The sequence below is a fragment of the Chlamydotis macqueenii genome, chromosome 26 (genome assembly GCF_036417535.1).
Source record: "Chlamydotis macqueenii isolate bChlMac1 chromosome 26, bChlMac1.mat, whole genome shotgun sequence".
NCBI classification, from domain to species: Eukaryota; Metazoa; Chordata; class Aves; order Otidiformes; family Otididae; genus Chlamydotis; species Chlamydotis macqueenii.
In genome coordinates, this window is record NC_141581.1 from 272,289 (window position 1) to 339,753 (window position 67,465).

The 67,465-nt window shown below is 52.7% G+C and overlaps 2 protein-coding genes across 2 annotated transcripts; one reads left to right on the forward strand and one right to left on the reverse strand.

Moving 5' to 3' along the window:
* Positions 1-32,189: 32,189 nt before the first annotated feature.
* Positions 32,190-37,201, reverse strand: LOC147597471 (uncharacterized). The gene is made up of 6 exons (XM_086767669.1): positions 36,966-37,201; positions 36,380-36,571; positions 36,210-36,260; positions 36,019-36,120; positions 35,012-35,218; positions 32,190-32,402 (listed from the first exon to the last, which is right to left on the reverse strand). Exons 1-4 carry the CDS (start codon positions 37,199-37,201, stop codon positions 36,060-36,062), a joined length of 540 nt encoding a protein of 179 aa, XP_086623795.1. The 3' UTR covers positions 32,190-32,402; positions 35,012-35,218; positions 36,019-36,059.
* Positions 37,202-41,848: 4,647 nt separating this feature from the next.
* Positions 41,849-59,360, forward strand: MBD3 (methyl-CpG binding domain protein 3). The gene is made up of 8 exons (XM_086767463.1): positions 41,849-41,945; positions 46,003-46,059; positions 48,645-48,804; positions 50,785-50,922; positions 53,560-53,650; positions 54,130-54,307; positions 55,583-55,780; positions 57,453-59,360. The coding sequence occupies exons 1-7, from the start codon at positions 41,932-41,934 to the stop codon at positions 55,773-55,775; spliced, it is 831 nt and encodes a 276-aa protein (XP_086623589.1). The 5' UTR covers positions 41,849-41,931; the 3' UTR covers positions 55,776-55,780; positions 57,453-59,360.
* The last annotated feature ends 8,105 nt before the right edge of the window (positions 59,361-67,465 follow it).

Below are 67,465 nucleotides of genomic sequence, written 5' to 3' on the forward strand. Positions count from 1 at the left end.
TAGCCGTAAACCTGGCCCAAAACCCCGGCCCCTAGCCCTAACCCTGGCCCAAAACCCCGGCCCCTAGCCCTAACCCCGGCCCCTAGCCCTTACCCCGGCCCAAAACCGTGGCGCCTAACCCTAACCCCGGCCCAAAACCCCGGCCCCTAGCCCTAACCCTGGCCCAAATTCCCAGCCCCTAGCCCTAACCCCAGTCCCTAGCCCTAACCCTGGCCCAAAACCCTGGCCCCTAGCCCTTACCCCGATCCCTAGCCCTAACCCCGACCCCTAGCCCTATCCCCGGCCCCGCGCCCAAATCGTGGCCCAAAACCCCAGCCCCTAGCCCTAACCCTGGATCAAAACCCCGGCCCCTAGCCCTAAACCTGCCCCAAAACCCCGGATTCTAGCCGTAACCTTGGCCCAAAACCCCGGCCTCTACCCGTAACCCTGGCCAAAAACCCCGGCCCCTACCCGTAACCCTGGCCCAAAACCCCGGCCCGTAGCCCTAACCTCGGCCCCTAGCCCTAACCCCGGCCCAAAGCCCCGGCCCCTAGCCTTAACCCTGGCCAAAAACCCCGGCCCCTAGCCCTAACCCTGGATCAAAACCCCGGCCCCTAGCCCTAAACCTGCCCCAAAACCCCGGATTCTAGCCGTAACCTTGGCCCAAAACCCCGGCCTCTACCCGTAACCCTGGCCAAAAACCCCGGCCCCTACCCGTAACCCTGGCCCAAAACCCCGGCCCGTAGCCCTAACCTCGGCCCCTAGCCCTAACCCCGGCCCAAAGCCCCGGCCCCTAGCCTTAACCCTGGCCAAAAACCCCGGCCCCTAGCCCTAACCCTGGCCCAAAACCCCGGCCCCTAGCACTAACCCCAACCCCTAGCCCTAACCCCGGCCCAAAACCCTGGGCCCTAGCCCTAACCCTGGGCCCTAGCCCTAACCCTGGGCCCTAGCCCTAACCCCGGCCCCTAGCCCTAACCCCGGCCCAAAACCCCAGCCCCTAGCCCTAACCCTGGCCCCTAGCCCTAGCCCCGGCCCCTAGCCCTAACCCTGGCCCAAAACCCCGGCTTCTATCCGTAACCGTGGCCGAAAACCCCCACCCCTAGCCCTAAACCTGGCCCAAAACGCCGGTCCCTAGCCCTAAACCTGGCCCAAAACGCCGGTCCCTAGCCCTAACCCCGGCCCAAAACCCTAGCCCCTAGCCCTAACTCTGGCCCCTAGACCTAACTCTGGCCCCTAGACCTAACACCGGCCCCTAGCCCTAACCCTGGACCAAAACCGCGGTCCCTAGCCCTAAACCCGGCCCAAAAACGCGGCCCCTAGCCCTAACCCCGGCCCAAAACCCCGGCCCCTAGCCCTAAACACGGCCCCTAGCCCTAACCTTGGCCCAAAACCCCGGCTCCTAGCCCTAACCCTGGCCCAAAACCCCGACCCATAGCCCTAACCCAAGCCCAAAACCCCGGCCACTAGCCCTAACCCTGGCCCAAAACCCCAGCCCCTAGCCCTAACCCCGGCCCAAAACCCCCGCCCCAAACCCTGGCCCAAAACCCCCGCCCCTAGCCCTAGCCCTGGCCCAAAACGCCGGTCCCTAGCCCTAACCCTGGACCAAAACCCTGGACCCTAGCCCTAAACCCGGCCCCTACCCCTAACCCTGCCCCAAAACCCCGGCCCCTAGCCCTAACCCCGGCCCCTAGCCCTAACCCCGGCCCAAAACCCCGGCCCCTAGCCCTAACCCTGGCACAAAACCCCGGCCCCTAGCCCTAACCCTGGCCCAAAACCCCGGCCCCTAGCCCTAATCCTGGCCCAAAACCCCGGCCCCTAGCCATAACCCCGGCCCCTAGCCCCAACCCTGGCCCCTAGCCCTAACCCTGGCCTAAAACCCTGGGTCCTGACCCAAACCCTGGCCCCTAGCCCTAACCGTGGACCCTAGCCCTAACCCCGGCCCAAAACCGCAGCCCCTAGCCCTAACCGTGGCCCAAAACCCTGTCCCCTAGCCCTAACGCTGGCCCCTAGTCCTAACCCCGGCCCCTAGCCTTAACACTGGACAAAACCCCGGCCCCTAGCCCTAACCCTGGCCCAAAACCCCGGCCCCTAGCCCTAACCCTGGCCCAAAACCCTAACCCTAGCCCAAAACCCTGGTCCCTAGTCCTAACCCTGATCCCTAGTCCTAACCCCGGACCCTATCCGTAACCCTGGCCCAAAACCCCGGACCCTATCCGTAACCCTGGCCCAAAACCCCGGACCCTATCCATAACCCTGGCCCAAAACCCCGGCCCCTAACCCTAACCCTGGCCCAAAACCCCGGCCCCTAGCCCTAACCTCGGCACCTAGCCCTAACCCTGGCCCAAAACCCTAACCCTAGCCCAAAACCCTGGTCCCTAGTCCTAACCCTGATCCCTAGTCCTAACCCCGGACCCTATCCGTAACCCTGGCCCAAAACCCGGGACCCTATCCATAACCCTGGCCCAAAACCCCGGCCCCTAGCCCTAACCCTGGCCCAAAACCCCGGCCCCTAGCCCTAACCCTGGCCCAAAACCCCGGCCCCTAGCCCTAACCCCGGCCCCTAGCCGTAACCCCGGCCCAAAACCCTGGCGCCTAACCCTAACCCCGGCCCAAAACCCCGGCCCCTAGCCCTAACCCTGGCCCAAATTCCCAGCCCCTAGCCCTAACCCCAGTCCCTAGCCCTAACCCTGGCCCAAAACCCTGGCCCCTAGCCCTTACCCCGATCCATAGCCCTCACCCCGACCCCTAGCCCTATCCCCGGCCCCTCGCCCAAATCGTGGCCCAAAACCCCGGCCCCTAGCCCTAACCCTGTACCAAAACCCCGGCCCCTAGCCCTAAACCTGCCCCAAAACCCCGGCTTCTAGCCGTAACCCTTGCCCAAAAACCCGGCCCCTAGCCGTAAACCTGGGCCAAAACCTGGCCCCTAGCCGTAACCCTGGGCCAAAACCCTGGCCCCTAGCCGTAACCCTGGGCCAAAACCCCGGCCCCTAGCCCTTACCCCGGATCCCTAGCCCTAAACCCGGCCCCTCGCCCTAACCCTGCCCCAAAACCCCGGCTTCTAGCCCTAACCCTTGCCGAAAAACCCGGACCCTAGCCCTAACCCTGGGCCCAAACCCCGGCCGCTAGCCCTAACCCTGGACCCTACCTCTAACCCTGGCCCCTAGCCCTAGCCCTAGCCCTAGCCCTGGCCCAAAACCCCGGCCCCTAGCCCTAACCCCAGCCCCAAGCCCTAACCGTGGCCCAAAACCCTAACCCTGGCCCAAAACCCTGGCCCCTAGCCCTAACCCTGGCCCAAAACCCCGGCCCGTGGCCCTAACCCCGGCCCAAAACCCCGGCCCAAAACCCCGGCCCAAAACCCCGGCCCCTAGCCCTAACCCCGGCCCACTACCCCTAATCCTGGCCCAAAACCCCGACCCCTAGCCCTAACCCTGGACCCTAGCTCTAACCCTGGCCCCTAGCCCTAGCCCTGGCCCAAAACCCCGGCCCCTAGCCCTAACCCTGGCGCGTAGCCCTAGCCCTAGCCCTGTCCCAAAACCCCGGCCCCTAGCCCTAACCCTGGCCCAAAACCCCGGCCACTAGCCCTAACCCTGGCCCAAAACCCCGGTCAGTAGCCCTAACCCTGGCCCAAAACCCCGGCCCCTAGCCCTAACCCAGGCCTAAAACCCTGGCCCCTAGCCCTAACTCTGGCCCAACACCCCGGTCCCTAGCCATAACCCCGGCCCCTAGCCCTAACCCCGGCCCCTAGCCCTAACCCTGCCCCAAAACCCCGGACCCTAGCCCTAAATCTGGCCCAAAACCCTGGCCCCTAGCCCTAACTCTCGCCCAAAACCCTAGCCCCTAGCCCTAACTCTGGCCCAAAACCCTAGCCCCTAGCCCTAACTCTGGCCCAAAACCCTAGCCCCTAGCCCTAACTCTGGCCCAAAACCCTGGCCCCTAAACCTAACCCTGGCCCCTAGCCCTAACCCCGGCCCCTAGCCCTAACCCCGGACCCTAGCCCTAACCCCGGACCCTAGCCCTAACCCCGGCGCAAAACCCCGGCCCTAGCCCTAACCCCAGTCCCTAGCCCTAACCCTGGCCCAAAACCCCGGCACCTAGCCCTTACCCCGCATCCCTAGCCCTAAACCCGGCACCTCGCCCTAACCCTGTCCCAAAACCCCGGCTTCTAGCCCTACCCCTTGCCGAAAAACCCGGACCCTAGCCCTAACCCTGGGCAAAAACCCCGGCCCCTAGCCCTAACCCCGGCCCCTAGCCCTAACCCCGGCCCCTAGCCCTAACCCCGGCCCAAAACCCCGGCCCGTGGCCCTAACCCCGGCCCAAAACCCCGGCCCCTAGCCCTAACCTTGGCCCCTAGCCCTAACCCCGGCCACCTACCCCTAACCCTGGCCCAAAACCCCGGCCCCTAGCCCTAACCCTGGACCCTACCTCTAACCCTGGCCCCTAGCCCCGGCCCAAAACCCCGGCCCCTAGCCCTAACCCCAGCCCCAAGCCCTAACCGTGGCCCAAAACCCTAACCCTGGCCCAAAACCCTGGCCCCTAGCCCTAACCCTGGCCCCTAGCCCTAGCCCTAGCCCTGGCCCAAAACACCGGCCCCTAGCCCTAACACTGGCCCAAAACCCCGGCCCCTAGCCCTAACACTGGCCCAAAACCCCGGCCCCTAGCCCTAACCCTGGCCCAAAACCCCGGTCAGTAGCCCTAACCCTGGCCCAAAACCCCGGCGCCTAGCCCTAACCCAGGCCCAAAACCCCGGCCCCTAGCCCTAACCCCGGCCCCTAGCCCTAACCCGGGCCCAAAACACTGGCCCCTAGCCCAAAACCCTGGTCCCTAGTCCTAACCCTGATCCCTAGTCCTAACCCTGGCCCAAAACCCCGGACCCTATCCGTAACCCTGGCCCAAAACCCCGGACCCTATCCGTAACCCTGGCCCAAAACCCCGGCCCCTAGCCCTAACCCTGGCCCAAAACCCTGGCCCCTAGCCCTAACCCTGGCCCAAAACCCCGGCCCCTAGCCCTAACCCCGGCCCCTAGCCCTAACCCCGGCCCCTAGCCCTAACCCCGGCCCAAAACCCCGGCACCTAGCCCTAACCCTGGCCCAAATTCCCAGCCCCTAGCCCTAACCCCAGTCCCTAGCCCTAACCCTGGCCCAAAACCCTGGCCCCTAGCCCTTACCCCGATCCATAGCCCTAACCCCGACCCCTAGCCCTATCCCCGGCCCCTCGCCCAAATCGTGGCCCAAAACCCCGGCCCCTAGCCATAACCCTGGACCAAAACCCCGGCCCCTAGCCCTAAACCTGCCCCAAAACCCCGGCTTCTAGCCGTAACCCTTGCCCAAAAACCCGGCCCCTAGCCGTAAACCTGGGCCAAAACCCGGCCCCTAGCCGTAACCCTGGGCCAAAACCCTGGCCCCTAGCCGTAACCCTGGCCCCTAGCCGTAACCCTGGCCCCTAGCCGTAACCCTGGCCCCTAGCCGTAACCCTGGGCCAAAACCCCGGCCCCTAGCCCTAACCTTGGACCCTACCTCTAACCCTGGCCCCTAGCCCTAGCCCTGGCCCAAAACCCCGGCCCCTAGCCCTAACCCCAGCCCCAAGCCCTAACCGTGGCCCAAAACCCTAACCCTGGTCCAAAACCCTGGCCCCTAGCCCAAACCCTGGCCCAAAACCCCGGCCCGTGGCCCTAACCCCGGCCCAAAACCCCAGCCCAAAACCCCGGCCCCTAGCCCTAACCCTGGCTCCTAGCCCTAACCCCGGCCCACTACCCCTAACCCTCGCCCAAAACCCCGACCCCTAGCCCTAACCCTGGACCCTAGCTCTAACCCTGGCCCCTAGCCCTAGCCCTAGCCCTGGCCCAAAACCCCGGCCCCTAGCCCTAACCCTGGCGCCTAGCCCTAGACCTAGCCCTGGCCCAAAACCCCGGCCCCTAGCCCTAACCCTGGCCCAAAACCCCGGTCAGTAGCCCTAACCCTGGCCCAAAACCCCGGCCCCTAGCCCTAACCCTGGCCCAAAACCCCGGTCAGTAGCCCTAACCCTGGCCCAAAACCCCGGCCCCTAGCCCTAACCCAGGCCTAAAACCCTGGCCCCTAGCCCTAACTCTGGCCCAACACCCCGGTCCCTAGCCATAACCCCGGCCCCTAGCCCTAACCCCGGCCCCTAGCCCTAACCCTGCCGCAAAACCCCGGACCCTAGCCCTAAATCTGGCCCAAAACCCTGGCCCCTAGCCCTAACTCTCGCCCAAAACCCTAGCCCCTAGCCCTAACTCTGGCCCAAAACCCTAGCCCCTAGCCCTAACTCTGGCCCAAAACCCTAGCCCCTAGCCCTAACTCTGGCCCAAAACCCTGGCCCCTAAACCTAACCCTGGCCCCTAGCCCTAACCCCGGCCCCTAGCCCTAACCCCGGCCCCTAGCCCTAACCCCGGACCCTAGCCCTAACCCCGGACCCTAGCCCTAACCCCGGCGCAAAACCCCGCCCCTAGCCCTAACCCCAGTCCCTAGCCCTAACCCTGGCCCAAAACCCCGGCACCTAGCCCTTACCCCGCATCCCTAGCCCTAAACCCGGCCCCTCGCCCTAACCCTGTCCCAAAACCCCGGCTTCTAGCCCTACCCCTTGCCGAAAAACCCGGACCCTAGCCCTAACCCTGGGCAAAAACCCCGGACCCTAGCCCTAACCCTGGGCAAAAACCCCGGCCCCTAGCCCTAACCCTGGGCAAAAACCCCGGCCCCTAGCCCTAACCCCGGCCCCTAGCCCTAAGCCCGGCCCCTAGCCCTAAGCCCGGCCCAAAACCCCAGCCCGTGGCCCTAACCCCGGCCCAAAACCCCGGCCCCTAGCCCTAACCTTGGCCCCTAGCCCTAACCCCGGCCACCTACCCCTAACCCCGGCCCAAAACCCCGGCCCCTAGCCCTAACCCTGGACCCTACCTCTAACCCTGGCCCCTAGCCCTAGCCCCGGCCCAAAACCCCGGCCCCTAGCCCTAACCCCAGCCCCAAGCCCTAACCGTGGCCCAAAACCCTAACCCTGGCCAAAAACCCTGGCCCCTAGCCCTAACCCTGGCCCCTAGCCCTAGCCCTAGCCCTGGCCCAAAACACCGGCCCCTAGCCCTAACACTGGCCCAAAACCCCGGCCCCTAGCCCTAACCCTGGCCCAAAACCCCGGTCAGTAGCCCTAACCCTGGCCCAAAACCCCGGCGCCTAGCCCTAACCGTGGCCCAAAACCCCGGCCCCTAGCCCTAACCCCGGCCCCTAGCCCTAACCCGGGCCCAAAACACTGGCCCCTAGCCCAAAACCCTGGTCCCTAGTCCTAACCCTGATCCCTAGTCCTAACCCTGGCCCAAAACCCCGGACCCTATCCGTAACCCTGGCCCAAAACCCCGGACCCTATCCGTAACCCTGGCCCAAAACCCCGGCCCCTAGCCCTAACCCTGGCCCAAAACCCTGGCCCCTAGCCCTAACCCTGGCCCAAAACCCCGGCCCCTAGCCCTAACCCCGGCCCCTAGCCCTAACCCCGGCCCCTAGCCCTAACCCCGGCCCAAAACCCCGGCCCCTAGCCCTAACCCTGGCCCAAATTCCCAGCCCCTAGCCCTAACCCCAGTCCCTAGCCCTAACCCTGGCCCAAAACCCTGGCCCCTAGCCCTTCCCCGATCCATAGCCCTAACCCCGACCCCTAGCCCTATCCCCGGCCCCTCGCCCAAATCGTGGCCCAAAACCCCGGCCCCTAGCCCTAACCCTGGACCAAAACCCCGGCCCCTAGCCCTAAACCTGCCCGAAAACCCCGGCTTCTAGCCGTAACCCTTGCCCAAAAACCCGGCCCCTAGCCGTAAACCTGGGCCAAAACCCGGCCCCTAGCCGTAACCCTGGGCCAAAACCCTGGCCCCTAGCCGTAACCCTGGCCCCTAGCCGTAACCCTGGCCCCTAGCCGTAACCCTGGGCCAAAACCCCGGCCCCTAGCCCTAACCTTGGACCCTACCTCTAACCCTGGCCCCTAGCCCTAGCCCTGGCCCAAAACCCCGGCCCCTAGCCCTAACCCCAGCCCCAAGTCCTAACCGTGGCCCAAAACCCTAACCCTGGTCCAAAACCCTGGCCCCTAGCCCTAACCCTGGCCCAAAACCCCGGCCCGTGGCCCTAACCCCGGCCCAAAACCCCGGCCCAAAACCCCGGCCCCTAGCCCTAACCCTGGCTCCTAGCCCTAACCCCGGCCCACTACCCCTAACCCTCGCCCAAAACCCCGACCCCTAGCCCTAACCCTGGACCCTAGCTCTAACCCTGGCCCCTAGCCCTAGCCCTAGCCCTGGCCCAAAACCCCGGCCCCTAGCCCTAACCCTGGCGCCTAGCCCTAGACCTAGCCCTGGCCCAAAACCCCGGCCCCTAGCCCTAACCCTGGCCCAAAACCCCGGTCAGTAGCCCTAACCCTGGCCCAAAACCCCGGCCCCTAGCCCTAACCCAGGCCCAAAACCCCGGCCCCTAGCCCTAACCCGGGCCCAAAACACTGGCCCCTAGCCCTAACCCTGGCCCCTAGCCCTAACCCTGGCCCCTAGCCCTAACCCGGGCCCCTAGCCCTAACCCCGACACCTAGCCCTAACCCTGGTCCCTAACCGTAACCCTGGCCCCTAGCCCTAAACCTGGCCCGAAATCCCGGCCACTAGCCCTAACCTCGGCCCCTAGCCCTAACCCTGGCCCAAAACCATAACCCTAGCCCAAAACCCTGGTCCCTAGTCCTAAACCTGATCCCTAGTCCTAACCCTGGCCCCTAGCCCTAACCCTGGCCCAAAGGCCCGGCCCCTAGCCGTAAACCTGGCCCAAAACCCCGGCCCCTAGCCCTAACCCTGGCCCAAAACCCCGGCCCCTAGCCCTAACCCCGGCCCCTAGCCCTTACCCCGGCCCAAAACCGTGGCGCCTAACCCTAACCCCGGCCCAAAACCCCGGCCCCTAGCCCTAACCCTGGCCCAAATTCCCAGCCCCTAGCCCTAACCCCAGTCCCTAGCCCTAACCCTGGCCCAAAACCCTGGCCCCTAGCCCTTACCCCGATCCCTAGCCCTAACCCCGACCCCTAGCCCTATCCCCGGCCCCGCGCCCAAATCGTGGCCCAAAACCCCAGCCCCTAGCCCTAACCCTGGATCAAAACCCCGGCCCCTAGCCCTAAACCTGCCCCAAAACCCCGGATTCTAGCCGTAACCTTGGCCCAAAACCCCGGCCTCTACCCGTAACCCTGGCCAAAAACCCCGGCCCCTACCCGTAACCCTGGCCCAAAACCCCGGCCCGTAGCCCTAACCTCGGCCCCTAGCCCTAACCCCGGCCCAAAGCCCCGGCCCCTAGCCTTAACCCTGGCCAAAAACCCCGGCCCCTAGCCCTAACCCTGGATCAAAACCCCGGCCCCTAGCCCTAAACCTGCCCCAAAACCCCGGATTCTAGCCGTAACCTTGGCCCAAAACCCCGGCCTCTACCCGTAACCCTGGCCAAAAACCCCGGCCCCTACCCGTAACCCTGGCCCAAAACCCCGGCCCGTAGCCCTAACCTCGGCCCCTAGCCCTAACCCCGGCCCAAAGCCCCGGCCCCTAGCCTTAACCCTGGCCAAAAACCCCGGCCCCTAGCCCTAACCCTGGCCCAAAACCCCGGCCCCTAGCACTAACCCCAACCCCTAGCCCTAACCCCGGCCCAAAACCCTGGGCCCTAGCCCTAACCCTGGGCCCTAGCCCTAACCCTGGGCCCTAGCCCTAACCCTGGGCCCTAGCCCTAACCCCGGCCCCTAGCCCTAACCCCGGCCCAAAACCCCAGCCCCTAGCCCTAACCCTGGCCCCTAGCCCTAGCCCCGGCCCCTAGCCCTAACCCTGGCCCAAAACCCCGGCTTCTATCCGTAACCGTGGCCGAAAACCCCCACCCCTAGCCCTAAACCTGGCCCAAAACGCCGGTCCCTAGCCCTAAACCTGGCCCAAAACGCCGGTCCCTAGCCCTAACCCCGGCCCAAAACCCTAGCCCCTAGCCCTAACTCTGGCCCCTAGACCTAACTCTGGCCCCTAGACCTAACACCGGCCCCTAGCCCTAACCCTGGACCAAAACCGCGGTCCCTAGCCCTAAACCCGGCCCAAAAACGCGGCCCCTAGCCCTAACCCCGGCCCAAAACCCCGGCCCCTAGCCCTAAACACGGCCCCTAGCCCTAACCTTGGCCCAAAACCCCGGCTCCTAGCCCTAACCCTGGCCCAAAACCCCGACCCATAGCCCTAACCCAAGCCCAAAATCCCGGCCACTAGCCCTAACCCTGGCCCAAAACCCCAGCCCCTAGCCCTAACCCCGGCCCAAAACCCCCGCCCCAAACCCTGGCCCAAAACCCCCGCCCCTAGCCCTAGCCCTGGCCCAAAACGCCGGTCCCTAGCCCTAACCCTGGACCAAAACCCTGGACCCTAGCCCTAAACCCGGCCCCTACCCCTAACCCTGCCCCAAAACCCCGGCCCCTAGCCCTAACCCCGGCCCCTAGCCCTAACCCCGGCCCAAAACCCCGGCCCCTAGCCCTAACCCTGGCACAAAACCCCGGCCCCTAGCCCTAACCCTGGCCCAAAACCCCGGCCCCTAGCCCTAATCCTGGCCCAAAACCCCGGCCCCTAGCCATAACCCCGGCCCCTAGCCCCAACCCTGGCCCCTAGCCCTAACCCTGGCCTAAAACCCTGGGTCCTGACCCAAACCCTGGCCCCTAGCCCTAACCGTGGACCCTAGCCCTAACCCCGGCCCAAAACCGCAGCCCCTAGCCCTAACCGTGGCCCAAAACCCTGTCCCCTAGCCCTAACGCTGGCCCCTAGTCCTAACCCCGGCCCCTAGCCTTAACACTGGACAAAACCCCGGCCCCTAGCCCTAACCCTGGCCCAAAACCCCGGCCCCTAGCCCTAACCCTGGCCCAAAACCCCGGCCCCTAGCCCTAACACTGGCCCCTAGTCCTAACCCCGGCCCCTAGCCTTAACACTGGACAAAACCCCGGCCCCTAGCCCTAACCCTGGCCCAAAACCCCGGCCCCTAGCCCTAACCACGGCCCCTAGCCCTAACCCTGGCCCCGAGCCCTACCCAAGGCCCCTAACCCTAACCCCGGCCCCTAACCCCAACCCCGGTCCCTAACCCTAACCCCGGCCCCTAACCCCGGCCCCTAGACCTAACCCCCGCCCAAAACCTTGGCCCCTAGCCCTAGCCCCGGCCCAAAACCCCGGCCCCGAGGCCTAACCCCGGCCCCTACCCCTAACCCTGCCCCAAAACCCCGGCCCCTAGCCCTAACCGTGGCCCAAAACCCTAACCCTGGCCCAAAACCCTGGACCCTAGCCCTAACCCTGGCCGAAAACCCTGGCCCCTAGCCCTAACCCCGGCCCCTAGCCCTAACCCCGGCCCAAAATCCCAGCCCCTAGCCCTAACCCTAGCCCAAAACCCTAGCCCCTAGCCCTTACCCCAACCCCTAGCCATATCCCCGGAACCTCGCCCAAATCGTGGCCAAAAACCCCGGCCCCTAGCCCTAACCCTGGACCAAAACCCCGGCCCCTATTCCTAACCCCAGCCCCAAGCCCTAACCGTGGCCCAAAACCCTAGCCCTGGCCCAAAACCCTGGCCCCTAGCCCTAACCCTGGCCCAAAAACCCAGCCCCTAGCCCTAACCCTGGACCAAAACCCCGGCCCCTAGCCCTAACCCCAGCCCCAAGCCCTAACCGTGGCCCAAAACCCTAGCCGTGGCCCAAAACCCTAGCCCTGGCCCAAAACCCTGGCCCCTAGCCATAACCCCGGCCCCTAGCCATAACCCCGGCCCCCTAGCCCTATACCCTAGCCTAAAGGCCCGGCCCGTAACCCTAACCCTGGAACCTGGCCCTAACCCCGGCCCCGAGCCCTAACCCTGGACCAAAACCCGGGCCCCTAGACGTAACCCTGTCCCAAAACCCCGGCCCCTACCCGTAACCCTGGCCCAAAATCCCGGCCCCTAGCCCTAACCCCAGCCCCTAGCAATAACCGTGGCCCAAAACCTTAACCCTGTCCCAAAACCCTGGCCCCTAGCCCTAACCCTGGCCCAAAACCCTAACCGTGGACCAAAACCCTAACCCTGGCCCAAAACCCTAACCCTGGCCCAAAACCCTGGCCCAAAACCCCGGCCCCTAGCCCTAACCCTGGCCCAAAACCCCGGCCCCTAGCCCTAACCCCGGCCCAAAACCCCGGCCCCTAGCCCTAACCCCGGCCCAAAACCCCGGCCCCTAGCCCTAACCCTAGCCCTAACCCTGTCCCAAAACCCCGGCCCCTGGCCCTAACCCTGGCCCAAAACCCCGGCCCCTGGCCCTAACCCTGGCCCAAAACCCCGGCCCCTAGCCCTAACCCTGGCCCAAAACCCCGGCCCCTGGCCCTAACCCTGGCCCCTAGCCCTAACCCCGGCCCCTAGCCCTAACCCTGGCCCCTAGCCCTAACCCCGGCCCAAAACCCTGGGCCCTAGCCCTAACCCTAGCCCCTAGCCCTAACCCTGGCCCCTAGCCCTAACCCCGGCCCAAAACCCCAGCCCGTAGCCCTAACACTGGCCCCTAGCCCTAGCCCCGGCCCCTAGCCCTAACCCTGGCCCAAAACCCCGGCTTCTATCCGTAACCGTGGCCGAAAACCCCCACCCCTAGCCCTAAACATGGCCCAAAACGCCGGTCCCTAGCCCTAAACCTGGCCCAAAACGCCGGTCCCTAGCCCTAGCCCTGGACCAAAACCCCAGCCCCTAGCCCTAACCCTGGCCCCTAGCCCTAACCCTGCCCCAAAAACCCGGCCCCTAGCCCTAACCCCGGCCCCTAGCCCTAACCCCGGCCCAAAACCCTGGCCCCTAGCCCTAACTCTGGCCCCTAGCCCTAACCCTGGCCCAAAACCGCGGTCCCTAGCCCTAAACCCGGCCCAAAACCGCGGCCCCTAGCCCTAACCCTGGCCCAAAACCCCGGCCCCTAGCCCTAAACACGGCCCCTAGCCCTAACCTTGGCCCAAAACCCCGGCTCCTAGCCCTAACCCTGGCCCAAAACCCCGGCCCATAGCCCTAACCCTAGCCCAAAACCCCGGCCACTAGCCCTAACCCTGGCCCAAAACCCCGGCCCCTAGCCCTAACCCTGGCCCAAAACCCCAGCCCCTAGCCCTAACCCTGGCCCAAAAACCCCCGCCGCTAACCCTGGCCCAAAACCCCCACCCCTAGCCCTAACCCTGGCCCAAAACGCCGGTCCCTAGCCCTAACCCTGGACCAAAACCCTGGACTCTAGCCCTAAACCCGGCCCCTACCCCTAACCCTGCCCCAAAACCCCGGCCCCTAGCCCTAACCCCGGCCCCTAGCCCTAACCCCGGCCCAAAACCCCGGCCCCTAGCCCTAAACCTGGCCCAAAACCCCGGCCCCTAGCCCTAACCTCGGCCCCTAGCCCTATCCCTGGCCCAAAACCTTAACCCCGGCCCCTAGCCCTAACCCTGGCCCAAAACCCCGGCCCCTAGCCCTAACACTGGCCCCTAGCCCTAGCCCCGGCCCCTAGCCCTAAACCTGGCCCAAAACCCCAGCCCCTAGCCCTAACCTCGGCCCCTAGCCCTATCCCTGGCCCAAAACCCTAAACCTAGCCCAAAACCTTGGCCCCTAGCCCTAACCCCGGCCCCCTAGCCCTATACCCTGGCCCAAAACCCCGGCCCGTAACCCTAACCCTGGACCCTAGCCCTAACCCCGGCCCCTAGCCCTAACCCTGGCCCAAAACCCCGGCCCCTAGCCCTAACCCTGGCCCAAAACCCCGGCCCGTAACCCTAACCCTGGACCCTAGCCCTAACCCCGGCCACTAGCCCTAACCCTGGCCCAAAACCCCGGGCCCTAGCCGTAACCCTGGCCCAAAACCCCGGCCCCTAGCCCTAACCCTGACCCAAAACCCCGGCCCCTAGCCCTAACCCTGGCCCAAAACCCCGGCCCCTAGCCCTAACCCTGGCCCAAAACCCCGGCCCCTAGCCCTAACCCTGGCCCAAAACCCCGGCCCAAAACCCTAACCGTGGCCCAAAACCCTAACCGTGGCCCAAAACCCTAACCGTGGCCCCTAGCCCTAACCCTGGCCCAAAACCCTAACCCCGGCCCATAGCCCTAACGCTGGCCCAAAACCCCAGCCCCTAGCCCTAACCCTGGCCCCTAGCCTAAAACCCCGGCCCCTAGCCCTAACCCTGGCCCAAAACCCCGGCCCCTAGCCCTAACCCTGGCCCAAAACCCCGGCCCCTAGCCCTAACCCTGGCCCAAAACCCCAGCCCCTAGCCCTAACCCCAGCCCCGAGCCATAACTGTGGCCCAAAACCTTAACCCTGGCCCAAAACCCTGGCCCCTAGCCCTAACCCTGGCCCAAAACCCTAACCCCAGCCCCTAGCCCTAACCCTGACCCAAAACCCCGGCCCCTAGCCCTAACCCCGGCCCCTAGCCCTAACCCTGGCACAAAACCCTGGCCCCTAGCCCTAAACCTGGCCCAAAACCCCGGCCCCTAGCCCTAACCTCGGCCCCTAGCCCTATCCCTGGCCCAAAACCCTAACCCCGGCCCCTAGCCCTAACCCTGGCCCAAAACCCCGGCCCCTAGCCCTAACACTGGCCCCTAGCTCTAGCCCCGGCCCCTAGCCCTAAACCTGGCCCAAAACCCCGGCCCCTAGCCCTAACCTCGGCCCCTAGCCCTATCCCTGGCCCAAAACCCTAAACCTAGCCCAAAACCTTGGCCCCTAGCCCTAACCCCGCCCCCCTAGCCCTATACCCTGGCCCAAAACCCCGGCCCGTAACCCTAACCCCGGCCCCTAGCCCTAACCCTGGCCCAAAACCCCGGCCCCTAGCCCTAACCCTGGCCCAAAACCCCGGCCCCTAGCACTAACCCTGGCCCAAAACCCCGGCCCCTAGCCCTAACCCTGGCCCAAAACCCCGGCCCCTAGCCCTAACCCTGGCCCAAAACCCTAACCGTGGCCCAAAACCCTAACCGTGGCCCAAAACCCTAACCGTGGCCCCTAGCCCTAACCCTGGCCCAAAACCCTAACCCCGGCCCATAGCCCTAACGCTGGCCCAAAACCCCAGCCCCTAGCCCTAATCCTGGCCCCTAGCCCAAAACCCCGGCCCCTAGCCCTAACCCTGGCCCAAAATCCCGGCCCCTAGCCCTAACCCCGGCCCAAAACCCCGGCCCCTAGCCGTAACCCCGGCCCAAAACCCCGGCCCCTAGCCCTAACCCCGGCCCAAAACCCCGGCCCCTAGCCCTAACCCTAGCCCTAACCCTGGCCCAAAACCCCGGCCCCTAGCCCTAACCCTGGCCCAAAACCCCGGCCCCTAGCCCTAACCTTGGCCCAAAACCCCGGCCCCTAGCCCTAACCCTAACCCTGGCCCCTAGCCCTAACCCCAGCCCCTAGCCCTAATTCTGGCCCAAAACCCCGCCCCCTAGCCCTAACCCCGGCCGAAAACCCCGCCCCCTGGCCCTAACCCTGGCCCAAAACCCCGGCCCCTGGCCCAGAACCCCGGTCCCCGGCCCAAAACCCCGACCCCTAGCCCTAACCCTGGCCCAAAACCCCGGCCCCTGGCCCAAAACCCCGGCCCCTGGCCCAAAACCCCGGCCCCTGGCCCTAACCCTGTCCCAAAACCCCGGCCCAAAACCCCGGGCCCAAAACCCCCGCCCCTGGCCCAAAACCCCGGCCCCCGGCCCAAAACCCTGGCCCCTAGCCCTAACCCTGGCCCAAAACCCCGGCCCCTGGCCCAAAACCCCGGCCCAAAACCCCGGTGCCTAGCCCTAACCCCGGCCCCTAGCCCTACCCCTGGCCCAAAACCCCGGCCCAAAACCCCGGCCCCTGGCCCAAAACCCCGGCACCCGGCCCAAAACCCCTGTCCCTAACCCCCTAACCCTAACGACCCTAACCTGACACCGATCTTAACACAACAGCACTGGTACGCAGCCTCCTGTGGATCAACACAAACGTTTCCCACAAGATGCCCCACCTCCAACGAAACAGTTTGATCTGCTCACCTGGTCGGTGCCGATGCCGGAGTCAAACACCGCAGCTATCCTTCGCTGTGGCACCTAAGGTAGCAGGAGACAAAATTTCCATTAGACTCGTGATAAATAACCGACCCCACCCACCTCCGGGCCGTCACCCGGCTCGCCTCAGACGCTCACGTAGCTCTGCACAGGGCCCGCGCAGAACCTGCGACACAAAGTAAAAACGCTATGCTGAGTCACCACGTAAAACATGGTTGGTAAACAACAACCTGGCTCCCGACCTCCTCACCTTCGGAATCCGCTCGTCAGTGTGGTCCGCTGTCCCTCAAAGCCTGGAAAGGGCACCTACGATAAAACTTTAACGCAGAGACGCATGCGGAGATATCGCCCAAACGCTCGGTCGGCTGCGACTATGCCCGCCTCCGTCCCCTTTACCTGGGCGACCCGCCCGCCTAAGGTCCATCCGTTCCGGTTCCAACATTCAAGCTAGTACAGCATCTGCAAACCAAAACCAGATATTGCTAAATATTTCAATGCCTACAACACACCTGAAAAAAAATAACTTCTACTTGAATACACTGATCGCCTCTTACCTTGCCCGAGTCCGCTCTGGCGCCCTTCTCTCAGTGCTCATCTCTACCACCCTTGCAATTAAAAGGAAAAAACAAAATACTTCATTTTAGTCCTATAACTACTCATCACTCACTGCATCTAATACCACACACTCACCCACCATCTTAACCGCTCACCTCTCCTCCACCGCCCCTCGGCACACGGCTCGGCCCACTGCATCTGTAGAAACATGAACGGGAAACTAGTCGACCGCATGCAGAGCGATACCTTAGCAGATTCAAAAAAGTCTTTTTTCAAATTAAACAGTAGCCCACCCAGAACCCAACTGCAGGCTGCCGTTACAAGGCCTACAGAAATCTAACATTAGACTCTATCCCTACAAACCTTCACACCTTCGAGATCCCGTCTGCTCCACTCCGACTAGAGGCCGCCCCTCCCAGGCAGCTCCCGTCATCCCATTGCCGCCCACAAAAGGCTACAAAAGTGGCTCTCCCCACCCCTGCTCATCGCCACAGAACTATACCACCTTTGCTTCCACCACCTGGGCATATCACCGTGTTCGTCGCAGACCGTTATTGCTACTCCACCTCACCCTCGCTCTACGGGTCTGAGTGCGGGAGCTCTGAGCCAAACACACACGCAGACGCTAGCCAGAACGCTGAGCTATACACCTCAAATAACAAGAAACGCTCTCGGCCCAAAGGATGACACCGAGACGGAAGATGACTAAGACCTGAGAGTACAAGACAGCAATGATGCGAGGTACTCTGTCAGCACCGCAGAAGGAACGAAGTGTCATGGCCCGGCACAAGACCTTACTCTCCGATCAGAGAAGATGTACGCGCAAGAAAGCCCAGCTTCAACATCTAGAGAACCTCGGGATGCGGGGAAGAAGTCCCAGTCCGTGAAAATGGACAGCGAGAGAGCGGAGCTGCTCACGCAGCCGAGAACGACGCCAGATAAGAAGACTGTCCCTAAACTTTCAAGGGGCACGATGGGTCGATGATTTGGACTCGTAACGCCATAAAAGAGCCCGATCGGGACTGTGCCAATGACTACTGCCGTTTGAGAGGGCGGTGAGGGTGACCGAGGCGCCTGCCGTGCTCCTTGACCTTAAGGATGACGCCGAGACCTGAGGAAGGTCTAACAGACAGAAGACAGACCGCGCAAACGACACGAGAGGCTGGAGCTGCCCTGCCCAGTACGCCCCAGCATCGTACTGAAGATTAACCCATCCATCTTGTACCTGCTAGAAGGGGACTGCTCCTGGAAAAGTCTTGCGCTCTACCCTACCTTTACAACCGCTTCCTGAAAGAGCCAACCTCATCCTCTCCTGGCCCCGATCCCCCGCCAGCACCCGTGCTTCAACTTATCTTTCGGAGCCCGGGGACGCCGATTCGGTCCTCGATGGGAAAACCGCAGTCGCTATGCCGGTTCGCGCCATCGCTCGCCAGGTCCTGCTTTGTCATCTGCAAAAAAGAAAAGCGGACACCGCTACTGATGCAACAGCACCGTTACGCAGCCTCACGTGGATCGACACAGACATTTCCCATGGCACGCCCCACCTCCGACGAAACAGTTTGATCTGCTCACCTGGTCGGTGCCAATGCCAGAGTCAAACACCGCAGCTATCCTTCGCTGTGGCACCTAAGGTAGCAGGAGACAAAATTTCCATTAGACTCGTGATAAATAACTGACCCCACCCACCTCCGGGCCGTCACCCGGCTCGCCTCAGATGCTCGTGTGGCTCTGCACAGGGCCCGCGCAGAACCTGCGACACAAAGTAAAAACGCTATGCTGAGTCACCACGTAAAACATGGTTGGTAAACAACAACCTGGCTCCCGACCTCCTCACCTTCGGAATCCGCTCGTCAGTGTGGTCCGCTGTCCCTCAAAGCCTGGAAAGGGCACCTACGATAAAACTTTAACGCAGAGACGCATGCGGAGATATCGCCCAAACGCTCGGTCGGCTGCGACTATGCCCGCCTCCGTCCCCTTTACCCGAGGGACCTGCCCGCCTAAGATCCGTCTGTTCCGGTTCCAATGTTCGAGCTGGTACGGCATCTGCAAACCAAAACTGAAGATTACTAAATATTTCAATCCCTACACAACACCTGAAAATAATAACCTCTGCTTCGACGCACCGGTCGCCTCTCACCTCGCCTGAGTCTGCTCTACCGCCCTTACAATTAAAAGGAAAAAAAGCAATACCTCAGTTCAGTCCTATACCCACTCATCGCTCGTCGCATCTAATACCGCAGGCTCACCTGGCATCTTAAACGCTCGCCTCTCCTCCACCGCCCCTCGGTGCGCGGCTCAGCCCGCTGCATCTGTAGAAACGTGAACCTAGTCGACTGCATGCAGAGCGATACCTTAGCAGATTCAAAAAAGTCTTTTTTCAAATTTAACAATATCCCCGCCCTACGACCCAACCGCAGGCTGCCATTACAAGGCCTACAGAAATCAAATATTAGACTCTGTCCCTACAAACCTTCACACCTTCGAGATCCCGTCTGCTCCACTCTGACTGAGGCTGCCCCTCCCAGGCAGCTCTGGTCATCCCATCACCACCTGCAAAAGGCTACAAAAGCGGCTCTTCCCACGCCTGCTCATCACCACAGAACTATACCACCTTTGCTTCCGCCACCCGGGTGTATAGCCGTGTTCATCGCAGACCATTATCGCTACTCCACCTCACCCTCGCTCTATGGGTCCAAGCGCAGCAGCTCCGAGCCAAACACGCACAAACACACACGCAGACGCTAGCCAGAACGCTGAGCTATACGCCTCAAATAACAAGAAACGCTCTTGGCCCAAAGGATGACGCCAAGACGGAAGATGACTAAGACCTGAGGGTACAAGACAGCAATGACGCGAGGTACTCTGTCAGAGAAAGAACAAAGCGTCGTGGCCCGGGACAAGACTTTACTCCCCGATCTGAGAAGACATATGTGCGAGAAGCCTGGCTTCGACATCTAGAGAACCTCAGGATGCAGGGAAGAAGTCCCAGTCCCTGAAAAAGAACTGCTGGAGAGCAGAGCCGCTCACACAGCCAAGAACAACGCCAGAAGAGAGGATCATCTGCCGACTTCTGACAGGTGAGAACAATCCGCACCCAAACATCGTTACGCCATAAAAGAAGGGCCTATCGGGACCATGCCGCCGAGAACCCACGTTTGGGACCCAAAGGCTGGTGCCCGAGGCATCCGCCGTACGCCTCGAGTGAAAGGAGAATGCCGAGATCCGAGGAATGTCTAGAATGCGAAAGACGGACCACGCAAACAGAACGACGACCGACGGTGGCTGGAACTGCCCTGCTTTGCACACTATCATCTTGCAGAATGGTAACCCACCCTCTTTACCTGCTGAAAGGGACCGTTCCTGGACAGGCCTTCCGCTCCACGCTACTATTAAAATCCCTTCCTGAAATCGCTAGCCTGGACCCCTCCCTTCTCCTGCCCCTTTCGAGCGCCCGTGCCCAAACTTAACTTTCAGAGGGCCGGGAGTCTGAATCCATCAACGATGAAAAAAACTGCGGTTGTTCCGCTGTATTACGCCTGCGGTGGCTGGGACGCTCTTAGTCATCTGCAAAAAGACAAGCAGACACCGATCCTCACAAAACAGCGCTGCATCCATAGACACGAGTGTTTCCTACAAGGAGCCCCACCACAGACAAAGCGATGTATACCGCTCACGCGCTCCATGGCCCATTCCACAGTCAAACGCTGCAGCTGTCCTTCAACTGAGGCACCTGAGATAGTGAGAGACACGAGATTATCGTTGCTATTAGGAGAAATCACCGGCCCCACCCTCCTCCTCTCCACCACGGGGCAGCTCACCTCAAACACTCACGCTGCTCCGCAGGTGGCCCGCACACAACCTGCGACACCGAGGAGAAACATCACGCTGAGTCACTGTGTTAAAACAGACTCTTATGTCTTGGCCCGCAACCTCCTCACCTTCTCACGCTGCTCTTCGGTACAGGGCACTGTTGCTCGGAGTGGTACCTACAAAAAAAAAAAGAAAAAAACCACAAAAAAAAAACCAGAAACCAAAACAAAAACAAACCACGAGCAGAAAGACACACGCTGAGACACTGCCCGAGATCTCAGTCTGCCAGCACCCAGGCCCGTCTCCTGCTCCTTTACCTCAACACCTCACCCGCCTAGGATCCATCACTCGCTATGGTCACCTCGAGGCAGGCGCAGCACCTGCAAACTCCAAACAACGTGGTCTGATTAAAATACCACCAGCCGCTTGACACCTTAAAAATAACCGCTACCTTGGCCCAAGGGTCGCCGCTCCCCTCGCCCGAGTCCGGTCCAGTGCCCGTCGCTCATAGTACTCGTCTCCACAGACCCGCAGATTAAAAATAAAAATAGCGATACCTCAGTTTAGGCCTGTAGTCACTCATCGCCCGTTCCCTCCGATACTGTGCAACCGCTCCCCTTCTTACCGCTCCGCTCTCCTCCGTCTCCCTTCGGTGCGTGGCTCTGCCCTCTGCACCTGTAGAAACAACATCAGATGATTCAACTGCACACACGGCAATACCTTAACAAATGTTAAGACATCTTATTGTAAATTTAGAATTACCATCTAGAACCCAACTGCAGGCTGCCATTAAAAGACATTAAGAAACCACACATCGAGCCCTGCGCATAAAAGCCCTCACAACTTCAAGGTTCCATCTTCACCACTAGCGCTCCAGCTGCCCCTCCTGCACACCACCGGTCATCCCCTGGCACCCGCAAGTTATTATTGGACTCGCTGTCCTCACCTGCTGCAAACAACCGCTGAACTTCACGTTACCGCACAACCTTTGCCTCAATCCTCAAGGCGTATCGCTATGTTCATTGGAGACCTTACTCTCCGCTCTACAGCTCCAGGCAGGGCAGATCCGAGCCAAACACCCACATCCTCAGACTGACAACACACAGCACGCTGTAAACTAAAAGGCTGAATCAAGAGAAGTATCACAGCTGGAAAGATGACGCCCAGATGGAAAAACGACGTCTGGATGGAAAAATTCCTCGGAGAGGAAGATGACCGGCGAGACCGAGATGGCTACGAGAGGACGCTCTCCAGCACCGCCAGAGTAGAACGTCAGGGCCAGGGACCGGACCTTACTCTACGAACAAAGAATACAGTTGTGCAACAAGCCTGGATTCTAGACCTAAAAACATCAGGAAGCAAGGAAGCAATCCCGCTCTGAAGAATCGACCGCTAGAGAGCAGAGCCGCTGCCGAGAATGACGCCGTCAAAGAGGACCGTCCCTAATCTTCCGAGACGCAAGAACGACGGGCGCCCGAAGCTTGCGACACCGTAAAAGAAGGGCCCGATCGGGACCGTGCCGGCGAGTACCGGCGTCAAAGACCCTCGGGATGGCTCCCGCTATGCTCCTTAAGCAAAAATAAAAATGCATTGACGCCCAAGGAAGGTCAAATACACAAAAGACAAACCACACGAGGGACAAAACAACAGACACGGGCTGGAACTGCCCTGCCCAGGCAAGTATTATCCTGAGGAATAAGTAGCCTCATTTACCTCCCCAATGCAGTCTCTCCTCAAACACCCCCTCTACCCTACTATATTCTCCAAAACCCCTTTCTGTCATTGCTAACCTCTTCTCCTCCCACCCTGCACCCCTCTCCGACACCCGTTCCTCCGCTTAGCTTTCACAGGGCTGGGGGTCAGACTGCATCCTCAACAAGAAAACCCTGCGGTGGCTCTGATGAATTATTCCTTCGGTTGCCGGGTCCCTCTTCGTCACCTGCGTAAGATAAAGCCAGCGTGAACCTTCAGAAACAGGTGTGAGTCCGCGTCACCTTGGAGAACATAGATGTTACTGACGACATGTCCCAGCTCAGACAAACCGCCATCTGCTGCTCACCTGCGCGGTGAGCAATTCCAGACTCGGACCTTGTGGCCATCCTTCCTCATTGCACCTAAGATTACAGACACAAAGTTAACGTGGCACTTGCGAGAAAGCTCCTACCTCACCCTCCGCCTGTCCGCCACCCGGCTCGCTTCCAGCGTGGGTGCGGCTCTGTGGGCCGCCCGCACGGAATCTGCGACGTGAAGGAGAAACACTATGCCGGGTAGCCGTGTAAAACTTGTCTCTCGAATGTCGGCCCTCGACCGCCTGACCTTGTCAGATAGCTCAACAACAGGCATAGCCACCCCTCAGAGCGTGCGGGTGGCACCTACAAAACCCTAAATGAACAGACACGTGCTGAGATAATGCCCGAAACCTCAGTCTACGGGCATCTAGGTCCATCTCCTCCTCCTTTACCCAGACGGCTCGCCCACCTAGCATCCCTTGGTTCCGCTTGCCTCGTTGAGGCTGGCACACCGTCTGCAAAGCCTGAACGAAGATTGCTTAAAACCACATTGGCAGTGCGACAGTTGAAAAATAACCTCTGCTTCAGCCCTGCGACTGCAACTCGCCTTCACCGAGATAGCCTCCGGAGGCTATCTCACACAGTGCTCATCAAAACAGAGATTAAAATGTGAAAAAAAAAAGTAATATCTCAGTTTAATCCTACAGCCACACTGCACTCGTTTGCTCTATTACTGCACACCAACTCACCTTCTTATCGTTCACCTCTCCTCCGTTGTGCTTTAGTGCTCAGCTTGACCCTCTGCATCTGTAGAAACATTAACGGCAAGTAAGTCACCTGCCTGCAGAGCGATAGCTTAGTGATCCCACAGAGATGACTAGAAAAGGTGATAAGCTGTCCTACATGCTGAAAAACATTAAGCCTTACACCCCTCTTCCTTTTTGAAATTCCACATATGGGTGCATACAAGATGCTCACCTTGACCCCCGGCAGGTAATCTCACTTTCAATCCTACTAAGATGTGATATCAAGTACTCACACAGACTGCAGCAAAACTGGTGAAAGATACTACAGTCTCATCTTCAATGAAGTAGGAAGCTCCAGCAAGACACATGGCATCTAGAGTTAAAAATAAAACAAAAATCATTAAGCCATTTAGCTATCATTTAACACTTAATACAAACACATCAATACATTTTTTTTAAATCATCCAGCTGCATACAGGTGCCCTTTTCACTACACATGCAGCTAAAACTTGACTGATTGTAGAAGTCCTACCTGAAACACACATCTCTACCACTCCAAATGTCAAAACACAGCTGCTTAAACAGCTTTGCAAGCTCAAAAGCTGCAAGTCATTGAAGAAAAAGCAAACCACTCACCCCCTAGAAAGCCAGGAACACCATGACCTCCCTCAGCCAGGGCTGGGCCTCGTGTAGCCCAGGCCCCGCCCATCTCCATTCCCACAATCCCCTGGGAAAGAGGCGGGACCAGCTGGCAAAAGGGATAAAAGCAGCCAGAGGCGTGACAGGGAGTCTTCTGGTCTGCCTTAAGTTTATATCTCAGGGGGTAATGAATGGAGGAAATAACCCTTAAGGAAAGGACAGTGCTGGCTCGTTTGCTGTAGCTCCATCTATTAAATTGGGAACCTGACCAGGTATGGAAAAAAAACTACACTACTACTATGTGTAGTTAGAAAGTCAACAGCTGTTGTACTGAGATACCAAAGACAAGAGATGTTGTACTTTAGTCCTGCTCAAGACCTGACTATGCAGTCTCTCTCTCACTATCCCCACTCTCTGTCTAAATAGGGAGAAATAATATAATAAAAAAGGCTTAGCACTTGCGATGAGAACAGGGAGACATCCTTAAAAAAACCATTGTGGACCAGGCTGAACTTGCAGACAACTATTTGGTTCTTATTAAAACCAAAGCAGGATGATATGAAAGAGAAGAAGATAACTTGCCCCATCCCTTCCTCTTCTTGGGCTTAACTTAATTTCAATTATGTCTATCTCCTCTCCTCCTCACCACCCCACCACCCCCCCCCCGCCCACCAAAAGGCATAAAAACAGGGAAGGGGGGTTAGGGACACTGCTTCACATGAAGTGTTAAGTAACTCCTTTCTCCCCACAAGAAACAACAGCTCGCATTCCTCCCCTGTTCCAGTCTGGGGTCGCCTCTACTGCCACAGTCCATTCTGACCTGCTCTGGCGTAGGTCCTTTTTCCATGGGATGCATTCCATCCATAACACCTGCCCCAACACAGGCCTTGCAAACACCACAACCTCAGCTGAGCATATGTCTGCCCTAGCACGGGATCCTCCACGGGCTATAGGTGGATCTCTGCCCTTCTGTGGGCCTCAGTGGCAACAGAGACAGAGCTGGCTTTGCAATGGTCTTCACCATGGCTTGCAGGGAAACCTTGGCCAGCAGCAACAGTACTCAAACCGCTGCTCATAGAATGATTGAATCAAAGGATAGCAGGGGTGGGAAATGACAATGTAAAGGCAAAATAATCCAAAATCGCTGCAAAGAACAGGAATGTATTAAATGAGAAAGGATTACTCACTGGCCATTCCCAGGGCACCTACAGCACCACAGACATCGGGGCTCCGGGCTTTCCCTGACGAACAGGGCTTCGACGTTTACAACCAACTGCATGTGGGCGCCCACTGGAAAAAAAACCCAGAAAAATTCACGAATGTCGGACGATTGCTCCCACACCAAAAGTGCCAGCCTCTTAAGCTCTTGCTGCTCCTCACTGCCCATTGGCAGCGCATCTACAGCACCACAGACATCACGGCTCCGGGCTTTCCCTGACGAACAGGGCTTTGACTTTTACCACCAGCTGCACCTGGGTGCCCACTGAAAGTAAAACCCCGAAAAATCACGAACGTCAGACGATTGCTCCCACACCAAAAGTGCCAGCCAGTCAAGCTCTTGCTGCTCCTCACTGGCCATTCACAGCGCATCTACAGGACCACAGGTATTTCAGATCCTGGCTTTCCCTGATGAACAGCGCTTCGACGTTTACCATCAACTGCACGGAAGCACCCACTTAAAAAAAACCCTAAAAATCACAAACGTCGGACGATTGCTCCCATACCAAAAGTGCCAGCAACTAAACCTTTTGCTGCTCCTCACCGGACATTAACAGTGCATCTAAAGGACCACAGATATTTGGGATCTGGGCTTTCCCTGACGAACAGAGCTTCGACGTTTACCATCAACTGCACGGAAGCGCCTACTGAAAAATATCGTAAAAATCACGAACGTCGGACGATTGCTCCCACACCGAAAGTGCCAGCCTGTCAAGCTCTTGCTGCTCCTCACCGCCCATTCCCAGCGCATCTACAGCACCACAGACATTGCGGCTCTGGGCTTTCCCTGACGAACCGCACTTGGACGTTTACCATCGACTGCACAGGGCAGCCCACTGAAAAAAATACCCTAAAAATCTTGAACATCGGACAATTGCTCCCGCACCAAAAGTTCCAGCAACTCAAACTCTTGCTGCTCCTCACCGGCCATTCACAGCACATCTACGGCACTACAGACATTGGGGCTCCGGGCTTTCTCTGACGAACAGCGCTTCGACGTTTAACATCAACTACAACGGAGCACACACTAAAAAAAATACCACAAAAGGTACGAATGTCATACGTTTGCTCCCACACCAAATGTCCCACCAACTAAATATCCTCCTGCTCCTCACCGGCCATTGACGCCGCATCTACAGCACCACAGACACTGGGGCTCCGGGCTTTCCCGGACGAACTGCACGTCGACTTTTACCATCAACTGCACAGGAGCACCCACTAAAAAAAAAAAACCAAAAAAGGTACGAACGTCGGAGGATTGCTCGAACACCAAAAGTTCCAGAAAAAAAAAAGCTCTTGCTACTCCTCACTGGCCATTTACGCCGCATCTACAGCACCACAGAAACTGCGGCTCCGGGCTTTCTATGACGAACAACGCTTTGACGTTTACCATCAACTGCACGGAAGTGCCCAATTAAAAAATACCTTAAAAATCATGAACTTCGGACGATTTTCCCACACCAAAAGTTCCAGCACCTCAAGCTCTTGCTGATCCTCACCCTCCCTTCAAACAGCATCTACATGATCAGAGACACTGGGGCTCCGGGCTTTCCCTGACGAGCAGTGTTTAGAAGTTTGCCGTCAACTGCACAGCAGCACCCACTAAAAACAATACCCTAAAAAGTACGAACGTCGGTCGATTGCTACCACACCAAAGGTGCCAGCAACTCAAGCTCTTGCTGCTCGTCACCCGCCCTTCACACCGCATCTACAGCAACACAGACACTGGGGCACTGGCCTTTCCCTGACGAACAGGGCTTCGACGTTTACCATCAACTGCACTGAAGGGTCCACTGAAAAAAATTCCCCGAAAATCACGAACGTCGGACGATTGCTCCCACACCGAAAGTGCCAGCAACTCAAGCTCTTTCTGCCCCTCACCGGCCATTCCCAGCGCAACTACAGCACGAAAGAAATTGGGGCTCCGCGCTTTCCCTGACAAACAGCACTTAGACGTTTACCATCAACTGCACATGGGCGCACACTTAAAAAAAAATATTAAAAATCACGAACATCGGATGATTGCTCCCACACCAAAAGGGCCAGCAACTCAAGCTCTTGCTGCCCTCACCGGACATTCACAGCGCATCTACAGCACCAGAGACATTGGGGCTGCAGCCTCTCACGGACCAACAGCGCATCGACGTTTAAAATCAACTGCACATGGGTGCCAATTGAAAAAAAAAAAAAACCCGAAAAAACACGAACATCGAACGATTGCTCCCACACCAAAATTGCAAACAATTCAAGGTCTTGCTGCTCCTCACCGGCCATTCACAGCACAACTACAGCACCAGAGACACTGGGACTCAGTGCTTTCCCTTACGAACAGCGCTTCGACGTTTACCATCAACTGCACATGGACACCAAGTTAAAAACACCACTAAAAATCACGAACGTCAGACGATTGCTGGCACACCAAAAGTGCCAGCAACTCAAGCTCTTGCTACCCCTCACCGGCCTTTCACAGCGCAACTACAGCACCACAGACATTGGGGCTCCGGGCTTTCCCTGACCAACAGGGCTTCGACGTTTACCATCAACTGCACAGGGCTCCCACTTAAAAAATACCTTAAAAATCACGAACGTCGGACGATTGCTCCCACACTAAAAGCGCCAGCAACTCAAGCCCTTGCTGCTTTTCACTGGCCGTTGACGCCGCATGTACAGGACCACAGACATTGGGGCTCTGGGCTTTCCCTGTCAAAGAGCGCTTCCATGTTTACCATCACCTGCACTTGGGCGCCCACTGAAAAAAACCCCGAAAAATCACGAACGTCAGACTAGTGCTCCCACACCAAAAATGTCAGCAACTCATGCTCTTGATGCCCTTCACCGGCCATTCACAGCACATCTACAGCAGCACAGACATTGGGGCACTGGGCTTTCCCTGACGAACAGCGCTTCCACGTTTACCACCAGCTGCACGTGGGCGCCCACTGAAAAAAATACCCTAAAAATCACGAACATCAGACGATAGATCCCACACCAGAAGTGCAAGCAACTCGAGCTCTTGCTGCTCCTCAGCGGCCATTCACAGCGCATCTATAGCACCACAGATATTCGGGCTCCAGGCGTTCCCTCACGAATACAGCTTTGACATTTACCATCAACTGCACGTTGGCGCCCACTGAAAAAAAACCACCAAAAATCACGAACGTCGGACGATTGCTCCCACACCAAAAGTGCCAGCAACTAAACATCTTGCTGCCCCTCACCGGCCATTCCCAGCGCATCTACAGCACCACAGATGTTGGGGCTCCGGGCTTTCCTGATGAACAGCGCTTCCATGTTTACCATCAACTGCACGTGGGCACCGACTGAAAAAAAAAAAACCTAAATATCACGAACGTCAGACTATTGATCCCACACCAAATAAGCCAGGAACTCAAGCTCTGGCTGCCCCTCACCGGCCATTCACAGCGCATCTACAGCACCACAGACACTGGGGCTCCGGGCTTTCCCTGAAGAACAGTGCTTTGACGTTTACCATCAACTGCACGTGGTGCCCACTGAAAAAAAAACCCTAAATATCATGATTGTCAGACCATTGCTCCCACACCAAAAGAGCCAGCAACTCAAGCTCTTGCTGCTCCTCACTGGCCATTCACAGCGCATCTATAGCACCACAGACTTTGGGCTTCCGGACTTTATTTCACAAACAGTGCTTCGACGTTTACCATCAACTACACCTGGGCGCCCACTGAAAAAAAAAAACCTTAAAAATCACAAACGTCAGATTATTGCTCAAATACGAGCAGTGAGGGCAACTGAAGCTCTTGCTGCTCCTCACCGGCCATTCAGAGCGCATCTACAGCACCACAGACATCGGGGCTCCGGGCTTTCCCTGACAAACAGCAATTAGACGTTTACACCAGCTGCACCTGGGCGCCCACTGAAAAAAACCCCCGAAAAATCACGAACATCGGACGATTGCTCCCACACCGATAGTGCCAGCCAGTCAAGCTCTTGCTGCTCCTCAGCGGCCATTGGCAGCGCATCTACTGCAGCACAGCACAGACATTGGGGCTCCGGGCTTTCCCTGACGAACAGGGCTTCGACGTTTACCACCAGGTGCACCTGGAGATATGGAGATATACAAATTAAAAGTCAGAGGGAGGATAAAAGACAGCATATGAGGGAAAGGAAAAGGAAACAGGGCAGAGAGGGATAAAGAAACATTAGAGAGACAGACAGAGGAGGAGAGTTGCAGGACCAAGGCAGAGAGATGAAAGAAGAAACAGAAAAATAATTTGCAGGGCAGGGGGGCAAAGAAAGACAGGAGAAAGGGCAGAGCAATGTAGAAAACAGATGAGGCACATGGAACCAGACAACAAGATACTAGAATAAAGAGACAGACAGTGAGCAGGACACTGAGACAGCGAGCGAACAAGACCAAAATACATGGACCACAAGAAAAAACAAGGACAGGGAGGTGAAGCAATAAATTATAAGGACAAGGAGTGACACAAACGATCGGGGCAAGTAAGAGAAAAACAGGAATGAATGCAGGGACAGGGAGATATATAATGGAAAAAAAACTGTGATAGTGAGCAAGACAAAGGGATGGAGTGAGAAAGATAAGACATTAAAAAGAGAGATAGGAGGGTAGGGACACAAACCAGCACATACAGGCACAGAGACGAAAACAAAGCCAGGGAACACACCAGAAAAATGAGGGAGCGTGGGGGCATGGGAGGGGTGGGGAGGTGCAGGCAAAGGGGAAAAAAAAAAAAAAAAAAAAAAAAAAAAGAAAACAGATGCAGATCAGAACAAAGGGATGTAAAAGGAAAAACTAGCAATGGGGTGCAGTACACAGATGGAGGATTAAAAACACAAGAAAGAAGGAGAACTGCAAAATCACAAAAAGAAAAAGAAAAAGCAGTAGTAGAAGAAGAGAAAGGGAGACAGACCAGGACAGAGAAACAGAGACAAGAGAAGCAATACAGGGACACAAAAAAAAAAAAAAAAAGTGCATCTGTGTGAGAAACAGAGGGGGCAAGGGGAGGGACAGAAAGGACGCAGCACGCAGAAAAGCAGATATGGGGCCCTGAGGGCCTGAAACTCACTGCACCTCTCACTGTCAGTCAATTCAAACGCTTCTTTCTCCTTCTCTCTTCCTTTCCTTTTCTGTAACTCCAGTCACTTGGCTGTCTGCCACCTAAAAGAAAAAGAGGGTATCTCACAGCTCTTCAGAGACAAGATGTCCTAGACACGTGGCCTTGCTTGCTCACACACTACACATCCGTTCCATGCTTTGCGTTACACGTACAGACCCTGCGCTGCACGCTGGGGGTCTAGGCTGCTGCACACTACAGAGACAAATGCTTCATCACACAGAGAGGCAGCTGCCGGACGGATAGCCTTTGGTTTCTTCTTTTTTACCCTTCTCTGGCCTCGCCAGCTTCAGCAGCTCCTATCTAGAGCTGACAAGCGTTCCGCCTGTCCGTCTTCGTGAAGTGCCACAAAGACAGTGATACTGGGCAGAGACAAACCACGCAAGCCTCAGGCGACTGCAGTCAACAACATTCTCAAAGGAAGAACCACGTCCTAAGCATGTCTTGTGGAAGAGCAAACGAATCAGCAGCAAGCATTGCAACCACAGATTGATTCTGTCCAAAGCCTCTCCTGCAAGAGCATCTGGAGATGCCTCTTCCCACGGACTGCTGCTAACAGCATCTGCGTTAAGAGAGAATCCAACGCATTTGATTGCCAGCTTAGAGACCTCACGACAGGGCTTGTGAGCAGCCCAGGGCTACGGGACAGGCTTTAGGGGAGGTGCTGGAGCTGGGGGCAGCTGCACAGGACCAGCGGCGCTCAGGGCACCTCAGGTGGAGCTGTGCTGTGTTGGGGGAAGCACCTGGCATCTGTGCCTGCAGCAGGGTCCGCCTCCTTCCCCTCTTCCCTTCTCTCAGCCCTTGGGTAACTCCCCAGGGCTGCCCTCACCCGGCTCCAGCAGACCGGGACCCTGCCGTGGTGGGCGCTTCGAAGCTTCCCCTCCCGCCAGCCCCAGGCGGCCGGCAGGCAGGAGACAGCCCCGCACCGGCCAAAGGGGCTCCCTCACCTCACTGCTGCTCCTGGCCCCCACCCGCCCCCGGAGGAGCTGCTCTGTCCCTGTGCAGGACTGGCACACCAGTTCTGTGCTTTGCACGCCGAGGGCCCGCCAGCAGCGCGCACGTGGGGCGGCAGCGGCGTTTTCTTACCGGGAGGCAGCAACAAGCGCGGCAGCACCGCACCGCAGCATCGCATCGCCGGTACGGGCGGGCAGCGGCGAGCAGCACGGCGGCGCCTGCGCGGCTCACCTGCAGTACCGGGTTTGGTTCGCCAGGAGGCAGCACTGAGCACGGGCGAGTGCCAAACCCCGCACGTGAAGCGCCCCGGAGTGTCTCTGTTCAGTCGGCTTGAAGCGCACAGCAAACCACACAAAAACGAGAACAAAACTACACCGGGCCCGCAGCAGTAGCACATGCTCCACATAAGCCCGAGAGCAATGCGGCGGCGTGGCAGCAAAAACTAAACCTACCTGCACGCACTGGCAAACACAGGATGGGTGCTCGGCCCTGGGTGCGGAAAGACTACACCTCCCAGGATGCTCCGCGGAGACATCATGGCGGAGCAGACGCCTCGTGCCTCAGGACTTCAGCTCCCGGCATGCTCTGCGAAGCCATAACGGCCAACCGCAAGCCCTGTACCCCAGGACTACAGTTCCCAGCATGCCGCACAAAGCAGCCGTTCCTGTGGGGCACACCGTTATCCCTGCACCGAGCGCCACTGCAGAGCCTCGCAACCCCCAGCGCGGACGCTGGCAGCCCCCACCGCTGACTGCAGCACGCCGCAGCACGGCCGCGCCCCCGCCACTTCCTGTACCCGCACACAGACCGCGCCAGCCCGGCCGCTGCGCTCCTCGGGGCTTTTTCCGAGACCCGCCGGTCCATCGCCCGGCCCCGCTCACCTTCTCCATCGCTGCAGGCGCAGCCGCAGCCCGGCGGCGCTCGGGACCGCTCCACGCCCCCCGTGGCTCGCACTGGCCCCTCCACGGCCACCCGGGGCGGGGCAGGGCAGCACCAGCCCCTCCAGCAGCACCCACCCCTTTACAGGGAGGGGCCGTCTCCATCACCCTCACTGCCCGCACCTGGGGCTCCTCCAGCCCCAGCCCACAGCTGGAGCCCGGCAGGAACTGGGGGCCATCGCCTGACCCCCACACTGCATCACCTCCTCCCCTGGGCTCCTCACCTCCCATGGCCCCGGGCAAAGGGAGCAGAAACGCAGCCATGAAGTCAAAGGAGACAGCGAGTGTTTATTCAGTCACGCACATAAGTCCGAGCAGCGAGTCTGCTCTGGAGCTTGCAGCCTCTGATCCCCTCCCCGTGTCCCTGAAACGACTGCCAAGTAGTTCCAGGAGCCACGCTGGTCAGTTGGCTGTGTCCTGGAGTGCCGAGCTGCTGGGCAGGCTTGGAGGCTGCCAAAAACAAAGAGCAGGGCACGGAACACTACAAGAGAAGAGAAGAGAGGCAGCTTGCAAGACAGAGGGGCGTAGCGAGAAAGCACGAGGCAGGCAACAGGATAGCGAGAGAAGGATGGGGACAGAGAAGGACAGGGAGCCTGACAGAGGTGGGCAAAGAAGCAGTGGAGAGAGGAAGAGAGGCAGCAGAAAGAGGGAGAGGGAGCGGGACAGAGACCAGCAAAGAAGGATCGGGAGCAAGATGGAGATGCAGGAAAAACCTGAGCTGGGCAGCATGACAGAGAGGGAGGTAAAGACAACTAGGTGCAGGAAGCCAGACTGAGAGAGATGGAGAAAGCTAAAACCATAACAAGAACAGGGCAGAGAGGGAGGAATGAAACAACAGTGAAACAACAGGGACAGGACGCCAGGACATCAAAGGTTGGACAGAAGAGGTGACAGCAAGGGGACAACACAAAACAAATCATACAGCTGCATGCTTAGAGGGCAGAGAGGGAAGAATTAAGAAATAGGGACAAGGAGCCTGAAAAAAAGAGAGAGCTGGAGAACAAACAGTATAGCAATCCATACTGAAAGAACAGGGGCAGAACTGTAAATCAGGTGCGTCAGGGAGCCAGAGACAGCAAGCTGGATAACGGAGAAAAAACAACAGGCTAGAGGGCACAGACAGAGGAAATGAAAAACCAGAGACTGGGAGCTGGACAGAGAGAAGGGCAGAAATTAAATGGGCAAGTGCGACAGGCCACAGGGCAGAGAGGGAGCAATGGATAAATACGGTCAGAGGACCAGGCAGAACACAATGTGAAATAATAGGAACAGGACTGGGCTACAGGGAAGAGGGAAGAATTAAAAAACGGGGACTGGGAAGCTAGACAGAGTGACATGGAGAAACAAAAAATAACAGTGACGGCTTAGAAGACAGATAGGGAGCCGCAGGCAGAGAGAGATGGAGGGGAAACAAACAAATAGCGTGCAGCTGCAAGACAGAGAACATAGAATTAGAACCAAGCATTATAACCAGGTGGGCTAGCTTTGTGGATTTAGCCCCTAGCACCCATCGCTGTGCAGAAATTACAGAAGTAAATACGTCTGCTCTGTGCGTAAGCCTGGCGTACTGCGCACTGGGTAAACAAACCCAGATTTGGGACAGCAAGAGGGATAGGGAGCAGGACAGAGAGATGGAATGGGAAAGGAAAAAATGCTGGGAGGCTGAACAAAGGCAAAGAGAAACAAAGACAGAAAGCAGGGCACGGGAATGGAAGCAAAATAAAAAAGCAATGGCCTGCAGGACTGAGACAGAAATTCAAAAACAACCATGGGGAGCAGCACAGAATGACAGAGAATAAAGGAACAGAGAGCAGGACAGCTCTGGAGGAAAAATCAACTGTGACGGGCAGTCGGAGAGAGATACCGAAAAAGAAAAAAAATAGTGAGGGAAAGAGAAAGGAAAGAAGAGACACCCAGCTGTCCAGGGGAGTACAGTTAGAAAAGACAGGAGAGCAAACAGGACAGAGAGAAACAGACAATAAAGTGCAAGGAAGCAGAGGAAAAGGACAAAAAGAGGAAAAAATAGGAGTGAGATCGGGACAAAATAGGGGGAAAAAAAACACTGATCGAGGAAAAGAGACAGAAAGAGGGACAAGGGAGAAGGCAGAGAAAAAAAAACAGCAGCAGCAGGATGGAGATGCGGGGGTAAAAAAAATAACCCTTGGATAGTCAGCAGGACAGAGAAGAACATGAATATGAGCAACGATCGGGACAAAGGGATATAGCGAGAAAAAACAAGACAGGGAGCAAGACAGACTGACAGACAAAATAAAAAAAAACATTGAGAGAGAGAGAGAGCACACACTTGTGAGAGGCACAGGGGTTGGAGAGACCAAGATAGATCTTGAAAGGGCTACAAAGGCACAGCAACTTAATAAAACAGGCCAGGGAACAGCACGAAGGCCCAGAGACAGCGAGAGGTGAACAGGATGGAGTGAGAGGCAGAACGGAAGAAAAACAGCAACACCACGCAAAGGGGTACAGCACCGAAGGGAAGGGAGGAGAGAGACAGGAAGGCAGGGGCTCAGAAAGGCACGTACAGCCACAGGGAGGAAACAAACGCCAGAAAACAGACCAGAGAAACTGCAAGGAAAAAAGAGAAGGATGCAGACTGGCACGAAGGGAAATAAAAGGAAAAACAGCGACAGGCTGCAGGACAGGAAAGAGGCATGGTCACAGGGACTAGAGAGGTCCCAGAGGGACCAAAGGAGCTCAAAAGGGAATTGAACAAAGTACAGACGTCCTCAGGGGACTGAATGGAGGCACACTGAATGGGTGAGATGACAGAAAGACTGACCTGGGTAACAGATGCAGATGCAGGAAGGGTTCTGAGGGGAAAAGCGGGGTGCAAAGTGCCCTCCTGAGCTAGAGCTGGGCTCTGGGGCACAGGGGATGTCTTACAAGAGCTTAGCAAAGGGCGCGCAGGGATCCAGAAGGGGCCCGAGAGACGAAAGAAGCCTCAGAGATAACAACGAGGAACTCTGAAGGGGATTTCAGCAAAGTACCCTACAGAGAAAGAGAGGCAGGCAAACATCTAGAGAAGGCTGGCAGAGATGGGCCCGGATGCAGAGAACAGGACAAGGGACTCACCACAGCTCCTGGTGCAGGTAGGAGACCTTCACCACCCTGAAGCTTCTCTCTCTGCCTCTACCCCTTCCTCCTCCGCAGCGCTGCCTGTGCAACCCTCACCCATTCAGCAGCACACAGTGGACACCTCGATGCTCCCCGATACGTGGTGGCTCACACAGGTGGCCGACAGAGGCACAGAGCTCCCAGCACTGCGTGCTGGTGTCTGCTCTGAAAAGGACGACTCAAATGGACCAGCCACTCCTTGCTGGAAGCACCTGCCTGTGATTCGCTCCCCAGCCCCCACAGGCAGGCATGCCCAGGCGGCCCCCTTTACAGCTGGAGGCCCCTCATACAGCAGGGCCAGGGCCAGCCCCACCCTCAGCCTCACTGGACCCATCTGGGGCTGCCCCACCTCCAGCCCAGCCCCACCCAGAGCCCATAGGGAGCAGGGGCCCTTGCCAAAGCCCCACAGCACATCACCCCTCCCCTGTGCCTGTTCTCAGCCATCAGCTCTGCGCCCAGGGGCTGCAAACACATCCAGGGGCACAGAGGAGGTCATGGACAGTGAGATACAGAACAAAAGAAAAACTGTGACAGTGTGCAAGACAAAGAGATACAGAAAGAAAAGAAAGGAAGGAGAGAGATAGGAAGGCAGAGGCACAAAGAAAAGGCCAGACAACAGGCCGGAGAAATTAGCCAGTGGGAGAATAGGGATGCAGATCAGGACAAAGAGATGAAAAATGCAAAAACAGCGCTGGGCTGCAGGACAGAGACAGAGGACAAAAAAGGAAGGAGAGGGAGCAGAAAAAAAGCGCAGGAATAAAACCAAAAAGAAGAGGTAGAATAAGAGATTTGAAGGGAGAGAGAAAGGGGGAGCAGGACAGAAGAACAGAGAGAAGAGGAGAGGTAGAAGGAAATAACAACAAAAAAATCACTGCAGCATAGGAAAGGTAGGAGGCCAGGGGAGGGGTAGGGAAGGACAGGGACGCACAAGAGAGGAGGCAGAGCCCCAGGGGCCGAGGACTCACCACAGCTCTCACTCCCAGCACTGCTGGGAGAATCTGACAGGTCAGATGCTGCTTTCTGCTTCTCTCCTCTTCTGTAACTCCGACCACTTGGCTGTCCTCCACCTAAGAGAATACACGGGCATCTTACAGCTCTTGTACAAAAAGCTTCCTAGACGCACAGCCACGCTCGCTCGCGCGCTATGTGGCCGTACCGTGCTTCAGGTTCCACGTACAGACTGTGCAGTGCGCACTGGCGGTCTGGCCTGCTGAAGAGTACAAAGAGGGATCCTTCCTCACCCGGAGAGGCAGGCTAGGCTCTTTCTGGCCTGCAGCGGGAGGCAGCTGCTGGCTGGCTGGCCTTTGGTTTCTTCTTCTTCTTTACCTTTCTGTGGCCTCTCCAGCTTCAGCTGCAGCAGCTCCTCTCCACAGGCAGTAAGCGCTCCATCCGTTCATTTTCGCTCCCGCACCGCCAGGAGAGCGCGGCCGGGCAGAGACAGCCCACACAAGCCTGAGGCGAGTGCAGTCAACAGCATTCCCAAGGGAGGAACGGACAGCCACGGCCTCGGCACAGCCTCTGGGAGAGGGAAAGAAGAAGCAGCGACCGTTATTACCACACGCGGCCCCTGGCCGGAGCGCCTGCTGCCGCAGGGGATTCTCCAGATACACTGAGGTCCCCCCTCGCAGCCTTCAGGGCAGGGCGTGGCCCGGTGCTACGGGACAGGCTTCAGGGGACGCGCCGGAGCGGCGGGCAGCTGCACGGGGCCGGGGGAGGCTCGGGGGGAGCTCTGGCGAGCTGGGGAGGTGCCCGGCGTCTCCGCCCGGGGAGGGGGGGCCCCCTCCTGCCCCTCTTCCCTTCTCTGCGGTCACGCCCCGGGGCTGCCCTCGTCCGAGGCTCCCCGGGCGGGCAGGAGACAGCGCTGCAGCCGCCAAAGGGCCTCACTCACCTCACGGGTGCCCTCGGTACTCACCCGTCACCGCTGCCGGGACCCGTGCGCTGCACACCGCCATGCTGCTCCCAGGCACAGCGCATGCGCGGGCGAGCGGGGGGCGCCACAGCACCCACGGGGACAGCAATGCGCATGAGTCGCGGATTACTGGCACTGGCACATGTGCAGTACGGGCTCTGTGTCTGCCAGGAGAAGGGCGCATGTGTGCGAGTTGCCGGCACGGCGCATGCGTAGTCGGTGTGCCTGCACTGGCGCATGCGCAGTCCGGTCTCTGTGCCTGCCAGGAGAAGGGCGGAGCAATGCGCATGAGCGAAGGGAGCCCGCCACCCGCGCATGCCCAGTTCGGCAACTGTGCCTGCCAGGAGAAGGGTACAGCAATGCGCATGAGCGAAGGGAGCCCGCCACCCGCGCATGCCCAGTTCGGCAACTGTGCCTGCCAGGAGAAGGGTACAGCAATGCGCATGAGCGAAGGGAGCCCGCCACCCGCGCATGCCCAGTTCGGCAACTGTGCCTGCCAGGAGAAGGGTACAGCAATGCGCATGAACGAAGGGAGCCCGCCACCCGCGCATGCCCAGTTCGGCAACTGTACCTGCCAGGAGAAGGGTACAGCAATGTGCATGCGCGGAGTGTGTCCCGGAACCCCCGTGAGAAGAGGGGCTAAGGAAACTTTAATAGATATGGCATTTATTGATTATTGCTGTGCATGCTAATACAAATAGCGCTTGATGCTTTGCTAACTAGCTATTGTAAAAACTACCCGAGAGGGGGAAGTCTTGTATTCCCCAACCGAGGGGCCTTGCTTTGTGCTTTGAACTCTTTATCTGAAGTGAGAAGTCCTGCACCTCCCGCACAAGGACAGTCCTGATAAGAACCAAGGGGCCTCCTTCAGGAGCCAGCTAAAACTGGACAAATGACCTCTTGGAACTAATTTTAATACGGAGCGGGGATAGCTCATGCATATGTATAGGCGTGTTTTTTTAACTTCATGCATATGTAACACTTGGTTGTATAAAATTCAAAGTGAGTTGCCGTGCCAGGTGCGCACGTTTTTGGCGGGACTACCCCCCGTGCTGCCCGGCGCCGAATAAACATACCTACTTTACAATCTCACAGATTGTGGAGGCTGCTTTCCGCACGTCACCCGCACGCCCGTTTTGGCGACTGCGCCTGCCAGGAGAAGGGCAGAGCAGTGTGTATGCGCGGCGGGCGCCCGGCATCCGTGCGTGTGCCTTCGGGCGACTGTGCCTGCCAGGACAAGGACAGAGCCGTGCGCATGCGTGGCGGGGCGGGGGGGGGGGGGGGGGGGTGGGTGTGCCTGCACCCGCGCATGCGTGGTCGGGCGACGGTGCCTGCCGGGATAATGGCAGGGTACTGCGCATGCGCGGCTCCGAGCTGCAGTTCCCGCTTTCGGTCACCAGGCGGCAGCAGCCCCCCACCGCTCCGGTCCTGGGTGTTCAGCCGGACGAGCCACGGCCGGTTCCTCCCTCCCGTTCGCGCCGTCCGCAGCCGGTCACCCCTTCCCGGGGCACGGCTGCCCCTTTCCCCCCGCGCAGCCTGGGCAGTGACATTTGTGGCCTCTGTACCAAAAAGCGTCCCCGTGGGTCGAGCGCCGCGCCCTCCCCTCCAGCGCCTGCAGTGGCCGCGGAGCAGGGACAGCGCCGAGGCGCTGCTGTGTCCGGTGGCCTCAGCCGGTCACCTCAGAGCCCTGGAGGCTCCATCTCCGCTCCGCACAGGAGCTCTGCGCTCCTTGCCGCTCCTGCCAGCATGCGTCACAGCGTCACTGTGCTGCCTGCCGCACACGGCATGGGGCGGGGGGCTGGAGGGGCCATTCTGCCACTACACGGCGAGCAGCTCAGTGACTTTGGCTGCCTCGTTTGCCTCCTTAAAACAATCACTTCAACGCTCTCTCTCCTTGTTTCAGACCCCTCTAAATACCTGCTGGCCTGCAAGCCGTGTTCAGCCAGCAACACAGCTGAAATACAGCGCCAGGAGAAATCCAGCTGTCATCTCGCTTTGATGAGAAGGCTTTTGGAGCAAGAGGTGAGAGAAAGGGGCCTGCAGGTGCCTCGAGAGGCAGAATGGCTGTGGGTTGTGCCAAGGATGTTTCGCTGTGTCTTTGGCAGAATTACTTCCCCGAGGCTGGGGGACGGGTACGTTTGCACAGCACAAGTACTGCTGCTTACGGGGCAAAAGGGGCTGTAAAGCAGGAATGAAGAACGAGGAGGGGCTGTCAGGATGGTAGGAATAACATCGAGAGCCTAAAGCATCAGCCAGGCAGGGCTGGCAACCAACCTCACGTTGTGGTTTAACCCCAGCCGGCAACCACGCACCACACAGCCGCTCGCTCACTGCCTCTGCCCTTGCAGGATGAGGGTGAAAGTGAGAAAACTCGTGGGCTGAGATAAAAACAGTTTAATAATTAAAATGAAACAAACAACAACCACCACTTGTGAGGAAAAGAGGCAAAAAAATAACAAAGAGAGAAAAATAATCCCCCCAGAAAGAGAAGTGATAAAACTGAAAACAATTGCGAATTACAAATTAAAACAATTGAGGTGGGAATGGAGTGCAGGGATGCAGGTGGGGGGTATCAGTTTGGGAGTGGTGGGGGGCAGGCATCACGCCAGGATTCTGCAGGCAGGGGGGTTACGGGGGCTGGGGTCAGATATGGGTGGACAGAGCAGGAGTGGAGGGGGGAGTGGGGGCACAAGACAGGAGGGCAGGGGATGTGGGAGGCCACTCACAGGGGACAATCTCAGGTTTGTATGTTTCTATAAATCCAAATAAAATGCTTATATTATAAAAGTATGTGATTTTCCTTTTGCATTAATTTAGCTTGAGCAGCTGTGAACCGACACCATTCCACTATCCAAAACACACAGCTATCATTTGACGAGGGTATTTGCGTGTCACATAATTAGGAGGGGCACCTGGCCAGCTGTCCTGCCAAGGAAATTCGCAGTTGAAAGCGAGACAGAAATAAAGCACTTCAGAGCACTCCATCAAAACATTGGGCAATAAAGCCCATCACATTCAGGCTTTTTGTTTTGGTTGGTTGGTTGGTTTGTTAGTTTTACAAAAAAAAAAAAAGAGCAAAGTGCATTTATGAAAAATAATGTGGTTTTGATCAATACTGGCAATTAGAACTTTTCTGATCTGTGCGTTCAAGATCGCAGAATAATAAAATAACAGCAATAGCAGAGCAAGACATTTCGTAAGCGTCAGCCCAGAAGGAGACAAACACAAACCAACAAAACCAAAGCCAGTCCCTAGAGAGATGGAACGCCTTCAGGGCAACAGAAAGCTCCTCATTGACTAAATTAGACGAAATCCTCGCTGTCACGTACCTTAAATGTAAAAATCTTCCTGTACAAAGCAAGCGCAACCCAGCACTTACAGGCGCACCCGGCTCTTCGGAGTTATTTTCAGTTTCTACCCGAGTCTGGGCAAATTGCAGCCCGTGCACAGAGGAGACGGGGTTTCCTCTCGCCCGCGACACGCGTCCCGCGTCCTTCGTCGCGCTCCCTGCTGCTTTCCAAAGGAGGGAGTTTGAAACAAACGAGTGAGTCCTGTTAAAAAAAAAAATAAATAAAAAAGTAAAACTAGCAGCAGCTTGTTGCACAGATGTGGGAAACACTGGAATAAAAAAAAAATGGAATGTCAGAGGAACAGAGCGGTGGCTGGAGCTGCACTGACGGCTGGGAGAGCGTCGAGCCCGGTGACGGCAGCGGGATCCGGGTGCACTCCCGTGAATGCTGTGGTTTCGAAGTCAGGTGGCAATCACTTCGGGACTGCCGGCCTGTGCGGGATCCATAACAAAAACCTAGTGCTGTTGTTCGTTTGTTAAAGGAAAATTAATTCCCCTGCCCCGCGTTGGAAGGCCGGCTGCCTCGTGGCACTTAGCAGACGCTGTGACGGCACGGAACGCCCGGCTGCCCAAACGCAGGTGCTCGCCACGCATTACCAAACCCAGGGTTTCCAGGCGGGTGCCACCGGCCGGGCAGGCAGACGCCTCTCTCCCGGCGATGCCATTTGTGGTTTACGCTTTTTCCCCGAAAAACTTGTCACGGTTTTATCTTCGAACAGCCTCCTCCAGAGCAGACTTCCCTCTTTCTTGTTGGTTTTGGGGCTTATTTTTTGTATGGATTTTTTTTTTTTTGGACCCTGTCCCAGGAGAAGGGCTATGAGTGCTGCTACCGACCACACGAACCCCAAAAACACCACCCCCCCGTGCTGCGGCGCCGGGCCCGTCCCTCCCCGCGGGGTCTCGGGCGCCGCGGCCGGTAACACCGGCACACGGACCGGGGCTCTGCTGCCCGGGCGGCCCCTCTCTCCCCGCCACAGCGGGCCCGTTCCCAGCCCCGGGTGTCCGGTTCCAGCGCCCCGCGTCCCTCCCGGTTGGCGGGCGGGGGGGGGCAAGCGGGCGGGTGGCGCCGAGCCGAGCCGAGCCGAGCCGCCAGTCCAGCCGGGACGGCCGAGGGGGGGAAGATGCCCAAAGCGGCGCTGCCGGGACACCAGGGAGGGCAGCGGCGACCGACGCCGGGGAAAGCCGGCAGAGCCACCTTCCCGCCGAGCGAGGCGACAGGGAGGAACTATACCCCGCGGCGTGCGCGGGCGGAAGGATCCGTCCGCAGCGGGAGGTGAGGGGGCGGTGAAGTGGCAGGGGGGGCGGGAGCGGAACCACGGGGGCGGGCGGAGAGGAGCGGCCGCCTTCGGCGTGGAGGAGGCGGGAGGGCTGCGGCGGAGCGCGGAGAGGCGCCAGGGCCTCGGTGGAGGCCGCGCTCGGGGAAGAGAGGCACGGGAACCGGGACGAGCGGCAGCCTCAGCGCCGCCTCCCGGGGGGCGTGGGGGGGAAGGAGCCGGCGCGGCGGGTGGGGGGCAGCGTGAGCGGCCGCAGCGCGGAACAGCCGGCGGCGGGAGGAGAGCGCGGCGGCCGGGAAGAGCCGGCGGCGGCCGGAGGGAGCGGGCCGGGCCGAGCCGCGCCGCCATGGAGCGGAAGAGGTGGGAGCGAGGAGCCGGGCGGGGGGCCCGGGCCGCGCTTGCTCGCGGCGGGGCGAGGGGGGCCGGGGCGTCAGGCCGGGGCATCAGGGAGGAAGGCGCCGGCCCTGCCTGTCGCTACAGGTGGAGCTGCCGCGGGGGCCGGCACCGGCGCTGATAAGAACCGTCGGGATATGAGTTGGGGGGGGGTCGCGGGGGGCTCCGGGCCCCCTCGTTGCTGTCACCGCCCTGCCGTGAGGTGGTGAGCGCCGTGGAAGGGGGCTGTGGCGTCTCGGGAGCCCCACGCCTCCGTTCAGATTGGCTTATGCCTATCAAATACAGCTAGTTTTTTAAATGTCAAATAAATAAGGCGTTTGCTGGCGTATTGGCGAGAGCAGTTGTCTGCCCTTTTTGGGACTCTATCTGCTACTTTTTCCTAATACTGAGGAACTGGGGGTAGGGTGAAGAAGGAAGCGTTTGCCTACCTGCAGCGATGGCTGTTGCTGTAGATGGAGTCCAGGGACGGGGCTCAGGCCGCGTTATCCTGTGAGTAGTGCCGCTGAGGGAAGCGTATGGCTGGGGAGCCGCTTGCTCTGCCTGAAGTATGTCTATTAATACCGGCGTGTGTCTCATGTAGCTGTAGGTGGCCCATATGGATCCTTCCCGCACCTGTAAGAGGCAGCCTCAGTACACCCGCGAGCCGACGTGTGAAACTTAGGTCCATCGGGAGCTGGAAGAGTGTAGCAGAAGTTATCCAGGTGTCCTTATCCAACCTTTTGAGTCAGCAAAATGTGTGCTATTATCAACTTCTGCACGCGATAGGTTTCATTTTTTTAAATCAGGTTATGATTGTGAGAGAAGTGCGCTGTGCTGGGCAATGAGTGAACCAGCAAATACCATCCTCGAAAGCATAAAGCTGGAAGTGCTGGCTTCACCGCTGCAGCGTGGAGTCTGCGAGGGGGAGAAAAGACCACTGGCAGCAGCTGGGGGAGGTGCAGCTGAAAGCTTAACAGATCCCTGGTTTTCCAAGAAATTATTTTATTTGTAAAGTTGCGGTCTCAGAGCTGAACTTAGAAAAGAGGGAGAGAGAGGATAAGTAGCATGTTTTTATTCCCAAGTTATAATGGATTTTCCCTTTATATCAATTTGGACAGAGATCAAAGGTATAACGAGCCCTACTGCCCTGATTTTTGGTTACTATTGCATTTTGTATTACCTCAGAGTGGAAAATGTGTGTGTGGCAACTTATTGATACCTCTGCTATGTCTGCCTGTTGTTTACCTGGATGACTTTTTTTTTCTCCAGCCACCCTGAATGTACAGATGCAGTAAGCATTTTTGGAAAATTGCATGGAAAGGAACAGTCTCGTGTGCGGTAACCAGCCTTGAGAATTCACGCTGAGCCGAGGTGATCAGTGGTAGGATGGCAGTTAACTGCTTTTCCGAACCATTGTTTAGGGCTACTGCGCTTTCTGTTTGGAGGTTTCCTTCTGTAACCCTGAGCACTAGCAGCTCGTGCTTTCTGCATAAGGGTTTCTGTTGAATAAGAGTTCTGCTTTGGGTGACTCGTATTTTGGATTTCCCTGCTCCTTGCAGGGTGGTTTGACTGGGTGACCTAAAGGTCCCTTCCAATCCAAACTGTTCTATGACAAGATGTGCTGAACGTGCTCAGCCCGTGAGATGGGCTGTGCAAGCCAGTTGCTGGCTAGAAATTAAACCCTCCTCAAGGTGTAAGTAGGCAGATATTCAGAAGCAGTCTTATAACCTCACGCTTACAAGCAGTTGATTGGGCAGAAATTTTTTAACTGGAGCACATTCTTTCATCTGCCTCTGGCTTAAGAGTTGGGGAAACCCAAGAGGGTGTCTGGCTGCTGTGGTGGGGCTTGTGGGCCAAATTTGGAGTGAGCAGGAAAGGGGCAGGGATGCAGGATTTCAGGATCTGCGGTGTGAAGCTTATTTTGTTGTGAATTTCTTACCTATGCAGCACCTATGTAAAAAGTTGAAGAAAACATTTTTAACACTCCTCAAAGTATATTTGGTCTGTATGCTTTTTTTTTTTTCCCAAAAAAAAAAAATTGTGGAGGAGAATGCTGTTACTGAGACTGTACTTTGCTCTTTCTCGGTTCTGTTTTATCCAGAGCTCCCTAAGGAAGCTCTTGAGATGAGCCCTATAAAAATAGCTGGTTATTTTTGGTCCCGTTCCTGTGCTATGGGACTGCCACCTGGGTTCTTGTTTAGGGATGGGGTGCTTCTGGATAATTTGAGAGACTGTAGGTGTATCAGAGGTCTTTGGTTTGGCTTTTTTATTTGCGATCGGAGCCCAAGTTACTGAACAAAGACAACCCCATTGCCCTGCGTGGCAGGGAGCATCCCCCGCACGTCGCTGCTGGCAGCGGTGCATCCACGTGCATGTAAATATTGCTTGGGACAGCCGTGGTGGCAAGGGACAGCTCGATTCCCAAGGCTGCTCTGTGCAGAGCTGAGGACATCCTTTATGGAGGGGTGGGGAGATGCTGTTGCACAGATTTTTGAAGATACGGAGTGGGTTATGCAGCTGGAGAAGTCAACTGGTCGTGCTTGTTCACACTGGTGCTTTTTATGTGCTGATGAAAGCTCTGCTATCCTGTCCTGGGATAAGCGATTTGTTAGAGTGTGGGACCACCGAGGCAGGACTCGGTACAGATGCTGCAGCCAGGGAGAACGTGAAGATGCTGCAAGAGAGGGGGACTAACGGTGGCAGTGTATGAGGTGTCCCGGGGCACGCATCTCGCCCGAGGAAGCTGTGTTGGTGGGCGTACAGCGCCAAAAGGGCCCCCGCGTTGGCCTTTGCCTGGAGCGGAGCTGGGGAGAGAAGCGCAGCAGAGCGAGGCTGAAGTGGGCTGTGACTCCCCAGCTCTGGGCAGGATGGAGCACGGTTGAAACGGAGACAGAAAAAACATTTCGCATTATACCCCCCTACCGAGGAAATGAGGCTTTAGGCCTATGCTATTGATCGCCCTTTTCACCCAGGTTGTTCCTGTCTCCGTTTCTTTAAAAGGCAGGCGGGGTTTTTGTCTTTTGTCCCTTGCTTTCCAAGTTGTGCATATCCTGCCTAAGCTAAATGGAGAGAGAGCTGAGGGGAGGAGACTGTGTAATGAGGGAGGAGGAGAAGAGGAGAGCGCCTGGGCTTGCAGTCGGTCTCTCCTTAAGAATATAAGGCAGGAAACAAAGGGTGAGCTGCACATGGAGCGCAGCAGGCACCTGGCAGCGTCCAGCTCTCGAATAGGCTGCCATGCATTCAGTTTAATCCGCACCCAGAAAGTCAGCGAGTAATGAATGAAAGCAGCTTGGGTTTGGTCATGTCACCCCTTGGTCCTCTTCCGGGCCGTTCTGTCAGCACCGAGGCGGGCTGCGTGAGCAGGTAACGCGTTGGAGCTTTTGGTGGACGAGCATGTAAAATCGTTTGCAACTTCGCAGTTGCCTTGCTTTTTGTAACGTGGTCAAGTGTGAAAGACTTTAATTCAGGAATAAAGTGCAGCGATGCCTGCAGTGCTATTTAGAAGAGGTTGGGGTTTGCAGCTTTGTACCAAGATGTCTCTTTTCTGGATCTCTTCAAAGTCTTTGTATATCAAAAACAAGAGTGCAGAGCAAAGCTTTTGCTATGGAGTGGAAGGAGATAAATTTCGTATTTTTTTACATTTAAAAGTACACAAGTGTGTAACAATGTTCAGGATTCATAAGTACCGAGTTAACTGTTTCTGTGCCTTGTGATGTGCAGCAAGCAGCCCCGCTGCTCAAATGAATCCTGTGGGTTTTTTGGCTGCCCTTTTTTTTTTTTTTTTTAATCCCCTTTGACCCTCTCAGGTGTCTGTAGGTGCCCTCAATGGCTGTGTCCTCCCAGGCACACCCCTGCCAGAGAGACCCCGGGAGCTCCAGAGCACACCAGCCACTTCCTTTCTGTTTGTGTTCACTGAGCAAGCTTACTGTCAGCTTTTGAGTTGTAGCTTTGTTCCTCAACCTGCTGTTGCTCCAGAGAGACTCGGTGTGGTATTGCCATTTTCAAGACATAATCAGAATAAAAGTTTTTCTTCTGAACTTTTCAGCACTTTTCCTTTGGGCCAAGCTTCCCCAGGAAGAGACAGGACTCTGAGTCATTTCAGGTGAGTTTGTTTTGCTTTGTTTTTGGTTTTTTTTTTCCAAAGATGTATGTGCACTTTGAGTAGTTTTTCAGGCCCACTGCAAAATTACTGGAACACATACCAAACAAAAAAGCTGAAGGGCTATGTTCATTTAAGATAGTGTCTCCGAGTGTATCTGGCTCTGTTTTTCTGGGACTTATGCTGCACTTCTAAGTGTACAACTCGCTATAATGTATTATTTTAAAAATTACTAAGACACTAAACTGCAAATTGGAACTGCAGATCTTGGAAGAGCAAGCAGTGTCATGTTCTTCATGTGGTAGGAGTTTCTTTTCTTGGCTTCACTGATGGCAGCGACAGCTCTGGCCTGAAAGCTGCTGGAGTTGGTTATTCCTCTTTCTGGGTTGAGGCATATAACTCCCTTTATATTTTAAAAAATACGTGGTTTGAAATTTGATTCTGGACCCAATCTCTGTTCCTGTCTGCTTCTTCCTACTCTATAGGTCATCACCTGGCCTGAGTGTTTGTGCAGCTCCGTAATGAGCTGGTCCATCGGAGGAATTACCGATGATATGTTTCTCCACTTCTCTCTACCCTCTAAAGATGAATTATTTTCCCCATCTGGTTAACTGTGCATTTGCATGAGTGCTTTCGTGCTTGAGCAGTGGTGGTGGCAAGGAGTAGAGACGGGGCAGGAGCAGCTGGGGCCAGGAGCTTCCTAAGCAGATGCTGTGTAGGGGCTGACCACAACCTTTTGGTTGTAAGTCCTTTGAGAGACTTTTTCAGATTTCAGTTTTAGTATAATTCATATTAACCTTATCTCTCAGTTTTTGGAAAGCTTTTAATACTTTGGTTCTTTCTGATTTTTTTTTTAATCTATTTTTTTTTACATACAGTCTGACTTGAACTAATTGCTTTGCCACTGTCCCATACTAGAAATTCTACGCTTATGCTATATTTTCAGACTTTTCCCCTAATAAAGGCTTCAGGGAAGCAGATAATGTTGAAAAGAGACTTTTTCCTTTAAGCTTTTTTTTACTTTGGGAAGATGCTAGAAAGGTTGTTGGTATCTTCCTAGTGTGATCAGCACCATGGTGGTAGAGTGGGGTCTATGCTCCTGGAATAGTTAGTTTATACTTACAGAATCACGGAACAGTTTGGGTGGGAACGGACCTTTCAAAGCCATCCAGCCCAACCCCCACGCAAGAAGCAGGGACGTCTCCAACCAGATCAGGTTGCTCAGAGCCTCATTTATTATTTCAAGTTATTCTTGGCCTTCAAGTAGAAACCTTGCAACAAGTAGCCTGCATTTCTGGCTTCAGGAATAACAGAAGGTAACCTTAACCACAGAGCTCCAACTATGCTCAGAAAGCATTTGAACCTCGCTGGCGTTAATTTGTCTCCAGCAGCTGTAAGGTGCGTTAATACCACTTCTCTCCTCAGTAGAAAAAACAAAGGCTCTAATATGTAGGTGCTGCTTCTAGTCACCTCAAGTTCAACACTTGGATATTGTAAAAGTTGCTTTGAACTCATGGTTGAGTTCAAACTTTGAATTGTTGAACTCGTGGGTGCCACCACTATGTGTAATGGGCAACATATCACTGGGATGCGACCTTACGTCTTGAGATCCTTGGTACATTGAGAGCAGAGGGTGTTTGTAGGCTAAGGAGAAGGTCACCCTGCTTCCATGCAGTGTGGCTGAAAAAATGTTCAAACATCAAATGTTCCAACTACTAACCGCTCTTTAAAAGAAGAAAATGGATAAACAGAGGTGTGATGGTAACTGGCATTTTTGGTCTTAAAATGTCTTTCAGCCAACTGGTTTAGTATGATAGATGTATGTGGAGTGAGCTTCAACCAGATGGGTACTAAGATTGAATAGTAAGTTGCAAGATGCAGAAAACCAGAAATGAGAGAAATTAAGGGAATATAGAGGCATTGTTATGATGCTAAACAAGAACATGCAGAATACTTTGTGCTTATTGTCTGTATAGTTCTACACTGTAGTCATAATACACTGACTTATTTTGCTTTATGCATAAAAAATAAATGAGCTTACCTGGCAGTGCTTTTTGTAGTGGTGCAAAAGGTTATATTATTTTAAAAGAAAAAACAACACAAACAAGGAGTTGGAGTAATTTGTGCCTGCTTGCCAGGTTGTAGTCCTTAATGTTAAACCAGATGTTTAAAAAGAATCTCTTCCGTTTTGCCGTTAATGGAAAGTTTTCCAATGTTTTGACCTTTATCTTTGCGTCACTTAAGCTTTGTAATTCTTTGCTTTGCAGTTTTTCAGCAATTAATTTCTGTTCTTTCTCCTTGCTACTGTGTAATCCTAAAGTTAAGTGTTCGAAATGCTACCTAAGACTTGTAACCAAACGTGAATGTGCTATGCAAGGGAAAGGGAAGAAGGAGTCTGAGGAGACTTTTGTGGTGCTAGTCAAACGTAACGCTCCTGGGAGAAGTTATGCTTAAAAATGGGCATTTATTATTTGAGACAACTGAGTAATGAGTACATCTGTGCTGATATCTCTGCAGCACGTGCTGGTGCTGAAGTCCAGAGGGTTTTAATTTTCCTCGTTGTTTCTTTTCTGTGGTTTTTTTTTCAGCCCAAGTGGTAAAAAGTTCCGAAGTAAGCCCCAGCTGGCACGCTACCTGGGAAGCTCCATGGACCTGAGCAGTTTTGACTTCCGCACAGGAAAGATGTTGATGAATAAAATGAACAAGAACAGGCAGAGGATGCGCTATGACTGTTCCAACCAAGCCAAAGTAAGACTAAGATGGAATGGCAGCTTTCCCCTTTCCATCCAGTTCTCATCCTCTGTTGCACTGGCCAGACTGCCTCTCAGAACAGTATCTCTGATTGTGTGAAAATTAAGCATTTTGTAATTAATGTGTGAAACTGGAGTTGTTTGAGATGACAACACTTCTGTTATGGGGTGGCGGACAAATACTGTAATTCACAGGTTCTTCTAGGGTGCTGATGCCATGGAAGAATATTGTGGTACTGCTAAATCTTCTGTACAGAAGGGCTGGAGAGAGGGCTGGCATTTTTTTTCTCTTTCCCCTCCCTGGAGTGTGAGATCGCCTTCTCTGACAGGATCTCCTCTGGAGCCCCAAATTTCCAGCTGACTTCTGTGGCTGTTCAGCAGCTCCGCTCTGCTCTGGCATTTGGTTTGGGGGAGGAGGGAAGAGTGGCTTGAGGCAGCAGGGATGAGGAGGTCACACAGCCTCCTGCAAATGACTCCCTGGGGCTGCTGGAAGGCCACTCTGGTATCTCGGCTTAGGAATTAATCTCAGGAGAGGATGCATTTCAGGCGAAAAGCTGAAGAGATAGGAGGATGGCAAGGCCTATTTCTAGAACAAAATAGAAGAATCTGTGTTTGGCACCTGGTAATTTTGATTGTTAAGGTTTAGTCAAGATTAGTGACATTGGTATATTGCGTGTCTGGATAGACTGGCTTGAGTCATTCTTAAGCGTGTTCATCGGATACGAGAAGATTTTTCAGAACGCAAAAGTCTATGCACCTAAATGTTAAATGTGGAAAACAGTATAATGCTTATTTTCCAAATATGTCAACCAGTCAAGAATCATCATCGTTGGAGTGACTGGAACACACTTACAGCGCTAAGTGCTGTAGTGATATTTTAAAAGAAACGTGCCTTGCTGCAGAGATCAGCAGCTAACATCTCAGAGGCTAAAAACTCTGCCCAAACCTTCCAATAAAGGTACAAATAGTTATCATTGGCTTATAAATGAATTAGCACACAGGTGACTCAGAATGGTATTTGTCCTGAATACATCTTTTCTACATCTCATGAATAAATATGTTAAGCAAATGTGATCTCTGCATCCTCAAGAACAAAGTGTGTCCTACGGCCATTTCCAAACTTGCATGTTCTATCTTGGGAACGGTTCCTATGTTCCCGCTAACCTAAAATGCAGTCATGTAGTGAAAACTTGACTGTTATGAGCGCCATTTAAAAAATGAGTTTTGTTAAGAATAGAAGGTAAAAAAAGCAAGCAAGATTCTAGCTATATTTATTTCTGTTGGTGTCCACAACTGGATTGAAACAGAATGGTTTAGAACTGTTTCTGGTTTCATAAACCGGTCTCTGCATCCTGCATCACAATTTTTCTAATTATTACAAACGTTGTATTGTAATCTTCTGATTTAGTGATCTACAGGTGGCTTGCGAAAGTGAAAACTCAAGTGTTCTCACTCCCAAATTGTGTCAAAATTGGGATAAAACCAATGTGTATAAACTAGAAGTAAAGGAGGCTAATATAGAATCATAGAATGGTTAGAGTTGGAAGGGACCTTCAAAGCCCATCTAGTCCAACCCCCCTGCAAGGAGCAGGGACATCCCTGACCAGATCAGGTTGCTTTGCACAAGTCCAGGTAGGTGACATCTGTTGCTCATCCCTTGTCCACCGATGCTGACACCCCATCACAGGAGGCCACCAGGTTAGTCAGGCACGATCTGCCCTTGGTGAAGCCATGTTTATTAAGTATAATGTGAAAGAGTGGAAAACTTAGTTTAATTTTGATAGATCTAAGGCAAGATTTGAGTGTAGATATGCATTTTTAGCAGTCTAACTTGTATAGCTTGAGATCAGACAAGTTTTCAACTCAGTGAACTCTTATTTTCCCTGCTGTACATCTCTATGGCTGTAGTAGCATTTAAGCAAACTGAAAATGTTTTTGTGGGTGTCGTGTCCCCCCTCCTTTTGTTTGAAATTTTTAGGGCAAGCCTGACTTGAACACGGCACTGCCTGTCAGACAGACAGCCTCCATATTCAAACAGCCCGTCACAAAGATCACAAACCATCCCAGCAATAAGGTGAAGAGTGATCCTCAGAAAGCTGTGGACCAGCCCCGGCAGGTAAGACTTGCAGCTTAGTAAAACTAAGACACTCTTGGTTTTGCTGCTGGGCGGAGAGGGAGGGGGTCCCAGAATAAACCACCTTAATTTTGTGATGTTGAACAAGTAGTCCATGGCAATTTGAAGTCTCTGATATTTCAGGAAAAATAACTTGCAGTGCTCACAGCTTTTAAAATCAGAACAGAACCCATTTCCAACATACAAAATATTCTGTCTGCACTGTGTTTTATAACGAGACTCCAACCTCTGTCTAGATGAAAATTCTATTGTAGTTAAGCCTTCATTTCCTTAATGCTGAAATTAAGTATTATGTACAAATTTAGACAGACTTCGCAGCGACTTTAGGGGACACTTGCGTTGTAATTACAATCACTGTCCAGTGCTCCAGTTGTGTAGGAATTCTGTGTTTCAAGAAATCCCTGTTCCTGTACAGACCACACACAATATGGTGTTTGTGATTTAGTGCAAGGGATTGTGTCCCCTGCATGGGCCTTTTATTCAGATGCGTATATCATTAGTAGTTGACTCTACCTGCGTGAATAAGGTCATAAATTCCCTTGGAATGAGATTATTAATACAAAATCAAAGTGTTTTTCTTATCCTACTGGGTATTTGCAAACAAGAGAATACACCAAAATTAAAAAATCTTTCAGCTTAATTTCATCTAGTGAAAGGATGTAAAAAGTGTGCTTAGGACAAGGGTGGCTTTGAAGCTGGGCACTGTAAAATGGGATGTACCTGTTCAAAGCAGCCTTTGGAAAGCGTTCTCATTTCATTAACATTACCTAGAGCCGACAGCCTGTTGCCTCCGCAGAGCTAACAGCTAACAGCAGGGATTCTGTGAATCCTTTCCTGTAGTGAGTCCATCTTATTCCTTTGGGAAAATAGATGTTCAGCTTCATTAGTCTGTTCAGATGCTGTTATCGGTATCAGTTATTAGTACCTTTTAAACTCTTGCAGGTATGGTGGAATTAAAATATATCATTCCAAGAGGGAAAGTGATTTCAGTAAAATTTAACACCTTATAAGCTACCTACCTGTTGTAGTTTAGCCTCAATTGGGACCAGACTGCGCAGCCTCTCTCACTCCTCCCACCCTCCGAGAGAATAGGGAAAGATGATAATAATAATAATATTAAAAAAAAAAAAAAAAAGCTCGAGGTTTGAGAAAAGGACATAGAGATACTTAAAGTTACCGTATTCATAGTGTTGTTGCTGTTCCTATAAACCCCTTGGCTAGTTAAAGACAGTAAAAGAGGGCACTAAAGATCTGACACTGAAATGCGAAGCACGGAGCTGGATAGAGATTTCTATCCCTGTTGCGGAAGAGATTGATACTCGAGTGCAGTCTGTAAGACAAAGATGTAAAGTGACCCGTGTAGTTTCCCTGCTCTACTTGCTGCAGTGCAGCTTCCTGCTCGTGCTTTCCTTACGTATTGAATCTTTTTCTTTTTATGGCAACATTGGAGCCTGTTTTCTGAGAAAGTCCTTTAGGGATTTATATGTATGTATGTATATCACAATATAGATGTACTGTATGTGTAACATAACATGTTATACATGCATGTTACACGTGTGTGTGTAACATGCATATTAGCTTATATATTTTCTATTATATAGCATAGAATATGGCAAACTTGCGCTTTTTTTGTGTCTTTCTCTGCATTATACATCAGAGTCTGTTAAATTACAGCTTTAAAATATTCTACCGGACTGTTGTATGTTTTAATCTCTGGTCAACAGACTCAAAAGATGCTCCTTCAAAATTTGAAAGCAGTGCTAAATCTCATCATGCCCTGGCTTAAAATTAACCTATTTGAAAGTCATAGGCTAGAGAATATCCAGCTGATGGGTTTTGGCTGTGGCTGTCCTTATTTCCCTTGTTGGGAGCTGGTAGTTGGAAAAGTAATGAGAGTTCAGTTGCACTCAGATTTTGACAGGCATGAAAAGAGCACGTGTATGGACTGTTTGGGGTAAATTCTTCGTTTCTCAAGATTTGTGTAAAATTGCTTTCCTGCAAGACACATGGTACTTCAGCTATTCACTGATCATCCTTATACATACAGATGAGAGCTGAAGGTGTATCTAGGTATAGTATCTGACTGCCCACCAAACTGTGTTCACATGTTCTTAAATTTGAGGAGAACCTCTGATTCAACATACGGTGAAGGACTAGACATAAATTTTCTCATGATAAAGTGCTAGAGAGGAATAAAATAATGCTTTACCTTGGAAAGAAGTTGGATACAACTCTTCCATTCCTTAACTTCTGTGGTATATGTGAGACAGCAAGAGAGAATTGAGAGTGTAAAAACAGACTGTTGCACACTATGTGCGCTTAGATGAAAGCCAAAAAGCCTTGCCTTGCTGTTCCAGTTCAGAAGCAGTGAAAGTACCGGTCCCTGAAAGAAAAGAAAGTCTTTTTCAAGGCAGCAAATCAGGACAGAGGTGTTGTGGGACTGATTGGCAATGAGGATTGTTCCTTTCTGTAAGACGTGGCAGACCCCTTCTCTGGTAAATCCAATGTAAAATTGGCTGCAGCGGTGTTCTTCCCTCCTTTGATAGTAAGCAGGTGCTTTGTTTAGTTATCAATTCCATTTCTCTCTTTTGTGCCACTAAACGCTTTCTTTGATGTCAGCTCTTCTGGGAGAAGAAGTTAAGTGGACTGAACGCTTTTGACATTGCGGAGGAGCTGGTGAAAACAATGGACCTTCCAAAAGGTTTACAAGGTAATCAGAGTCTGCCCTTAACTCCAGGGGTGGCATTTTGATACCAGTCAGCGGTGATGTGAAAGTATTGTGTTTGACCTCCTTGTTCTCTAGCGCTTGTTGGTGCTGTGGACCACCCCTGCTTCAGCAGGAACTGTTAGTACTCTGGCTGGGAAGCTCGGTGCCCTTTGTCCCGAGGCACACTAAAGCAAAGCGTCTTGACTTTTTTTGGTTCATTTCCCAGAAGCAGAATGGAAACTGCTTCCATTCCCAGTTTGGGTTTTTTTTTGTGTAACAGAATGAGGAATTGATCTAGATTTAAGTAACCTTGGAGAGAGTTGTACAGGTGCTGTTGGAAGTATTTAGGACTGAGATTTGTCATGCTAGCTTTCTAAATCACAGTATGTGCTTTGCCATTAAATTTTGAATAATGCCTGTTGTCCTGATTTGCTGTGCTTGCCTTGTGCAGTGTTGATTATTGCTTTTCCTACCACTTGCAGGAGTCGGTCCTGGTTGCACTGATGAAACCCTTCTCTCTGCTATAGCTAGTGCTCTGCACACTAGCACTATGCCTATCACTGGACAGCTGTCTGCGGCCGTAGAGAAGAACCCTGGAGTTTGGCTAAACACTTCACAGCCACTTTGCAAGGCATTTATGGTGACAGATGAAGATATTAGGTATTAACTACAAATATCACTTACTGTCTCAGAACAAGGTTTTGCATGGTAAAACAGAAACATTCCCCCCCGGCTTTTTTTCCCAATGGCAAGTTTAAATATCTGATGGAGCACTGTGGCTTGCTGAATTAATTTGAATGCTTCTTTATCAGTAGAATAAAAAAAAAAGTGTTACACGAAGCTGCTCTCGTTACAGGCATGTACTTAAAGCCCATTGTTTTTTTATTTTCACCACGCTCAGTTACTCTGAGGGTTCAGGTTCTTATTTGTTTTTCATGTCAGAGTACATCTCCTTTTATTGAAAGGGAAGTCTGAATTTGAGTAACCTTGATTAAAGCACCTATAAGCAGTGAAGGGATTGGAGAAATCCTGGACAGTGCAATTTGATTCTCTTCATCTTACTCTGTGTCAGCACAGGACCAAATAAAAGCACTGACTGCTGTGGTGGCAGTGAACAAGGATGCAATTTGTTTAGGTATAGCTTGCTTTCAGTAATGAATTATATTGCTAAATCGAGACTGGTCAAATTTCAGCTTTAAGCATTTGATAGAAAACTGAACATGCTAAAGGCACTAACCTGAAAGCCCGCTACTTTGCATTCATTAACAGTGTTTAAAGGTAGCAGTTGTTTTGACAGTTTGACTGATAAATCTTTTTGAGTTACAGGATTACTTTCTCTCTGCTTGATTTACACATGAATAATCAGGAAAAATGGTCTGTTTGTAAGTTTATGATTTCTTGTGGTTGAGCTGAAGTAGGAGTGCTGTCAGCCACGTATTGTTGATCACTTCTGTTACTGTGACTTGAACAGAAAAGGAGCTGTAAAATTTAAGGTTGTGACTCTTAAGGTTGTGACTCAAAAGGAGAATGAGCAAGATTTAAATGGTGAGAAACTTAATTTTCTCTGGTCTCATTTTTGGAAATCTGGGCAGAGTAGGCTGACTTGTTCTTGCTTAAATTAATATTAGTACTAGGAATTTTTTTTAGTGTCTTGAATCAGCTGCTAGATTAGGCAAATTTCAGGCAGAATTAAAAACGATACAATCAGTGCTAAGGACTTGTAACAGAAAACATTGGACAACTTTTTTTTAAAAGTGTTTCTTTCAGCTTCACTTATGGTATAATGCCAGGCAATTTTCTTTACTCTGCGATTCTTAGAGGGCCTTTCAAAGCCATGCTTGTCTTCCCAGCCTTGTATATGAGGGATTTCAGATTCCTTTCCCTTGGAACATGCAGCTTAGAGGATTGATGTCGGTGTTTGTTGATTTGGGGCAGGAAGCAAGAGGAACTGGTGCAGCAGGTGCGAAAGAGGCTGGAAGAAGCCCTGATGGCAGACATGCTCGCCCATGTGGAGGAAATAGCAAGAGATGGGGAAGCTCCTTCAGAGAAAGAAGGAGGTGAGGAAGAAGGAGAAGAGGAAGAGGAGGAGGAAGAGCAGGACCATGACCAGGAGATGGAGAATGTATAGTCCAGGTAATGTGGCAGCATCCTTTCTCACCTTAAACTGTACTTTGTTGAAAGCAGAAATGTTTTCAAAAGATACCTAAGTATATATTTGCAAATCTTTGCTATTGAGCTTGCACTTCTAAAGGTGTAGTAGCCATGCTCTCAGGAGAAAAATTCAAATATTCTGATGTGTGTGATGTCTTTGTCATGGAGTGTTCTGGGCCTTATCTCTGTGTCAGGTGGGCTAAATATGAAACCAGGACGTGTATGTAAGCACTTGAAGGATTCTGTCTTGGAAGTGGATCAGTTCTTAAAAATGTTTTTGTCTTGTGATGTTGATTCCCCCCCCCCCCCCCCCCCCCACACACACTTATTTATTACTTTCTATGATAGGCAAGAGGACACTGTGGGCAGAAAGGATGACTGCCATCTTACGGACTCAGTTTCTCCCCCTTCCTGCCTTTTTCTCTCAATTTTGCATTTTTAGTATGCATTTTCTTGCAGGGTATATTAGAGGATGCATTTGTAGAATTTTTTAGATAATATTTATATAAAGCTAGAAAAAGGCAACCTGACCATCAAAAGAGCGAAGCTGCTAAAAAACTGGGTGGGAATTTATAAATTTTATGAATTTATAATGGAAGAATATATATGTTCAAAATCTGGAAACATACGAAAAGTTTAAGATAGTGTAACAGTAGTAACTACAGGTTTTACAGAAATGTGCCTTTGCATTGTGCATCCCTTAAAATTACCACAAAGAGCTTGCTTCTTGTTTTCAGGTATATGCCTGAATTGAATTGTGCGGTGCAACTTTATAAAGGTGCAACTAGATTTTTTTTTTATTATTATTATTATTATTGTCTTGTAAACCAATACAACTCTGAATAATGAATTATTACTGCGTAGCAACGCAGAAAAAGCAGATCTACACGGCCAAGTCAAGATACACTAGCAGGAGATCTGTTAAGTGTAGTATGTTGCACTAGATAGGGACAGTGCACCATGCTATGAAGCAGAGCTTTTCCTTGCTGTGTTCCTTTGATGTAACCCTAGCCAGGAGCACTGTATGCATCGCCAGTGGAGCTCATGCACTGAGATGAAAACAGAACTCACTGATTTTAATTTTTGATCATTTTAAGTTTTAGTCTAAGAAAAGCAATTAGTGTTCTGTCACTGAAATAGGGTAGCCAATACCCTGGGTGCTTCATTATGTAGACTCCAGAGCCTGTGAGGTAAGAATCAAGAATGTGGAGGGTAAAATGTAATTTTTAGGTTGAATTACAGAAGAAAAGAAAAGCCCCATTTGGAGGGAGTGGCAGCGATATTTCAGGTAGTAGGAAGAGTGATTTATGTTAAGCAATCCTTCGAGCTAGAAAGTTGATTATAACATGAAATCTGTTCGGTCTTTGGGAGATACTGTCTTATATCTGGACTGCCCATATGTTCCTGTTTTACCACATCGCTAACAGTAGCTTTATTTGGGCAGTGAATATCTTGCGTTCCTTTCTATTACAAAGACCTAGCAACAGCAAAGAACCGAAACAAGCTGTCTGCTGAAGGTGAAAAACAGGAGATAGAGAATGGATATGTTATGGCAGTAGCGCTTTATTCCTTTAAAGGGCTCACTTGCTATAAAGATACAAAAAGCTCTTACTGACTTACAAAGTCTTTTTTTTTTTCTCTCTCTTTCTTCTAGGGAGTTCCATCTAAGAATTCCCAGTATAAACCCTGTCAGCAGGGTCAGCACAACTATTTACAAAGCCAAGAGTGTGAAGTAATTGCACCAACAATCCAACTGTACCTACGAGCATGTTGATGTACACTTCAGGAAACGTTGAGAAGCTGATGGTTCATTAATTGCTGGGCAGTTTTGAAGATGGAACTTGACTAAACTCTACTCCCCCTCCTTTTTCTAAAGGTGTAGGGTAATTGGGATTGCAAATATGGGAGGGAATAAAGGAATATAATATAGTGGGAGGGGAAATACTAGGAACCAAATTTCCTGTCCTTTTTTTTTTTTTTTTTTTTTTGGTGGGTCAGTCATAGGTGATACATTTTTAAGCTTTTCTATCAAAATACCTTTAACAATGACCCATAGAAACAATTTTCTCTCTAACACAAGTAAGAGAGATGCTGTTTCACTCCTTGGCTACTCTGCTGTAGGCTACCTGTTTGTACCAGACTGTAGCGAGGTCATTTTATGTTGTGGATTGTCATTCCATGTGTCAATTCAGGTCACTGAAGTTCTTTTTCCTCACAAGACCACATTGGTCTTGGAAGTGTAGTCTCGGAGATAAACTGCCAGTGCCTCTTCCACCTGAGGCTTTGATTAGTAGGGGAAGTTACACTTGAGGAATTGGTCTTACAGCAACGGCAGTCGGGTTTTTAGTTAGTTCCAGCGCCACAGTGAATGCACTACCATGCACATTTTTGATACAGCATTGTGTGTATGTCTGAGCATAGCCGAATAGAGTTTCAAAGATAAATATACCCAGTCCGTGGTATATTTTGCTTTGGTTTTAAGTCCAGTCAGAAGGACCTTCTCAGCTTGGAATGGAAGGATGACTCATTTCTGACAGACAAGGAAGAAAACTTCCTCCGTTCTCTTTTGGTGCCAAGAATCCTGACCTTTCTTTCTGTGTGTGCGGAGGGAAGGGGATCCATTCCAGTAGGTGTGTCTACACATCTGCTTTCATGTGCAGCAATGTTCTGACCTCTTTTAAAACAAGAAAGGAAAAAAGTTGATTTTTCTATAATTGATACCTAAAAACGAATTTAAAGCTTTTTATTAAGTATTGAATCTTTCTTATTTGCATGTGCAGTGAAGTGACCAGCATTTTGTGTCCAAAAATGAAATTATGTGAAACCTGCCTTAATGTGTTTATAAGTATTTGGCTTCACCATGGGTACCTTGATTGATTCCTCAGTCTTTTCCAGTACATCTGTGAGCATATTGGGGTAACTTGTGGCTAAAAATAGATTTATCTAGGAAGAGAGGATAGGGAGAAGGGAGGAAGATGAGAGTTTGTAGCTTGGAGAATGTGTTGACTAGGTTGCAAAAGTTATTTTAGTCCTAGAGTATCCATTGCATAATTCATGCATGGAGGTCTCAACTGAGAGTACAGTATAAAGTGGTGGATTAAATATTGTGCCACTAACCAATTGTACAAGTTTTTGGTATCCCAAAACTTGGGGAAGAAAGTAGCTCCCAGAGCCTTTATCATGTAAGAATGACTAGCAGTGACAGCAAGGGACCAGGGGAATTGTCTGGGAAGTAATAGCCTTTGGGAGTAGTTCAGCTTAGTGATCTGAAGAGGTTTAAGCTCCTTGAAAAATATCCCATGCCAAAGTGATTGATACTATAGTAACTCTTTTCTTAAAGATCTGAAAATACAAAATTCTTTGATATTGCTCATTTGGAGTACTGCAAGAAGACTGAATTGTATTTTGCTGCTGCTCTACTAGGTATTGCTTTGGGGAACCTTACCTGGTACTACAGCCAGTGAAAATTATTTTCCTTTTTGAACAGTCTGTTACGGTTATTATTCTGTAAATCTGTCCTCTTGTAATTCATTGTGTTCAATTAAATGTTTCTCACAAAGTAGAGATTCTTCTAGTCTGCATCAAGCCCCTACCTGGAGTTTTTGTGCTATGCCCCTTCCAGTTATTTCAATGGAGATGCTTTTGCATTTTTGTTGTGGGCTCCATTCTGAGATTTGATCTTGCTATCTGGGACCCGGTGGAGGGGAATACAGAGTGGATCTTGCGGAAAGCTAGTTTGTTCTTGCTGCAGAATCTTCCTGTCTCCTCATCAAGTAAGAGGCTGCCAGGGTGTCCAGTCTAACAGGCAAGTTGCTGATATGGTCCTTTGAATCTCAACTCTAGCAGTTTATAACCCGTACTAGAGGTGTTCTTTTGACCATGGCAATCTTGTTCTGGCACAGTTTCTTTTTCTTTAAACTTACTTAGTATCTAGTGATGTCTTTATTTTTATTTTAATCTAAATATATTGTAAGCATATGTAGCACTAAACTTAGATGATTGAGATGTTGATGCTAATATTTTGATGCATTGAATATCAACTTTAAATTGCTGCCAACCCGTGTGCCAGCTCTTTTGTTTTCACCACTCTACTTTCCCTGTCCATCTCTCTCTGTTTTCTTCAGTCCTTTAAAAAGTTTGTTCATATTTTCATTCGTATGGAGAGGTTGATTGTTCAACGTGCCAAACGGGCATGGGACTCCTATCACATCCAAAGAAACTTAAATAACTTTACCTTCTTATCAAGACAGGTAAGTAAATAAAATATTGCTTTTAAATGAGCCTCATGTCTTTCTCATGTTGCTGCATAATAACTGGATTAGTTTGTCTTACTTCAGCCTACTGCCATGGCTGTGACTGGTGGCCATGCAGTAGTCTGCCATCATTGAATATATCCCCAAGATGGAGAAAGCAGTTGTTACTTGAGGTGTATCTCGATAAGCAGATGATCAGTAAAGAACATACTCAAGAAAAGTAATTGAGTGGAACTGGGGCAAAACTTATCTTTAATATACAGCAGTTGTTGCATGAGAAGGTATTAACAGTGGTGTTTGTCCATTGTTCTGTCTGAGATCAAGTTCGTCTGCTTGGAGAAGTACTAGTGAAGGGATGCTTTAGAAACAGGTAATTCTTCCCGTTGATGGCAATGGCACCTTCCTGTTGCCCTCAGGTATTACATGTGAAGGTTATACGGAGCTGCAATGTGAACTAGCCCTAGGTTTGTCCTGCACAGTGTTTACGCTGGTAAGCTATTTTGATTATTTTCTGCTAAAACATAGTACCAAGCTCTCTGGACAGATAGTTATATGGATATAGTTCAGTCCTCTTTGGAGGGAATAGATAAGCGTATTTTAATGGTCATTTTGCAGCTTCACTAAGGGGTAGAATCTTGTCCAGTACAGGTAAGGTTTTGCATCTTCTTCTGTAAACAGTGTAATTTTGGATACACATCACAAAAGCTACGTTTCTTATGCTGTGTCAGGCTCAATCGGGTTTTTCTTGTTTTATCTGGAAACGGCAGCCTGCTTAATTCTAGAGGGCACTGGCTGGAGGAGATAGGGGGATGGACTGGTTTCGTTGATGTTGGTAGACAGGATGAAAACCCTCAAAACGCCATTTTACTCTGCCAAGGTAACTGTAAAAAGAGATTCCTTGTTATTTAAAACTTCTAATTTTATCTTGTGCAAAGTGTGTTGGAGCTGTTCCATTCAGGTGATTTTTTTTCTTTTTTTTTTTTCCTCCGCTTTGTTTTGCAAAAGTAACAGAGTTCAAGGAAATGTAATAATCTCCCTGTTTGTATTACCAGTGTTATTTTTACTGGATTATAGTTGAATGAAATTGTGTGCAACCAATAAAAATGACCGACTTGCGTGGATATTGGTATGGATACTGGATATGGCTTTGACCTGCAGAGCTCTTCTAGGTGGTTCTGCCCAGGAAAAGTTAGCTTGATTCACATCTGAAATTGAACTTGCTGAACTCACTGTTGAGCAAGGAGAGGGAGGAGTTTTCTTACTTGTAAACTGAGCACATCAGGAAGGGAAAGCAGTCATGAGTGACATGGCTGGACTCTGGGAATGTAGGCATGTTAAACCTTTGGTGTCATGGCTGCAAGTTGTTTTTTAGTGATAATATTACATGAAATTTTTTTTTTTTTAAAGTTAGAATTCCTGGGTAAGTGTACACTCTTGTTCTATTTCCCTTGTGAAAGGAGGCTGGTCAAAATGAACCTTCCAAATCAGAAGCGTGTTTTTGTCAATAAACCACGTTTTAGTTACTGTGGGAACTGAAAGTGTGGACTGTGTACACGGCAGACTCTGCTGAATGAAAGTTTTTCATCAGTGCTAGTTCATCAGCTACTGGTCGAGGTAATGTTCCTTCTTTATAGCTTTAAGAGACTGTCCTACTGCTCTTTTTGATAAAGTAAGGAAATGTTGAATGTGATTACGAATGAAGATTTAAAAAAAAAAAAAAAAGCATGTATTTTGCCGCTGTCTTGCTGAAAACTAGTCTTGTACAAGCTGGCTGTGGTGATTTGAGGAATAGAAGGAAGCGACAGCAAGCTATCCTGTAGCTAAAAGTTTAGTTGTCACGTTAGTATTTGTGCCAGTCCTGTGAGAGGCACCCAGTTGCGCAGCTCAAGGCTGCATCCGCCTATTTTTAAAAGATTTTAAACCACTGAGGCTACTGTACCTTCTGCAGAGCGGCAGGGTCGTTCTGTCTCTGTAGTCTGCGTTGTGTAGCCGTACAGTGGCAGTCTCCCTGGTTTAAGACTTTATCCTTCAGAACAGCCAAGGTGTTCACCAGAAGCTTTCTTTCCAGGCTTATTTTGTTGTTGGATATTACTTCTAATCTTCTGTCCTTAAATTTCCTGACCTACTACTGTCTAACTTTTGTCTTGGCTTTTGCTTATCAACTTCTAATTGTTCTTTTGAGGTTGCTATGAAATACATTCTTGCCTTTCTGCCCTCCTGTTTGGCATTGACTGTTATGTCTGCGGCCACTGTAACACTTTTGTATGTGGGAATGCGTTTTAGCAGCTTAACCCCTTGGTAGCCCTTTCTGATGAAAGGGAACAGCGTGCCCAACCCGGCGGCTCCCTCCAGGCTCCCCAGCAGCACTTATGGGTTCGGAGCAGCCATTGCAAATGGCAGGAGGCCCTGGGACCACAAATGCAGTCTTGCACTTAAAGCGTGGCTGTGTTGTCTGCACCCAGATTCCTCGCTACCTGCTGTTCAGATCTCTTCCTGGAGTCTGATAACCTACCTACATGCTCAGCCCTTCCTTCTGACTCTATTCCTAGTTGCATGGGTTTTGGTTGGTTTTGTTTTTTAATTTTCCACTCCTACTCTTTACTGCTTTGCAGGAGGTAGATACAGCAGAACATCTGAAAGCATAACTAGTCTTCCAGTGCTTCTGAGTCTCGCTTTAAAGAGAGCCCATTCTCTCTGGACTGATTCTCCTAGTTCTTGAAAGAAGGTAGGATAACATGTTTAAAGGTCTCGAAATGGGAGGAGGGGGTGGGAGAATGTTTATTTAATGAAGAAACAGTCCATTTTTCAGGATTAACTCTCCACTCAATCTTATTTCTTTGGGATTACATCCATAAGGACAATCTCCAAGAGTCCAGATGCCCATGCAGATCTTTGGATTATACCACTTGTTCCATGTCAAATAAAATGCATACTCTTAGCTGTTGTCACTCTGAACAGAAATTTCTGCGTATGCTGGAACTGCTTCATAACAGGCTTTCTCTTTGTGATTGGTCGCTGTTCCCAGTGTTGCATATTTTAGCTCCCTGCTTTACATAAGTGTACACATAAACATGAGAAGGTGAGGTACTAATGTATTGAGCTAAAAACTTGGATTTGTTCTCAGATTAGCAGGGATCAACTCATCTCCCTTGCGCTAATGAGGGAAAACCATTGCCCTTCAGTTTGACCCCATGACTCCTAGCTGGAGTATGTGAGAGAACAGCAGAGAACAGCATTTGCTAAATGATGTTTACCAGGCTACAGCACTTATGAGAACGAGGGAGAAAAAAAAAAAGAAAACAACACCCAACATTTTGAACTTCAGAATGACCCACCAAATTGCACTGGAAATTGTCAGAGTTATTGGTCAGCAGTCAAATTTAGTATTGGTGAGTACTAATAGAACACTAACTGCTAGTAATAAATAATACTTGCCAAGTATGGTAAACTAATATTTAATTCATTAAATAAATTCCTTAACGTTTAGTGGATTTCTCTTACCTTGCAGAGTCACAAATGGAAATAGTTTGAGATCATGCAGAATCGGAATTTGTAAGACCATGAAGGACCTCTTAAATGGTTTGTCTCTAGTGGCAAGATTCAGGAACTGCTTAGCTGTAGGAGTCTGGCTTTATTTGCATATACCAAATACAGGTCTTCTCATAAACAGACCCCCAACTTTGAGCTTTCAGAAGATGAATACTAAAAAGTTATTACTTGGGGTTGGTTGGTTGGGTTTGTGGAGTGTTTTGGGTTTGGTTTGGTTTTTTTTGTAATTTGAGTCCAGTTCTCTGAATTGGATTGGCCTGTCAAGCACATTTTGTTGATAGTGATATGCAGGGCTCTAAAACTCGAAAGCTTGGTGTACCATCTTTTCTATGCTTTTGTCTGATCTGCAATTAATTCTTAGTTTTCCATCAAGTGGCTGCTCCACAGCTCCTCAGAAGTCATTACCTGAAAGCTAGATCATTAATCTAATGCATGAAAAAGAGATGTTTGCTAATGGCTTTCCCCAAAGTGCCTTTGTTATGTGCTGCTGTAATAGGGAGATCTGTTAAGAGAGCATTGTGGTGGTGATACTAAGAAGTAACAGGAAAAAAAAAGACCATTCAGCCTGTTGGTGCCAAGAGGATTGCAGTTGTCCATGGTTTGAGTTATGTAATAGTTGGTCAGTTGTAGCACAGGCCTCTCACACAGCTTTTGCGTGTCTTGTTGACATTGAGCTTCATCACCTTGAGCTGTCTCCATATGTTGTTCCCTCAGTCAGCTACTTTGTGAGATGATTGATCTCAGACTGAGGTCATTTTTCAAGTTACAGATCTTGTCAATCTGTCTGGCTCCACCTACCTGCAGTGATTCAGCTCCTGATGTGCTGAAATATTCGCTTAAGCCTTCCCACACACAAGTAAGGACTTTTTTTATAATTATTTTCCAAGCTGCACCACCTTTTCTGCGCTATCCTCAAAGCCTGTATTTTTTTGCGTGATGTTTGGACATGCTTGAACAGTGCAGGAAGCAGAGCTTGATGTCCTTAAAGAGCTGAGAGGAACAACTACAACAGTTCTTTAAAAGTATTCCCCCCCCTCCCCCCCCCTCCCCCCCCCAAACTTTGGATCCCATTTACAGCATTTGGCTAATGTGCTGTGATTTAGGCAAATGGATAACTGTGGGGTTTTTTTGGTTTGTTGTGAGGATGGGGTTTCCCCCCTGTGTGTTCAATAGTCCCCTCTTTAGGGCTTGGTCAGCAAAAGGGTGGTCTTGTAGCGGAACAGATAATCTAGGTAGGGTGCTGTAACTTCTGCCTTCGCACGCTTGACCTGGAGTAAGAGTGGCTGTTGCAGTATTGCGCTTGGAGGAGTGAGGTTTGCGCAGCCGTGGTGGTACTAATAACTCTGCTGCAGTTACGTTGGTCTGTTTCCCCATATGCAAAATGGCTTAACAGATTGTTACACCTCTGCTTTGCTCTGGTACGGTGTTCTTTCATTTTCTGTACGTATGCAGGGGATTGTGTTGGTCATTTTGGGGCACATCATTGTTCTGTGGGTGGCCAGAGACCAAATGATTACAGGCAGAGGCAGCAGAAGCAATTGTGAATGAGCCCGGATGGGGAAACTGCCTGGAGGGATGCGTTTGGAAGCAGCAAGCAAGCGCCTCCCTTCTCTCTTGTGTTCGGGGAAGTTGGAGCTTCTGTATGGTTGGGTTTTGGTAAAGAAACTGAGTTGTGCTAAAGAACTTCTCTAATTTATATAATCAGTTTTCTCTGTTAATGGAAGACACAAGTCTCTTAAAGACCTGCTAATTACTCAGGTTTAAAAAAAAAAAAAACACCCGAAGGCAACTTGGTGTCAAGTGAAATTAAGAATCTAAGGAGAAAGTGTGAGCTAGTTCTGCTGAAAATGGAACAGATCATAGGCATAACATCTACAAACCAGGTCTGCCAAAAGCACTTAAAATAACAACTGGCGGTTTCTCTAGGTGGTGTTAGACTGGATATAGTAATTTCCCAAAAGAACTGAGAGAGTACGGAGTAGGCAAAAATGGCAGTGTTTGAAGACGGCGTTGCACTTCCTGAGGTGAGTTTGAAAGCCCACGTGTGCCGCTTCTCCTGGGGCTTGAGAGATGGTGACATGGTGGCCTGTGGTGGCAAGGAAGGTGCTAGTAGTGGGGTTGCTGCAGGGGCATAAGGAGCTGTTTGGATGGGTTTAGATACGAGGTATAGTCTTCTGCGCTGGTGCAGGTTGCACAGAGAAGTCAGCAGAGACATAGCGTTGGTCACTAATGAGTTTTCTACATTTTCTGGAAATGGGAGAAGCTCAGAAGGGAGGGGTTTCACTGCTCTGTCTCAAGTAGTGGACAACCCACCATTTTTAGTACTTTCCTGAGGTATTTCAGCTTAGTAGGCAAAACATTTTGGGAAGTGAGGGGGGGGGGAGATACCTCACAGCCATCTTGTGTGGCTCAAATCTGCTTGTTCTGCCACGTCTGTCCCTGGAGGAGAAGCTTCAATTCACAGTAGGTGCAAGCTGTCTGTAATACGTCTGGAGCCTGACGGCTCTCTGAATAGCTTGGGGAGGACGAGTCTGAAGTGGGAGGGTTCCCAGAGTTGTGCTCGCACCAACGCATCTGTGTAAGCAGTCAGGAGTCTGGATGGACACGGATGAATCTGTGAAATCGAGCCACGAACGCTTTGGGGGAAAAGAGAAGTTGCTGGTGTCCAGAAAGGAAGAGCCGGTGGGAGCCCACTGCCACGACCTCTGAAGGTAAAATGGCAGGAGAGGTAGCTTGTTACCTGTTTTCATGAAGCTTTAGCAGCCAGAAGATGTCAGGTTTAGTTGGCAGGTAAGAGAAATGGAAAGAAGTAAGGAGGCAGTTCCTGGTGGCGGTTCTCTCGCTGGGAAGATCCTGTAAAAGTTTAAGGGTGACGCATTCAGACCATCAGAAGGTGAAAGTCCTTGTGCAGAGGAGAGTCACCGGCTGAAGGGCAAAACTTAGAAGCACAGGGACAGACCACGTGCTTGTGTGTCCAGGCCGCTGACCAGCAGGAGTTAATGTTTCCTGGGACGGAGTAGGGGTTTCTAGACCGGGCACTGATGGTTCTTGCAGTTAAAACCAATCCCAAGACGAATGGTTGAATTAGTCCCAAAGACAGTGGTTGGGAAAGACAATTACGTGAAAATGGAAAAAACGAAGCTCGCGAATAGGACCTGTGGAATTTGAGGCAGTGGGTGAGCTGGAAATTGGTCTCAATGTCGTACTAAAGTGAATTAGTGCGCTGTGCCATCGCTGCGAGGAAGGATTTCTTAAAGCTCTGGCTGTGGAAAGGCCCTGCAAAGCAGTGGCCCGGGTGGAAGAAACAATTTGGAGGGAATCTTTTTTTTTTATTTATTTATTTTTAATTATTTTTTTTTTTCCCTCTCCAGTGAGCCAGCTGCCTTTTGGGGGGAAGAAACCATCAGAGCAGGGACCTGCTGCGGTGGCTTTCTGGCAAGGCAGGCTCGGGAGGGTGGTCGAGATCCCCGTGGTCTCGGCGCACGCGAGCTGCTGAGGTTGCTGCAGCTCTGAAGCAGAAACGTGACTGCTTCGCTGCCGAGTGTGATAAACGGACAGGATCTAAAGAGCCAAGGGGGAAAGGTGGGAGAAAGAACAAAGATTTGATGTTTTCTTAGCTTTTGTAACTCAAGAAGAAGGAAACTTCCTTTGGTACCGAAAGCGCAGCTGTCCTGTCGCCCCATGCCCTCCAGTGCTTGCTAAACGCTGCGTGGTCCCAGCCTGCGTGAAACGGGCGCGTGGGAGCAGCTGGAGTGCTGTGAGGAGTGGCCATGTCCTTGGCCGCTCCGGTTTTGCTCTTTGCTGGGAAAGATGAGTCTCGTGTCAATAGAAGGGCTGTGGAGAGCGGTACCCGACTTGGCCAGCG

What these genes read in the sequence shown, in the direction of transcription:
- LOC147597471 (XM_086767669.1), bottom strand. Translation starts at nt 37,201, where the DNA reads ATGCGCCAGTGCAGGCACACCGACTACGCATGCGCCGTGCCGGCAACT. An exon ending in GGTCCCGGCAGCGGTGACGG is followed by an intron (nt 36,572 to 36,965) that starts GTGAGTACCGAG and finishes TCCCTCTCCCAG; the next exon opens with AGGCTGTGCCGAGGCCGTGG. An exon ending in GCTGGAGAGGCCACAGAAAG is followed by an intron (nt 36,261 to 36,379) that starts GTAAAGAAGAAG and finishes ACTCTTCAGCAG; the next exon opens with GCCAGACCGCCAGTGCGCAC.
- MBD3 (XM_086767463.1), top strand. An exon ending in CCTTCCAAAAGGTTTACAAG is followed by an intron (nt 53,651 to 54,129) that starts GTAATCAGAGTC and finishes TACCACTTGCAG; the next exon opens with GAGTCGGTCCTGGTTGCACT. An exon ending in GTGACAGATGAAGATATTAG is followed by an intron (nt 54,308 to 55,582) that starts GTATTAACTACA and finishes GATTTGGGGCAG; the next exon opens with GAAGCAAGAGGAACTGGTGC.